Raw genomic sequence first — 63,918 nt, 5'->3', positions numbered from 1 at the left:
TTAACACGAATTTATTAATCCACTCAACTCACGTGAACCTGGGATTATCTGCCTCCCAGTTTTACGCAGTGAGGCTTGCAGCTCCCTGGAAGGTACCATGCTCTTTCTTTTCTTTTAGTTTTTATTGGAGTATAATTGATTTACAATGTTGTGTTTGTTTCTGCTGTACAGTAAAGTGAATCGGTTATACATATACATATACCTACTCTTTTTGTAGATTCTTTTCCCATATAGGTCATTACAGTGTATCGAGTTCCCTGTGCTATACAGTAGGTCCTTACTGGTTATCTATTTTATATATAGTGTGTACATGTCAATCCCAAACTCCCAGTTTATCCCTCCCCCCTGACCTTTCCCCTTTGGTTAACCGTAAGTTTGATTTCTATGTCTGTGACTCTATTTCTGTTTTGTAAACAAGTTCATTTGTATCTTTTTTTAGATTCCACCTGTAAGTGACATCATATGGTATTTGTCTTTCTCTGTCTGACTTACTTCACTTAGTATGACAATCTCTAGGTCCATCCACGTTGCTGCAAATGGCATCATTTCATTCTATCATGCTCTTTCATCTCACCGTCCAGCCTTTTCACATGCTATTCCTTCCGCTCTCCTAGTTCTCTCCTCACCTACCTATCTTTACCCAGCACAAATGTCACTTGTGAAAAGCGTGTCCTCACCTCACCCCAAATCTGGGCTCCATTTTTTTTTTTTACTTCTATTTTTCCCCACTTCACTCATCCGCTGCCATTTATCTCATTGTATTCTAGGTGTTTCTTACCTATTACCTCCATCCCAATTTCCCTGAACTCCCTCATCTTTATATCCCCAGTGTCTACCACAGTTCTCCACAGAGTAAACGGATGAATGAATAAAGCAAGCTCTAAAAGATCAAAGCCCTTGTCCATCTTGAGTGCACAGCAGAGATAGAAATATCCAGAAATTTAGACCAAACCAGACTCTCTTACTGGTTTCTGAGAAATATCCAGAAATTTAGACCAAACCAGAATATCTTACTGGTTTCTGAGAAATATCCAGAAATTTAGACCAAACCAGAATATCTTACTGGTTTCTGAGAAATATCCAGAAATTTAGACCAAACCAGACTCTCTTACTGGTTTCTGAGAAATATCCAGAAATTTAGACCAAACCAGAATATCTTACTGGTTTCTGAGAAATATCCAGAAATTTAGACCAAACCAGAATATCTTACTGGTTTCTGAGAAATATCCAGAAATTTAGACCAAACCAGAATATCTTACTGGTTTCTGAGAAATATCCAGAAATTTAGACCAAACCAGAATATCTTACTGGTTTCTGAGAAATATCCAGAAATTTAGACCAAACCAGACTCTCTTACTGGTTTCTGAGAAATATCCAGAAATTTAGACCAAACCAGAATATCTTACTGGTTTCTGAGAAATATCCAGAAATTTAGACCAAACCAGACTCTCTTACTGGTTTCTGAGAAATATCCAGAAATTTAGACCAAACCAGACTCTCTTACTGGTTTCTGTGATTGACCATATCCAGGCCTCTCCACAGAAGACTCCTAAATGAACCTAAATGGAAAAGTCCTGGGCTCTGCGGTGGGCCACAGGTCACGAGAGATTCCCCAGTGCTGGCACAGCAAGACTTGAAGGCTCACGATCTGTGCAGAAGGCCTGACCAGCATGGCATCGTGAGTCAGACTCTTTGCTTTACACTGCAGTCTAAGCAGCTTCCTGGAACTGCTGTCACTGAAGAAATACACAGAAGCAACAAGCCCCCAGGTCTACATTCCTCTGGCTTCTGGGGGGACTTCTCACTCCTGGTGATCACAAGACCCCCAAATTTTAGGTACCCTCTGAGAGACTCAAAGAGAGGCATGAACTTCCTGCATTTGTGTCTCATGTTTATCCTTTTCACGGCTTGCTGGCCAGTTCTGGAGCAAACTAAATAAAAGCAATCTTGATCTGAACCCAAGTCATTATTCTCACCATCCTTTGTGAGATGGGTAGTGAAAGGTTAGCATATTATATGTGGTTGTGAAAAAGCTAGGCCCTTCCTGGTGCCATCTTTCCTGCATAAACCAAAATTCTTTTCTGCCTATTTGTTAATTCCTTCCTTCCTCTCCTCTTTTCATCCTTCTCAAACATTTAATGAGCACTCACTAGGTACCAAGCTCCGTGCTGGAGATAGAAGGATGAATAAGATACAGTGCTCTGCCTTCAAGGAATCCACAGAATTCTGGAAGAGATAGGAAAGTAAACAAATAGTCATAATACACTTGAATTAAGTGCCATAATGGAGGTGTCTATGAAACCCTGTAAGTTCAAGGGAGTGGGCCCTGGGGTGCTAGTGGGTGTTTAGTAATCAGCTGGTCGGAGCAGATCTGATTTTTAGTGTTTGCTGGTTCCCGTGTGGCAGATACTTCCATCATGGCTGATTTCAAGCTACTAACCTGAACACAGAGTTGGGAAGGGACGTACACAGTTGCCCCCCCCACCCCCCTTTTTTTTTTTGGCTGTGCAGGGCTGCCTTCGGGATCTTAGTTCCCTGACCAGGGATCGAACCTGTGCCCCCTGCAGTGGAAGCACAGAGTCCTAACCACTGTACCACCAGGGAAGTTCCCACAGTTGGCCTTTCTGATGCAGTAAGAGCCAGCTCCAGCATACCACCATGATTTCTGCCTTGTAAGATCCTGAGCAGAGATTTTATCCCTGCTGTGCCTGGGCTTCTGACCTACAGAACTTTGAGCTCACAAATGAGCTTTGTTTTAAGCTGCTAAGTGTGTGGTAATTTGTTACGGAACCACAGAAAACTAAACAGAGCCTACTGTACCCTTTTTACAGTTGTGAAAACTGAGGCTTAGAAACAGTAAGCAACTTGACCAAGGCCATGAGCAGCTAGCAAGTGATGGAGCTGGGAGGCAAGATGAGGTGTGTCTGACTCCAAAGCCTGGAACCTTAGCTCCTATGTTCTCATGGAAAACAATGTCACATAACCACGAAAGGCCAGGGTCATGGCAGACCATATTTCTTTGTTTATTTTTAGGGACCAGAAAATGTGCATTATTACTAAAAAATGAAATCCTGCGCCAGAAAAAAAAGCAAATGTTCAATGTAGCTTTGGACTTGAAGTGGTACCCAAGTGGTTACCTTGATATTTATTTCAGAAGGCAATGCTATGGAATAAAAAAAATTCATATGGCACTCTTCTTATTAAATATTTGAGTTTGGCTAGAGTGTCCATTTCTGCTTTTCTCCTCCAGCCTGACCAGATGTGCTCAGAAAATTTGGTTCTCCCTGAATATGTACATCTGTCAAAATTCCTGTCAATTTTAGCACTACTGCCAAGGGAGTGAACAAAGAGAGTTAGCGATTAACTTCAAACAACTTTGTTGGAGAGGAATAAAGATATTTAAGGCCTATTTTGTCAACTAATTGCATTTGCATATTTATGGGATTTACTGATATAGCAGTAATTAAAAACTATTTAGTAGTCTTAAAGGACACATAACTCAGTTGCTGTTTGCATAATAAACACTTCCTTATTATGTTTGCATAATAAACACTCTCCCCCTGCTTCTTCCAAAAAACTGGTCCAAGAGGTGTCATATCTTACTCGGAAATAATGGAAAATCAAAGTGCAAGGGCTCATGGGAATGTGGAGAGGGGACTTCTGAAATAAATATATTTCTAGGTACTCTCTTAATGTTAGGCCTGGCCTGAACTGCTCTCAGTGAATGGCAGATTCAAACTTCAGATTAATAAGTCTTTTTTTTCCCAGGTGATATTTAAGAAGCCTGAATGCTTATCCCCTGACAATTCCATTTTCTTTACTTTAATACTCTGACCTGTTTCAAGGGCCTGAACAGGGTTCACCCTGCATTCATCCTTCCTAAAGAGATGTCTAAGGGGGATGAAATCTTTGACTAATGGATTGCAAAAAATAATGTGAGTAAACAGTATTGAATTTAAGGAGTTGAGAAGAGATGGTTTTCATGGAAAATTAAAGGTTGAGCAAGGGACAGACACCAAATGTAAAGGCACTGAGTATATAAACTAAACCTAGACAGGACAGTAAGGTTGGGAAAAGAAAGCTCTGAGCCATCTGGTGGTGCAGAGCAGGGCAATCAAGGGAAGATCAGGAAATATCTGTATATAAACTACTTTGAAGACAAGTCACTCACACAAACCTTTCTTGTCTTTGCAAAATTCATCAGCCAATAAAGAGCTGTAATGGGCAGGATCACCAGACTGTTGTTAAATTAGCTAATGAAGGTCGTAATGTACCTGTATTACACGTCATTAGCAGTGGCCTTCCAGTAACAGATGGGTATATGAGAAAGTGAGCCAGAAGGGAGGGCAAGCGTGTCCCAGGAGGTATGACTTAGAGTCATGGCTTACTAACATGTGTGGCAAGAAGATAATGTTGATTACCATCTCAATTAAAGCTTTGCATAAAGGCAAGCTTCTGTGCTCCCTGCCCATAAAGAAAAAAGGTCTGCTGCCTGCAGCTTGCCTTTCTCCTGTCCTAATTCATCTCATAGGTAGAAGCCAACAATTCAAAGCATTGATGGGAAGTGATGGGATTTTGACGGCCGCATCAGTCCTTCATGATCTTACCTCTTGATGAAGCCCCATTTATTTTTCTACCCTATCTCAAGGGTATTTCTCAAACTTTCCATAACTTTGTATCCAATTTCCTCTACCAGGTTATATTTATTTTTTTACTTTTTCTTCTGAAAAAGTAAAAGTATTTTCAAATGCCCAGCAAAGCTGGAAGCACAGGAAGTAGAAAGAACTCTCTACCCCCACCAGCCATGTGAGAGTTTGTTGCCAACATGATGACCCTTCACCTGTGATTACTTAGAGCATTACTTTTACAAACAAGGACATTATTTTACATAATCTCAATACAATCAAAATAAGGAATTCAACATTGCTATATCACTACCATCTGATCCACAGAACGCATTTGAGTTTCACCAGTTCTCTCCAAAATATTCTTATGACAAAAGGATCCACTGCAGAGTCACACATTGCACTGAGTTGTCATGCCTCTTTAATCTCCTTTTGTTTGGTACAGTTTCTCAGTCTTTCTTTAACTTTCATATCCTTGACACTTTGGAAGATTACATGCCTGCTGTTTTGTAGAATGTCCCACAATACGGGGTTTCCTACTGGATAGATTCAAGTTATGAATTTTTGGCAGGATGATAACAGAAGGGCTGCTGCATCTTCTCAAATCTCATGGTGCACAACTCCCATAACTGGTGATGCTAATTTTCATCATTTGATAAAGGTGTTGTCTGCCAGACTTCTCCACTGAAAGATTATTAAAAATTAATTAATTAATTAATTTTTGGCTGCGTTGGGTCTTCTCTAGTTGCAGCTAGCGGGGGCTACTCTTTGTTGCGGTGAGTGGGCTTCTCATTGCGGTGGCTTCTCTTGTTGCGAAGCATGGGCTCTAGGCGCGCGGGCTTTAGTAATCGTGGCGTGCGGGCTCAGTAGTTGTGGCACACGAGCTTAGTTGCTCCGCGGCATGTGGGATCTTCCTGGACCAGGGTTTGAACCTGTGTCCTCTGCCTTGGCAGGCGGATTCTCAACCACTGAGCCACCAGGGAAGTCCTGAAAGATTTTTTTTAAATCTTTGTATTTAATAAGTATTTTGTGTTAATGTCCTGTTCCTCATCAAACTTTTGCCAACTAGTTTTTATCACCCATTGATGTTTCTTCTGTGAATTAATTATCACTATAAAGATTCCATTATTTCTTCTACATTTATTAGTTGGCAATTCTAATTTAAGGGAAAAGTTTTCTCTTCTTCCCATTCATCTCTTTATTTAAATCAGGATGGCCTCATGGATTGTTATTCTACTTCATGAGTTATAATTCTTTGCCATCATTATTGATTTTGATGCTTGAATCATCACAGATTTGGCCAGTGGGAGCCCCTTCAAGCTGACTCTGTCCTTTTATCCTGTCCCCATGATTCTTTTAGCACTTCTTTACTTTGTGATACAAGGAGGCATTCTAGGCTCTTTTTCTACTTTCCTGCCCTGGCCCTGGCATCACGCATTTCTCCATTTCTTCCTTGTAGGTGTGTATGCCATTTAGAGACCAAGATCTGGGTGTTAGGTGTACTTATTTTTTTGGGCTGTTCCTGCTCTCAGGCACTCTAGTGGACAGAGCTAGGAACATATGCATGTATGAACACATGTACACACACGCTTACATTTGTATGTATTTCTATATTTAGCTACATGTATCGAAAACCAAGAGTTCACTCTGATACTTCCAAAACCAACTCAACACTACAGGGTTCATCCTAGTTTTCTCCCTTTCCATATTTGTAACTGCTTTCACCAACATCTATATTTTACTGGTAGATGAAAATTAAAAACAGAGCTTCATGGATTCTAAACAAAGGGACCAAATGATTAGGAGAACAGGGATCAGGTATATACTTCCCCTCCCTCAGTTTGTTGTGTGAAAACTTATCTCAAACCTGTCCCTCTACATTCCATCTATAGTAAAAAGCGGGCAGATGTTGGAAATGGTATGAAATTTAATTTTTGTTTCTAGAGCATCTAGGGGTATACCAATGCAAGATAGAGTTATGTGGAATGATGCATTTTTCCTTAATAATGAAAAGTGAATGGGGCTCAATCAAAAAGTGAAAAAAGAAACCCCAGTTTTTATTGAGTGATGTTAAACTTTAGTAGTTTTCATCTTCAATAAGCCTAGACGCATTCTCTCTTATGTAGTTACTTTCTGAATTGTGGGCAGTGAGAATTTAAGAAGCATTTCTATTTATCAAAAATCGATGTTTCTTTTAATGAAAGGGGCTTAGGAGAAACAAGAGACACTCTTCCCACTGTACTGTTAGCAGTTGCTCTTCATTTGACAATACCAGGTTTCTATTAGCTTAGTGTAATTCAAGAGTCCAATAATCATAGTCAAATGTTGAAGATGTTACTGCATAAGTCTGATTTAGATCAGCTATTTGGATCTCAATTATTAATGAAATTAGTGTCCTAAATGTCAGCAAGAGCACTGCCTTAGGTAAAGGCTGTAAAGGAAATCACATTAGTGTGGAATTTCCCCTGCTTAGGGGCTCCTCTTGGATTACATTATTCACTTAACTGTCTCCTGTCAGGGAAATTGAAATGTTGGCCAAGATCTGATCCTGGGGCAGAACCAAATGGAGAAGTTAAGGGGTATTGCAATGGCATCAATTCCAAAACATTTGTGTGGTGCTGGTACTGCCTTTGGTCCCATTTAGTGTTTACAAAATAGCACCAGCAAGGACAGCATAAACTGGCAAACAGAGAACGGAATGGAAAGGAGGTCTTTTAGGAAAGACTGAGCGGCATTCCATCCAACAGGCAAGTTTGTGTTTCTCATCTTCTGGAAGTGCCTGGGGAACACTGGCAAGTTCAATGGCCCCTCTGTGGCCCTTGGTCCTGGTGGCCGCCTCAGGTGAGTCCTTTAATGATATTACTAGGCTTTGAATATTAACGCCTAGAAGCTAGAGACATGGTTTTCTATGTTGTGCTGTATAACTCGTCACAGGTGTTTGTTTTTATTTACCATCTGTAAAATGTCAGTCCTGTGAAGCTACACGGAGACCAACAATTTGTTACGACTTTGCTCCTACAATTATAGATGTACATACACATAGGGTCACACAGTGGGGCTTTACACATGGCTGAAAATATGCTCTGAAATGTTATAATTGTCTGATAAATTTCTGCTTCCTTAGAAATCAAGCTTTCTTTACAACAATTGACATTGAGAGTTTGGGGTATTCTCTTTCAGATTTACTTTTATGTCTGAATAGTATATTTTTATTATCCAAAGTAGTCTTGGCTTTTAGTAGCCCAGAGAGAGAGCTCCTTGGATCCATCATAGCTACAGAAACCTGGATGTCATTTTGGTATTAGGGGCTTTACATACAGCCATACAAAGTCTGTGTAGGTGATGAGTGTTTCTCTAAAGACGAGCTCTATAAACTTGCATGTTTTGAGTGTACAATTCCCCTTAAAAATACTTTAGAAACTAATATATATATATATATATATATATATATATATGTATATATGTTTTCTTTCCCTAAATTTCTGAAACTAAAATTCCATAGTGCCAGTATTAACTCTACTGAATTGAGCCATTTAAATAGGATACAATTGGTTCTTAGAAAATATACACAAATCAAAAATTTATGTTTATGCTGGTGTTTCCCAACACCCCACTTTCTTGAGGGTTCTCCTAGAGCTCGTATCTGAATTTCCATGTTTTAAAATATAACTGAAAGTGTGAATGAGTCAATTACGGAGATGAGGAAGGAATTTGGGAGCCAAGCAGCTGGCAATGATTTTTTTATTGGGTAGAGAAGAAAAATAGCCACTTATCATTAAAGAATAAAAATGCTGGGTGTTGAACTTAAAGGATAAAAGCATATCTTAATTATAAAGATGAAAACAGGGAATTTCATTAAATGTCAAATGGGTTTCTTAGCAGAAAATAATTGTGAACATTAAACTAAGTAAGATAAAATAGAAAAATGAAGGTTTGAAAACAGAAGAAATTCTTCTTCATGATTTCTGTTTCTAATGTTTTGCACTATGCTTGATTTTTGCTCTGTGGCAGAGAAAGTGTTTTAATAGTGTCTCGTAATCAGTGTTTGACCATAAATCATACTGAGACCATTTGTTGCAGAAAAATTCATCCTTTGGAATTTTTACTGGTTTAATATCAAGATGATTTGGAAACATTAAAGCCCTGAACCAACCACCAATTCACCGCTGCACCCAGGAGACAGTGTGCTAGGGTAGGAGGCCTGGATTAGAACCATCTAGGTCCTGCCACTCTACTCACCAGCCACGTGACCCCGGGCAAGTCAATTAACCTCTTAGAGACTCTGTTTCCCTATAAGTTAACTGTTTATTTTGTATATTCATGAAGACCGAATAAGATAGCATTATGAAATTGTAAGCTGCAATGCAAATGTAACATATCACTGACCTGAAAACACACAAATGGCAGTCCAGTGGCTAAGACTCTGTGCTCCCAATGCAGGGGACCCAGGTTCGATCCCTGGTCAGGGAACAAATCCCCCAGGCAGCAACTAAGGGTTCACGTGATGAAACTCAAAGATCCCGAGGGCCGCAACGAAGCCCCGGCACAGCCAAATAAATAAATATTTTAAAAAACCCCACAAACACAGAAAATAACAATGCGCTGTTTCTGTCCAAAAATGTACAACATGCAACTCTTCCTTTTGAAGGGTCCAGTTCAGGGTAGTGCCAGAGTAAGAGCTTGACCTTTGCATCTAGATCAGTCTCGTTTAAATTCCGGCCTCCTCACTTACAAGCTGTGTGATCTTCAGTGGTACTAACCTCACTAGGCCTAGAGTCCGTCACCTGTAAGTGACCCTTCACGGGGCTGTAGAGTACCTTCTTGTAGAAGTTAAATGAGATAATTCATGTAAAGAGCTCTTAGCCCAGTGCCTGGCACACAGCTAATTATTTAATCAGTATTAGGTATTCAGTAGTACCATGCCCCCAAACCTCTGTTTCCTTATAACATCTCAGATATATGTATTGCTACCAACCAGGTTTCTTGGCCTTCCTTAATCAATAGAAATTGATAAGAGGCCAGACAAGAAGTTCAGGCAAGACTCTATTGGGACTCCTACTATATAGCAGGGAGGAGTAAAAACAAGTAACAGGTTCCCTTGCTCACTCCCTGAGGTGGGAGGAGCTGGTTCTTTAAATGGCGTCAGGGTAGGGGTGTGTCCAGGGGTCCAGCCAGAGGGGAGGCTTAGGTGGTCCGCCCACCCCCTTGGTGGTGCTGTGTGCAGGGGCATGTGCAGTACCCTGCTTTTGCTCCCTGCTCTTCAGAAGTGGAAGTTGGGTTTTTTTGGTCTTTTTGTATCTTGTTGTCCATAATTTGCCCTAACTGCACACGCACGCAGTTATTTTTAGTCCCTTTTAGTTTCTTTGTATTTTGCTTCTTAAGGAGGCATTTGTCCAGGTGTAAGCACTGCAGCAAAGGGTCCTAAGTCCCAGGTCCCAGCCTGTCTCAGTATCATTCTCTTATAATCCTCAAGGTGGTATACTCACTAAAGCAAAAAGAGCTCTTTTCATCAAAGTGCCCAGAACATTCTAAGATAGGCATGTGTGTAATTCGTTGAAATAAGGAAAACAAAGGAATAATTCTATTGTGTTCTTAACTTTTTAAAATCTCTCTTCACCAAAAGTGCTTCACAGCTCAGTTCCTAACACATTCTACTTTCCAGAAATTTACAAGTGAATTATTTGAAGCTGATTATTATCATTCAAGGAGGCAGAGCTAGTGAGGAATCTTTCCTGGGTCTGTTGATAGTTTACATCAGTGTCTGTTGAAACTTCACTGAACTGTGAGTCATTTAGTGCTTGTGTGAATGTCACATTAGCTTTCAAGGGGCATAATTTACTGTTAATTAATGGTCACTTAAATCCTTAATCTCTCTCCTCTAATTGATCTTTCTCCTCAGGCAAATTTGCACTCATAGTAGAAATGTAATTTATTATTTCTTCCCATTTTAAACAAAGAACTCTTACCCTCTGTAGTTTATTTAAGCATACTTCCGTTTGCTTCTGATCTTTCTCCAATCATTGCCTGCTTCTCTTTTGTTCCTATTTCCAGCTTCCAGCACATTCTCTTTTTACCCAAAGACTATGACACATTCTAGAAAGTATGCGTTTATCCATAGGGGACCTATGGATTGTTTCCTAGAAAAGGTATCAGAGGGGAATTTGACTCTCCATGAACAGAGGGTATAGGGAGCACACATCCACTTCTCAGAATTATGTCTTAACTCTGTCTCAAGTGGTTTCCTGTATTGAAACAGGCACATTTCAGTGGTTCCCCAGCTGGGACTTGAATTGGGAGCTTCCAAGGGAGGTAAGAGTGAACTTGCCCAAAGCGAAGTTCCTAGGAAAAGCACCAGACCAGCTTTGCTTTGGGCTCCAGAAATCTCTACCCGCAGCGTCCGCCAGCAAGAAACAGTCTCAGGTAGAGAGATTCACAGCACACTTTTTGACAATCACAGTTCACAAAAACTAAAGATGATGCCTGATGCAAGTCACCCACCTTAGTCCCGCATGCCAGAATAGCTGTTAACACTTCTGGCGTCTTGTCGGGTGAATAGTTAGGGAGTTAAAACGCTAATTAGATTCCCGGTTCAGGTGATAATGAAAGTGAATATTCCACTGCCCACAATGAGTCTGGAATTGCACCTCCAGCACCGTTGTTAGCATTTTGGTCACACTGACATTGATAAATATAGAAATTGCTGACTGCGGCAGCAAGTGACCCAGCATCATTCATAAAGAGATGGGTATAAACAGGATTGCCGCATGGGGAGACGATATCTCATTTACAGTTTCCTGCTGGATCCCGCGTACCTTCAGCAGCTCATCAAAATAACCATCAAAACCGCTGAGAGCCGAGGTGAATTCACACGCAGGACACTACAGATAGATTTCACTCAGGCGCTGTTGGTGGGAGGTGTGCGATTTGCTTCAGTCCAATGACTTAGCGAAGCTTTGAATCCCCCAGGGGCCGGCAAAGCTGGTGAACAAAATATCTTTTTGCAATTCTGAGAAAGCCCTCACAGATTTGTCACTTCCAATTGCTGGTGCTCATTTCTCTTGCTTGCTTTCCCCTGGCCTTCTCGGCCTCAACACCAATCACGGCTCCTCTACAAATCAAGATTCCTGGGTCATAGGAAATGCTTGTTCCCTGGAGCCACAGAGAATTTTCCCAAAGTGAAGATCTCATTTTCTGACAAGTGCATTTTAAGGCAGAGTGAGAGAACAGATATATTTTTGAGGAGAAAAATATGAATTGGAATCTCACTAATCCCATTATTCAGAAATCCACACAAATTTTTGTGTTCAACTGGTTTGTCCATGTTTCTGCTTTGGGCTTTCTATGTGATTTTGAATTACGAAGAGAAAATCAAAAGAAAAATCCAAAGAGGAAGTTAAATGTTGGCTAAGTGCATAGGAAGTTTTCTCCTATGTACCGGGAGGGGGTGATACAGGAAAAAAGAAAGGATGTTGTCTCCAATATGCAAGATTGTTGTAAAAATGGAACTGTAAGTGAAAGTTTGCATCCTCAGAGATGGGGTTGATTTATTTATCTTTACAATGAGATTTCTCCATTGGGCACTTAGACCATCAGCTTACTTTGTTGTTTTTTTTTTTTTTTGCTTTTTAATTGAAGTATAGTTCTTTTACAATGTTTCAGGTGTACAGCAAAGTGATTCAGTTATAGACACACACACGTATTTTTTTTCAGATTCTTTTTCATTGTAGGTTATTATAAGATATTGAATATAGTTCCCTGTGCTATGCAGTAGGTCCTTGTTGTTTATTTTATATACAGTAGTGTGTATCTGTTAATCCCAAATTCCTAATTTATCCCTTCCCCCTCTTGCCAGTTTGGTATCCATAAGTGTATTTTCTATGTCATCAGCTTACTTTAAACAAGTGTCTGCCGATAAGCCTGCTAGTTGGCTGTGAACTTAAGCAGTTCGGATGAGCTGAAAACTATATCCTGCTAGAAGCCCCTGAGTCCTGAGCAGTCTGAAGTGTCCTAAAGATGCTAAGTTCCTTTTATTTTCATAAACGATGAAAACGATGATCGTTTTCTTTTTCAGGAATCCTGGCCATAGATACCCCTCATCCCAGGAGTTCTGCTCTGCATCATCTCACCAAACAGCTATTACAAAAATATCGCAAGGAAGTGAGGCCAGTTCACAACTGGACCCAGGCCACCACAGTATACCTGGATGTGTTTGTCCGCGCTGTGTTGGATGTGGTAAGGACCATCTTACCATCTCCTAGTCCCACCATTCTTTTGTAAAACTACCTGCTGTTTATGCAGGGGTCTAGGAGAAGTTTTATTCTTGAGACTCTCGTTGAGCTGATAGAGAAGTTGTGCTAGACTCAGCAGTGAGCCTGGGTAAATATTTATTAGGCAAATCATGCTTTCTAGCCCCCGACTTACATTGTGAGGGCAGATATAGAAATAGGAATTTCTATATCTAGAAAATATTCCTAGAAATAGGAATTTCACAGAAATAAGATGTTTTAAGAATTGTGGTCATAGGTCACAGAACATATTTTATGAGCATTGCTGAAACCAAAAATGGTATAGGTATTATTTTCTATGGTTCACATTTCTTAGTGATAGTAGCAGGTTTATGAAACAACTTCTACAACTTACTGCCTGAAATTTTAAAAGGGGGAAAAAAGTGCCTTGCTATCCTGAGTTTTTAAGGGAATTTATACCTAAGGTATTTGCTAAGGGTAGTGGGAAGATTTGTTTATTAAAGCACATCTTTCCTACTATGTCTGAAAAACGGGTTGTTGTGGGTATTAAATGAGAAAGTGCATGTAAAGCAGTTAGCAGAGGTCTTAGGAAGCCCTCAGTGATGGCCCGTATAATTATCTCTGCTTCTTCTTTCTTCTTTTTCTTAATCACAGTCTTCAGTATCGATAGATCCCAAATTTCTTTTGATTTCTTTTAAAAGCAGACTTTACTGAGCTTGTTTGTTAAAGTAGTTTAATAATTGTTTTTCAATTTACTTCTCAAAATTTTTTTCCAATTGAGGTATAATATACAGATATTGAAATGCACAGTATGAGTTTTGATAATTGCATGCACCCACATAATCCACATCCCTATCAATATGTCAAACATTTCCATCACCCCAGAAAGATCCCCCATTTCCTTCCCAGTCAATCATCATCCCCTCCATCCACAAGGACAACCACTGTTCTGATTTCTTTCATCATAGATTATTTTTGCCAGTTCTAGCACTTCTTAAGAATGAAAATTTACTGTATGTTCCCTACTGTGCCTGGATTTTTTCACTCAGCATGTTTTTGAGCTCCATTCATGTTGTTGTGCATATCAGTAGTTTTTCTTTTTTATTGATAAGTAGTATTTGGTTATGGCTATACCATGATTTGTTTATCCATTCTCCTGTTGATAGACATATGGGTTGTTTCCAGTTTTAGTGTATTATGAATAAAGCTGCTGTGAACATTTCTGTACAAGTATTTTGGTGTATATATGTTTTTATTTCTCTTCAGTAAAACCTAGAAGTGGAATAACTGCCACTTCTCATAGGATAGATGTACATTTAATGAGAAACTGCCAGACTGATTTACAAAGTGGTTGTACACTGTATACTCCTGCCCATCAGCTACGAGTGTTTCCATTTCCCCACATCTTCACCAACATTAGGTGTTATCAGTCTTTTTAATTTTAGCCATTCTGGTAAGTGTGTAGGGATATTTCATTGTGGTTTTTCTTTATACTTCCCATGGCTAATAATTAGGGGCTCTTTTTTTATGTGTTTATTGGCCACTTATATATCTTTCTTTGTGAAGTACCCGTTTAAGTCTTTTCCTATTTTTTATTGTGTTGGTTGTATTTTTATTATAGATTAATAGGGATTGCTTATATATTCTGGACACAAGTCCTTTGTCATCTATGTATTGCACATGTTTATTCTCAGTCTGTGGCTTGCCTACTCATTTTCCTAATGGGTCTTATGATGGACAGAAATTTTTAAATTTAATGAAGTCCATTTTTTACCAGTTCTTTATGGTTAGTGCTTTCTGGGTACTGTCTAAGAAATCTTTGCTACTACAAGTTTACCAAAATATTTTCCTATATTTTCTTTCAGAAGATTTATAGTTTTTAGCTCCTTAGATTTAGTTCTGTGATCTTGAGAATTAATTTTTGTAATGGTGTGAGGCATAGTTCAAAGTTTTTTGCTGTTGTTTTGTTTTGTTTTTGCATTTAGAAAGGATTTGTTCCATCACCATTTTTTGAAAAGTCTTCCCTTTCCCCGTTGAATTGCTGTGGTGTCTTGGCTGAAAATTAAGTTAACTTATAAGTGTCAGACTATCTGATATCTTGAAATCAGATAGTGTAAGTCCTTGAACTTTGTTCTTCATTTTTAAGATAGTTCGGCTTTTTAGAACCTTTGTACGTCTACATAAATTTTATATTCAGTTTGTCACACTTCATTAAAAAAAAAAAAACCTGCTGGGAGTTTGCTTGGAATGGTGTAGGGCCCACAGAGAAATTTAGGGGAGAATTGACATTTACCAATACTGAGTTTTCCAGTCTTTGAATATGGTATGTCTCTCCATTTATTTGGGTCTTCAGCAGTGTTTTAGAATTTTAAATGTAGAAGTTTTATACATATTTCCATTAAAGTTATCCCAAAGTATTTTTGATGTAGCTATAAATATTACTTAAAATTTTAAATGTTCTAGTTATTTGTTGTCATTATAAAGAAATAGGATTCATTTTGTATGCTGACTTTGTGTCCTGTGACCTTGCAAAATTCACTTACTAATTCTAGTAGTTTTTCAGATTAATATTTTCTACATACACAATCATTTCATCTGCAAATAGTTTTACTTCTTTCTTTTTTAGTCTGTGTACCCTTTATTCTTCTTGTCTTATTGCATTGCCTAAGACCTCTACTACAGTGTTAATGGAAGTGGTGAGAGCAGACATTTTCATTTGTTTCCATTCTTACAGAAAAATCTTTCACCATTAAGTGTGACGTTAGCTATAGATTTTTCATAGATGATCTTTATCAGGTTGAAAAAGTCCTCTCCTATTTTCTATGTGCTGAGAGATATTTTAAAAATCATGAATGACACTAAATTACATCAAATTTTTTCTCAATCAATTTGAATGATCATATGATTTTTCTGTTTTATGCAGTTAATATGGCAAATTATTTTTGATTGATTTTCAAATGTTAAACCACCCCTACATTCCTAGAATAAACCCCCACTTGATCTTGATATATTATCCTTTTTATATATTTCTGGATTTGAATTCCTACTTATTGTAGGTTGCATCTATGTTAATGAGGAGTATTGGGCTATAGTTTTATTTTTTGTAATGTATTTATCTGGTTTTGGCACCAAGGTTATGCTGGCTTTATAAAACTAGTTGAAAAGTGTTCCCTCCTCAATTTCCTGAAGGAATAGTGTAACATGGATAATTTTCTTCCCTAATGTTTGATAAAATTCACCAGTAAAACTACCTGGGACTGGAGTTTTCTTTGTGGGAAGGTATTTAAATATAAATTCAATTTCATTAACATATATAGGAATATTCAAATTTTCTATTTCTTCTTGTGTCCGTTTTGGTAATTTGTATTTTTCAAGGAATTTGTCTGTTTCATCAAAGTTACAAATTTATTTGTTCATAATATTCTCTTTTAATTCTTTTAATGTCCAAAAGATCTCCAGTGATACTGCCTCTTTCATTCCTCATGTTGGTAATTTGTGTTTTCTCTTATTTTCCCTTGACCAATATTGCCAAATGTTTATCAATTTAATTTATTTATTTAAAGAACCAAATATTGGTTTTGAATTTTCCTTATTGTTTTCTATTTCACTGATATCTACTCTTATCTTTATTTCCTTTCTTCTACTTACTGTGTACTTAATTTGTTCTTCTTTATCTTGTTTCTTAAAGTGGAAAGTTATGTCATTGATTTTAAACCTTTTTTCTTTTATAATTTTAGCATTTAAAGTTTTAAGTTTTCCCCCAAGCACTAATTTAACTGTATCCTATGAAATTTTGATGCATTTTAAAATTTGAGGTAAAAATTATATAGACTGAAACTCATCATTTTTTTAAGATTTATTTATTATTTACTTTATTTATTTTTAGCTGCATCAGGTCTTAGTTGTGGCATGCGGGATCTTCATGGAGGCATGCAGGATCTTTTGTTGCAGTGTGTGGGCTTCTCTCTAGTTGTGGCATGTGGGTTTTCTCTTCTCTGGTAGTGGTGCGTGGGCTCCAAGTCTCCTGGGCTCTGTAGTTGTGATGCACAGTCTTAGTTATCCTGTGGCATGTGGGATTTTAGTTCCCTGACCAGGGACCAAACCTGCATCCCCTGCATTGTAAGGGGAATTCTTTACCCCTGTACCACCAGGGAAGTCCCTGAAACTCATCTGTTTTAAGCCAGTCCCTTCCCCCTAGCCCCAGTCTCTGGCAACCACAGATTTTCTTTTTTCTCCCTATAGTTTTGCCTTTCTAGAATGTCATATAAATGGAATCATATTGTATTTTATTCTTTGTTTTTGGCTTCTTTCACTTAGAATAATGCCTTTGAGAGCTATCAGTGTTGTGTTGTTGCATATGTCAGTAGTAGTATTCTATTGTACAAATGTACTGCAATTTGTTTACTTATTTACCAGTTGTTGGACATGTGATGTGGGTTGTTTCCAAATTGGAACAATTATGAATAAAGTCACTATAAACATTTGCATACGTTTTCAATTCTGTTGGATAAATACTTAGGTGTGGGATTGCTGTGTTGTATAAGTCCATGTTTAACTTTATAAGAAACTGCCAAACTGTTTTCCAAAGCGGCTGTGTTGTTTTGCATTCCACCTGCAATGTCTGAGAGTTTCAGTTCCTCCACATGATTGCCAGCACTTGATATTGTCACTCTTTAAATTTTAGCCATTCTAGTAGATTTGTCACCACAAAGTAGATTTGTGATATCTCGATGTGGTTTTAAACTTTCATTTCACTAAAAACTAATGATGTTGAACATCTTTCCATGAGCTTACTTGTCAACTGTATATCTTTTTTTTTTTTTTTTTTTTTTTTCTTTTTTTTTGCAGTACGCAGGCCTCTCACTGTTGTGGCCTCTCCCGTTGCAGAGCACGGGTTCTGGACGCGCAGGCTTAGCGGCCATGGCTCACGGGCCCAGCCGCTCCGTGGCATGTGGGATCTTCCCGGACCGGGGCACGAACCCGTGTCCCCTGCATCGGCAGGCAGACTCTCAACCACTGCGCCACCAGGGAAGCCCTCAACTGTATATCTTTTAAAATAGAGTATTCACTCAAATCTTTTACTTTTTAAAAAATAGCACTGTTTATTACCTTATTATTGAGTTGCAGAAGTTCTTTATATAGTTTTGGTCTATTTTTGGGTTCTATTCTGTCCAACTAATCAATATATTTCTCCTTACACCAATACACTGTGGCAATTACTGTGCATTACAGAAGTCTTGAAATCAGATAGTGTGAGTCTTCCAACCTTATTCTTCTGTTTTAAAATTGTTTTGACTCTTCTAGGCACTTTGCATTTCCATATAAACTTAAGAAAATTCATCAACTTCTATTTTAAAAACTACCAGATTTTTATTGAGATTGCATTAAATCTATAGATAAATTTAAGGAGAATCAACATCTTAACAATAAGCTTTCAATCCATGACAACAGTGTATCTCTCCATTTGTTTAGTTCTTCAATTTCTTTGCATAATGTTTAGTGCTTTTCAGTGTTCTACACATATCTGGTTAAATTTATCCCTAAGTATTTCACATTTTTGATGCTATTATAAAAGATTTTTTTTTTTTTTTTTTTTTTTTTTTTTTTTTTGTGGTACACGGGCCTCTCACTGTTGTGACCTCTCCCGTTGCGGAGCACAGGCTCCAGATGCGCAGCTTCAGCGGCCATGGCTCACGGGCGCAGTCGCTCTGCGACATGTGGGATCTTCCCGGACCGGGTCACAAACCCGTGTCCCCTGCATTGGCAGGCGGACTCTCAACCACTGCGCCACCAGGGAAGCCCTATAAATGATATTTTTTAATAAGAAAGAGAATTAAAATTTTAATAATATAAATGTTTTTTTTAATTTTGGGTCTCTGTTACTTACTAGCATACAAAAATATAACTGATTTGTATATATTGGCCTTGATCCTGTGACCCTGCCATCTAATTAATTTTTGAGTCTTTTTTGTATATTCTTTCAAATTTTCTCTGTAGAAGATCATGTTGTCTGTGAATAATGAAAGCTGTATGTCTTTCTTTCCAATCTTTATAGCTTTTCTTTCCTTTTATTGCCTACTGCCCTGACTCGAACCTCTAGTGCAATGTTGAATAGAAGGGTGCACTGTTTTATAAATGTAAATTCAATAAATGTGTTTATAGTATTGTTAAAATCTCCTATAACAATTTTTTTTGTCCAGTTGTTCTTTAATTTCATAGAGAGGGGTATAACAATCCCCAATTATAATTGTGGTTTGTCTATTTCTCTGCCCTGTTATTAGATGCATACACATTTAAGATCATATGTCTTCTTAACAAACAGAACCTTTTACCATTTTAAAACACCTTTCTTTATCTCTGGTAATATTCTTTTTCTTGAAGTTTTTTTCTTGCTTACTTCTTGCATGGTATGTATTTTGCCATCCTTTTATTTTCAATTTCTGTGGTACTCAAAGTCATCTCTTAGACAGAGCATGTAGTTTGGTCTTTCATTTTGTTAAACTTTTTATTTTGAAATAACTATAAATTTATAGGAAGTTGCTAATAAATTTACAGGGAGGTTCTGTGCACCCTTCACCCCCAATGCCCCCCAATGTTAACATCTTGCATAAATACAGTACAGTATCAATACTAGAAAATGGACTTTGGTGCTTATTCAGATTTCTCCAGTTTTACATATACTCATTTGCATGTGTGTGTATGTTTCTCTATAATTTTTCCATACGTGTAGCTTTGTGTAACCACCACTACCACCACATCAAGCTACACAATCATCATCACAGGGCTCCCTGGTACTGTTTCTTTATAGCCGCAATCCTTTCTCCCCTCTAACCCTCAGCCCCTGGCAACCAATAAATACCTTCTCTATCTTTATAATTGTGTCATCTCAAGAATATTATATAAATGGAATCATGTAGTATCTTACCTTTGAGGTTGGCTTCTTTCATTCAGTGTAATTCCCTTCAGGTTCATCCAAGCTGTTGTGTGTATCAATAGTTCACTCTTTTTCGTCGCTGAGTAGTGTTCCAGGGTATTGCTATTTTAACCTGTCAACCTATGCATTTTAATGGAAGTGTTTTGTCCATTTACCAATACCATCTTGCTATTTGTTTTCTAGCTGTCGCATCTGTTTTCTGTTTTCTGATCCTCTTATCCTGCCTTATTTTGGATAAATTAAATATTCTTTAATATTTGATTTTAGTTCCTCTGAAATCAAATTAGCTTTTCTGCAATCCCTCTGTGTATTATTTTTAGATGTTATTTTAGGGATTTCCATATCCATCATTAACTTAATACAATGTATTTAGAATTAATGTTATTACACTTCATATAAAATGTACAAATCTTACAACAGTAAAATTCTATTTACCTGTTCCCCTTACATTTACATATATAATATGCCCTACAATACAGTATTATTATTTTACTGTACTTTAAAAAATAATTCAATAATTTCTCTTTAATTTATTTTAATGGATGTGTTTCTCTATGTTAATATCTTAGTGCTGCACTATGAATCATAGACTCTGATTTTTTGACTGAGACTCAGGTATTGAAATTGATGAAAACTACTTCAAAACTGAAAGTATAAATTTTCTGTTATAACATGGTTTAAATTATTTTTTATCCAATGAAGTTATTTTAGCATAATTTTCCTCGAGCTTAGATAAACCCCTACTCATTATTTCTTCGTAAGCAGGTACATTTATTTATTTATCTTTAACATCTTTATTGGAGTATAATTGCTTTACAATGGTGTGTTAGTTTCTGCTGCATAACAAAGTGAATCAGCTATACATATACATACATCCCCATATCTCCTCCCTCTTGCGTCTCCCTCCCACCCTCCCTATCATACCCCTCTAGGTGGACACAAAGCACAGAGCTGATCTCCCTGTGCTATGCGGCCATAAGTAGGTACATTTAAATGCAACACAAAAATTCCTCCTTTTAGCACACAATTTCACTTTTCTCAGCTTTATTTTCCCACTCACACTAGTAAAGGTACTCTATCTAAGATCCTAGAAAATACTGTTTAATTAAATGCCAGAAAACGCCCACCCTTACTATCCAAAAGACCTAGTCTCATACAAAGCCCCAATAGAAAACTCCTTTAAATCTCTTTTCTATTTGGATGTTGAACTAGAATTTGGGAGACAATTTTCTGGGGCTGCATCTTCACTTACTTAAGAGATATTAGTCCTTGCTATTTAATTGTCAGTGGGTTATTATGTCTATATTGTTTATCGGACATTGTCCAAAGGGAAAAACATGATTTGAATAAAGACACAATATGAACCATGTTATATGAAACTCCAGGGAAGAGATAGAATCAGCCTTGAGTTAAGAGCTGAAGACAGGTTTCTAGGTCTCTCCTCTTTCTTCTACTTTCTGAGTTCATATTGGTGAAGGTGAAGTAGAATTGCTCAGGCTTGCATTTAGAGGCTTATTTGGAGATAAAGAAAAGGAGTAAAGTCTTTATTTTACTAATTCCCTTGGAACAACTGTATCAAATTGAAAGTTTTAATCTAACTCTTTCTTCCTACCCCAATAAAAGAAAATAAAATTATATCCCTTATGGTGGGTAAGGAGAACACCATTATTTTTTCAAAGATATGCTTTTCTCCACTGTTGTGAAATATACTATTTTTTTACAAAAATATGTTAGACATATTTTATTGGATATGGAAAACTTGCCTTCAGAAATATGGAAAAATCTTATATTCCATCCCTCTAGTTTTATCCCTATCTACTGTCTTAACTTTATCTTCTACATGTACTCAATGCTACAATGAACCTGAACTTCTTGTTTCCTGCCTATATGCTGTTAATTCTGCTATTTCCTCCAATGAATGTGTTTTCCTCTTCATTTGCCATCTATCAAATATTATAGTCCTCAAATCTCAGCTCCTAAGAGAAATTTTCCTCAATTCTCCAAACTGACAGCAATGTCTCCCTCTTTTGAATCCAACGAAGTATGTATATTTCTTAATGCCCATAGTTAGCTGTTAAAATGTCACATACACTAATAGCTACTTGAGGGAAGGATTTTCTAACTCATGGTCCTATTTCCCACAAGATGCAGCATAGTATACCTTACTTCAAAGCTACTGGGTAGATATATGTCTAACCAATTAATTAAGATATGTGAGTACAATTCTAGGGTTGTCTTTATGAATGACTTAGTCTAATATAATTTGCAAATGTCTCTATTACATTCAGGTGGGCTGCTCCTAAAGTTCGTTCCAGAGGCAGGGCTGGTTTGAAGGACTTGATAAAAATCACTCACAAATTCTGCTCAGACACGGACACTCCCAATGTGAACAGATAACTTGTTGGATGCATCTACCAGCAGCTGAACTGCTGGCAACTTTTGTTTGGAGTGAAGAGCTTTCAGCCCAGCTTTCATCAGTGCACCTCCCTTCCGTTATGTTTTGCCTCCTGTTTTGTTTACGTGAAAGACTACAGTCTTGTCTTAGAATTTCTGGGTATTATGTGTACCTTAGGGAAATCTGATTGTAGAGATAATCTACTAACAGGGAAGAGTTTCCATTTGTTTCTATTGAGTTTTGTCAATTCTGAATCCAAGATTCCTTTGTATTCCAGTCCATTGACTAGAGACTCCCAGCCAGACGTTGAGGCATCTGTTTCTATAGTCTTTGGAACTGGGAAAGATAAATAAGAATGTGCAGGAATTATCTGTATATTTGCTAACCACCAATTTAGATCTAAATAGACTCCCTCTGTTAGGAAGGCTAATGAATTCCAATTCTCTGAAATATCCTTTGCTTTTAACAAACAAGATGGAAGGCATCTAAAGAAAAAAATAAAAGAAAGAGATGCACAGAGGGAAAAGCTGTGAATAATGCCACCAGAGAACCAATTATGTTCACCAGCTGGCATTGAGAAACTTGTTTCCCTTGACAAAAAAAAAGACTTCAGTTTTAGCTTCAAACTTCTTTTTGACATTGTGTTCTTTAGGGCTGAATGACAAATCTTCCCAGACACCCCCATAAGGTATTAGGAAAAAAATTCTTAACACTATTGTTACGGGTAACATGACAAAGGGCTTGGCAGGAAGAGAAAAACAAGCGAAGGCATCAACATGGCAGTTAATAAGAGCCAACTAGGTAAAATGACAGTGAAAATGAAACATTAATACGTAGAGACCTTCCTCCCCAGCCACATGACTGAGTCAATGAGTTATATTCACAACTTGTCATGACAGTGATAAAGAAACTGGTTGGGACACTTCATAGATGTAAAAGTATATTTGTTATGAAAGAGTAGCTAAAAGCTGTATTTCTCAGTAACAGAAACAACATTTTGGACTTTTTCCATTGTTAAGGGGGGACCCTCTCTGATTGCAGCTAAGCCTAGAACTGTGTCTTTTGTGTGTTAGTGGGTGAGATATGATCTATTTCAGGCTCTCTCAGCCAGTAAAACTTGGAAGAAAGTGGTGTCACCCAATCTTGGGCTCTCAGTAGAGGTCTTTTTTTAACTGCCCTGAGCCCCTCAGAGCCTATCTTGGCTGGGAGTCCTCTCTGTACCTCCTCCAAGCTGTTTCTTAGGGAATTACTTGTGAATTCAGTGTTTACATTCTGTACAGTCAGTCCTCCATATCCGTTTTGTATTTGCAGATTGAACCAACTGTGCCTCAAAAATATATTTTAAAAAATTTTCAGAGACTTCCCTGGTGGCGCAGTGGTTAAGAATCCGCCTGCCAATGCAGGGGACAAGGGTTCGATCCCTGGTCCTGGAAGATCCCACATGCTGCGGAGCAACTAAGCCCGTGTGCCACAACTACTGAGCCCATGTGCCACAGTTACTGAAGCCCACGTGCCTAGAGCCCACGGTCCGCAACAAGAGAAGCCACCGCAATGAGAAGCCTGCGCACCACAACAAAGAGTAGCCCCTGCTCTCTGCAACTAGACAAAGCCCGCACACAGCAACAAAGACCCAAGGCAGCCAAAAATAAATAAATGAAATAAATAAATTTATTTTTAAAAATTCCAGAAAGTTCCAAAAAGCAAAACTTAAATTTGCCATGCATCAGCAACTATTTACGTAGCATTTCATTGTATTGGGTATTATGAGTAATCTAGAGATGATTTAAAGTATACTGGAGGATGTGTGTAAGTTATATGCAAATACTTCTCCATTTTATACATAAGGGTCTTGTCTTGAGCATCTATAGATTTTGGTATCTGAGGGGGTTCTGGAGCCAATGCCGCATGGATACTGAGGGACAACTGTATACCATTTTAAAACCTGCCTTTCTCATGTATCTATTTGAAGTTCATAAAAATCTGCAGAGCAAGTTCACTCCAACTAACCTTTGCTGAACCACTGAAGTAGAGTCCCTCTGTATCTGTGCACAATCCCTTTTTTCTCAAGGTATCTAGAAATGTTTATTCAATAGCAACTTGCTTTTTTGATTGCAAAAAGGGGGAACTTTAAAAAGTTTATTGTTTCTCTTTCAAATGATGCCATCCTGTGTACACCTGTATAGTCTGAGCACTACACAATTCCAGGTGCACCCCCCGCAAGAAGTAAATGACAATGGCTCCTCCCTACCCCCCACCCAGCGTGGATTGAAGAGAGTGGTAGTCTTGACCCTATGCACAAAGATTTTATATATATATATATATATATATATATATATTTTTTTTTTTTTTTTTTTTTTTTTTTGCGGTACGCGGGCCTCTCACTGTTGTGGCCTCTCCCATTGCGGAGCACAGGCTCCGGACGCGCAGGCTCAGCGGCCATGGCTCACGGGCCCAGCCGCTCCGCGGCATGTGGGATCTTCCCGGACCGGGGCACGAACCCGTGTCCCCTGTATCGGCAGGCGGACTCTCAACCACTGCGCCACCAGGGAAGCCCCAAGATTATATATTTTTGATGTGATTGGATAACTGACTGGATAATTAATTTAATATACTTTGTTCTGGGGAGGAAACTGGAGCTGTTTTTTGCTTTCATGCCATAACTCCCCAACTCTATTATTTTACTGAAATTGGTATTACACTTAATATTACAGAAATACAAATGTTATTTAAATGACTCCTTAGCTTTGAACCAAAATCAGTAAGTGTTTTACACATTTTATTTTTAGTGCTGAAAAATATTCTATTGAATGGATATGTACCACATTTTGTTTATCCGTTCATCAGTTGATGGATATTGGGTTATTTCTACTTTTTGGCTGCTATGAACAGTCCTGTACAAGTTTGCTTTTTTTCCTGTACACACTGTGTGTGTGTGTATACTTCTGTTTTCAGGAGTCTTGGGTATTCACTTAGGAGTGCAGTTGCTAGGTCCTATGGTAACTCTATGTTTAGCATTCTGAGGAACTACCATACTGTTTTACACAGTGGCTGCACCATTTTATAATCCCACTAGCAATGTAGGGGGGCTCTAATTTTTCTACATTTTCCCAACACTTATTTTTTTTCTTTTTAATTTTATCCGTTCTAGTGGGGTAAAGTGGTATCTCATTGTGGTTTTGATTTGCATTTCCCTAATAACTAATGATGTCGAGCATCTTTTCAAGTGTTAATTGGCCACATTTATATATCTCCCTTGGAGAAATATCTGTTCAAGTCCTTTGCTTATTTTAAAATTATTAATTTTGCTTGTGGTAAACTACACATAATATAAAATTCCCATCTTAACCTTTTTTAAGTGTACAGTTCAATGGCATTAAGTACATGCTCATTGTTGTACAAACATCACCACTGTCCATTTCCAGAGCTCTTCATCTTCCAAAACTGAAACCCTGCGCACCCATTAAACACCATTTCCCCATTTCCCATTCCCCAGCCCCTGGCAACCATCATTCTACTTTCTGTCTCTATGAATTTGACTAGTCTAGGTACTTAGACTATATATAGTGGAATCATAAAATATTTGCCTTTTTTTTTTTGGCGGTATGTGGGCCTCTCACTGTTGTGGCCTCTGCCGTTGCGGAGCACAGGCTCTGGACGCGCAGGCTCAGCGGCCATGGCTCACAGCCCAGCCACTCCGTGGCACGCGGGATCCTCCCAGACCAGGGCACGAACCCGTGTCCCCTGCATTGGCAGGCAGACCTCCAACCACTGCGCCACCAGGGAAGCCCTATTTGTCCTTTTGTGACTGGCTTATTTGTGACTTTGCATAGTGTCTTCAAGGTTCATCCATGTTGTAGCATGTGTCAGAATGTCCTTCCTTTTAAAGACTGAATAATTGCATATATATACCACATTTTGTTCATTCATTCATCCACTGAGGGACACTTGGGTTGCTTCCACCCCTTGGCTATTGTGAATAATGAACATAGATGTACAAATATCTGTCCAAGTTCCTGCTTTCAATTCTTTTGGGTAAATGCCGAGGAGAGGAATTGTTGGACCATGTAGTAATTCTATTTTTAAGTTTTTAGGAACTGCCATACTGTTTTCCATAGCAGCTGCACCATTTTACATTCCCAACAATAGTGCACAAGAATTCCAATTATCCTCACCAACACTTATTTTCTGCTTTAAAAAAAAAATAGTAGCCATCCTAATGAGAGTGAAATGGTATTTCATTGTGGTTTTGGTTTATATTTCCCTAATGATTAGAGATTATATCAGCCAGCTCCAACTGCCGTAACAAATACCATAGACTGGGTGGCTTAAACAACAGAAATTTATTTCTCACAGTTCTGGAGGCTGGGCAGTTCAAGATCAAAGTTCCAGCCAATTTGGTTCCTAGTAAGAGCTCTCCTCCTGGCTTGCAGATGGCTGCCTTCTCACTGTGTCCTCACAGGGAGGAGAAAGTGAGATCATTCTCTCTTCCTCTCTTTCTAAGGTCACCAATCCTATTGGATGAGAGCCCCACCCTTTTGACCTCATTTAACCTTAATTATCTCCTAAAAGTCCTATCTCCAAGTACAGTCATATATGAATTTTGGAAGAACACAGTTTGGTCCATAGCTGTGATGTTGAGCATATTTTCATGTATTTATTGGCCATTTGTATATCTACTTTGGACAAAGGTGTATTCAAGTCTTTTGTCCACTCTTAAATAAGGATATTGGTTTTGTTCTGAGTTGTAGAAGTTCTTTAATATTCAGGATAATAACCCTTTATCAGATATAGGATCCACAAATGTTTTCTTCCATTCTATGAGTTGCCTTCTCACTCTGTTGACTGTGTCCTTTTTTTTTTTTTTTTGCGGTACGCGGGCCTCTCACTGTTGTGGCCTCTCCCATTGCGGAGCACAGGCTCCGGACGCGCAGGCTCAGCGGCCATGGCTCACGGGCCCAGCCGCTCTGCGGCATGTGGCATCTTCCTGGACCGGGGCACGAACCTGTGTCCCCTGCATCGGCAGGCGGACTCTCAATCACTGCGCCACCAGGGAAGCCTTGGTTGTGTCCTTTGATGCTCATTTTTAAATTGGGTTATTTATCTTTTTATTGTTGAGTTGTAAGAGTTCTTTATATATTCTGGATACAAGCCCCTTACTAAGTATATGATTTGCAAATATTTTCACCCATACTGTGGTTTGTCATTTGACTTCCTGATGATGTCCTTTCAAACACAAAAGTTTTAAATTTTGATGAAGTCCCATTTACTTTTTCTTTTGCTGCTTGTGCTTGTGGTGTCATATCTAAGAAATTATTGCCTAATTCAAAATCATGAAGTTTACTCCTATGTTTTGTTCTAAGAGTTTTATAGTTTTAGTTCTTACATTTTGGTTTATGATCCATTTTGAGTTAATGCTTGTATATGGTATGAGATGTTCCTTTTCTTTTAATCCCTAAGAATATAATCATTTTAGCATGTTTTTACTAGATTCAATATGAAAAAAAATTAGTAAAGTGGATTTTTTTGTTTGTTTGGGGAGATCCTTTTTTTAAATCACTGACGTGGGAAGCCACATCTATTTATATCACCAAAAATATACCTCACTTGGATTAAGCTCATTCAGTCTGTTTTATAAGCAGAGAAATCCAAGCATAAGGTAACAACAGGAATGGCTGCCAATGGCAGTTGAGATAACACTCATTGAAAGATTATGAATAACATCTTGATTACAAATAAAAGCGTGGTCTCATCTTTTTAGTCCAAAATTGGCTACGACTACATATCATCTTTTAGTCTGATTAATGGCAGGGTAACAATTAGAGTAGGAAAGAGATTCACAAATCATTTAAGATGTCAAGCGCAGTTAGTGTGTCATTTTATCATAGATAATATAGTAAAGCTCATAGCGACAGGTGTATGTAATAAATAAGAACTGAGAATACTCAGATATTGAAACGTCAAGGTAATGTTTCTAAAATCAGCATTATTTCGTTGGATTTGATTTTCTTCCTCTGAGTTGTCATACTGTTGAACTGGGCTTTGATTTACTGACACTCTAAGATTTGGTGTGGATGTTCTTTTTGCTTTGCAGGATGCACAGAATCAAAAATTAAAGACAAGTGTGTGGTATCATGAGGTAAACGATTATGTTTTCTTCCGTGCATGCTGGACTCCCGAACTCGATCTCTTGCAAGATGTAATTATTCGAAGAAATAGATACTATCTTGTGTTTCTAGTTCTTTATGTCTGCAGCAGACCTGATTTATTAGAATCTGAGTAAGATACATGGCCGTGGTTTCTGGTTGGGGCAACCTTCTTTAGGAGTTGCATGGAAAGTCCTCTTCCCTGACAGATAGAACCAACGGGCTGTTCAATTGAGCTATTCATCCGAATCCCTCTTCAGTTCTTTGATGAGATTGGCATTGCCCCTTTGTGATGTTTCCTTTTTGGATACAGATTTGGGATGATGAGTTTTTATCCTGGAACTCCAGCATGTTTGATGAGATTAGAGAGATCTCCCTACCCCTAAGTGCCATCTGGGCTCCTGATATCATCATAAATGAGTTGTAAGTGTGCTGGGGTGTGTTTCTGTGGGGTTTGGACTGCTTAGCGTATTCAGGCTGGTTGCTGCTTCCTGTAAGTCATTGTTACTATTTTCTGTTTCTCAACTTGAAGAAGAGCATACTGTTGGGAATATTCAGGTTAGAAGTACCATGAGTTGACATCATTTAAGATACAGATTTGATTGCTAATGCTTGATGTTACTCATGGATTATGTCTGTGTGTGTGTGTGTTTGTTTTATACATTTACTTATTTATTTATATTTTATATTTTTGGCTGCACTGGGTCTTTGTTGTTGCGCGTGGGCTTTCTCTAGTTGAGGGGAGCGGGGGCTACTCTTCGTTGCGGTGCGTGAGCTTCTCTCATTGCAGTGGCTTCTCTTGTTGCAGAGCACGGGCTCTAGGCATGCGGGCTTCCGTAGTTGTGGCACGCAGGCTCAGTAGTTGTGGCGCACGGGCTTAGTTGCTCCGTGGTATGTGGGATCTTCCCAGACCAGGGCTCGAAGTCATGTGCCCTGCGATGGCAGGTGGATTCTTAACCACTGCACCACCAGGGAAGTCCTATGTCTGTGTTTTTTTTTTACATCTTTATTGGAGTAGAATTGCTTTACAATGGTGTGTTAGTTTCTGCTTTATATACAAAGTGAATCAGCTATACATATACATATGCTCCCATATTTCTTCCCTCTTGCGTCTCCCTCCCTCCCACCCTCCCTATCCCACCCCTCCAGGCAGTCACAAAGCACCGAGCTGATCTCCAGTGAGTTGACTTACAAGGCTCTCATTGCTGAACCCACCTTTGCCAGGGTGGCTATCTCATGTAAAGTGTGATTCTGTCTTTGCACTTCTAGGCTAGTCTTGGGTGTTACGGTCACCATCATCTCATAATCAGTTCTGCTTATGTATTGGAATGACTAAAGCCCTTTCCGTAACAAAGATCTTTTGTGTTTCATATAGTGTGGACCTTGAAAGATCACCTGATCTTCCCTATGTTTACGTGAACTCATCTGGGACCATTAAGCACTCTAAGCCCATCCAGCTGGTCTCTGCATGCAGTTTAGAGACATACGCTTTTCCATTCGATATCCAGAATTGCAGCCTAACCTTCAACAGCATTCTGCACACAGGTAAGCCACGAGAGGTGTAGCCTGCTAGTGGGCAAACACACTTGTGCTGGGTTGGCACACATAGGTGAAATGATTACATTATGCTGTCCCTCAGGTCTATTTTATTCTAGCACATAACTGACTTTTTATAAAGCTAAATCTCTTCTTGTAGTTATTTGGCTCCTGCTGTAATTCAGACTAAGTACAGTATTGTGCCCAGAGATATTGCCCTTTGCTGCTGTTGGTTTGAAAATACAATATTAGGCCTCTACTGCCATTGAGAACGTTATAGAAGTCTCATTCTATCGACAATGGAGTACAAACCCTCAGTTCATAGCTGCTTTTTTTCAGGACCTGAAAGTTTTTATCCCCCATCCCTACCCCTAATTCAAAATGGTGTATTGAACCCCATCTCCATAAGATTGTCCATGTGGGGACAAGAGTAAAAAGGAAGGATTTGAATTGTGAGTTGGAAAAGTGGGTTAATACTGGTGCCTCTCTCCATGGGAAGTCAAGTGTTTCTGTTGTTTTCAGTGGAAGATGTAGACCTGGCCTTCCTGAGAAGCAGAGAAGACATTACACATGACCAAAAAGCATTTTTGAATGACGGTGAGTGGGAACTTCTTTCTGTGTCCTCAACATACAACATCCTGCAGAGCAGCGCTGGAGATTTTGCACAGATTCAGTTTAATGTAAGTCCTCCCCCTTCCTGTCCCTGTTGCCCACTTCTCTGCAGTCTTTCACCTTCTCTGTTGGGCTGAGGAGTCTCTCTCCTGCATCTTCTCATTCATTACCACCTAAGTACAGGAGATTCCAATGGTTCCATCATCCACTTGCATTTTGGCATTTCAGAGACGAGAGATTCAGCCGTAGATCCTGGACTCCTGCTGTAGCTATTCCATATGTGAATATAAAGAGAATGGTTTTCAGACAGAGACCTGAACCAGCCCCTACAGCAGGAATCTCCAAGGCTTTCAATACACGTAACATCCTCACTTTTAATTGCTACTGAGAGAGAGAGAAAGAATACCCCACAACAACAGCAACAAAAAATTGGGAGAAGAGTGTCTCTTCAACATTAATGTCCTGTTTGCAATTGAGTAAATTATTAATTAATCCCAGACTCAAGTGCATAAAATTATCATATTATTAACTTGAGTATCTTGAGGTATTAGCTAACAAATCACCTGCAGGATCCACAGAGACCACTGGTGGTTTCCAGATCAGAGAGAACAACTACTCTAGAACGACGTGATAAGAACCCAAACTTCTCAGATGTGTCACCGGGAATGCCCTTGGCTGCACTGTTCCTGGGGAAATTTGTCCAGCAGACACCTGGGAGGCAGTTGGGAGCAGGACAGTGAAGCCTGATACTTTGCAGCAAGTTTCTGCAGCCGGCAGACTTGTCATTAGTATTCAGCCCTGCTTTTCTGCACAAAGTCAGCTGGTGGTGGGAGCTGGGGGCAGTGGGAGGGTCTTTCATGCCAGGTAATCTGATTGAAAAGTAGAGACTACAGACAGGTCAGGATTGCACAGATGAATTCACACAGATGAAGTCTCCTGGAAGCAAACCTTTTGAATAAGAAGGAAAAGTCAGACTAGACTAAGGTGCTACAGTTACAATGGATAACCATATGCTAAGGTGAGTGGGGGGGATCAAATAAGCGATTATTGAGGGCATGGAAGTCCTCCATTGGTTAAAAGGTGTGGCATGCAGCTTTCCAGCAAAGCTCTTGTTAAATCAAGGCCTCTTAGACACAGCTGTGATTTGAACATGACTAATGTATAACTCCAGGCACCAGCTAATCCCAATTCATACCTTCTTTGCGGTAGGGCTTGGGTTCTTGCCTATTCTGCTTGGTTTTTATCAAAGCTTGCATTGTGGCTTGTTTGTCCACTTTTTTACCAAGAGAAAGGGAGGGGAAAAAGAAAGCTTTTTTAATTTCAATGAGTTTCTTGGCTAAGAGTAAACACCTCATTAATTTTAAAGATATCAGCCCACAAACATTATTAATGCAGCCCGAATGATGGAGATCATTAAAGGGAAATGTGAGGGAGTAACACATGCAAGGTGGAACACAGTCACCTATCAAGCACTCTGGAGAACGCTGCACACACCATTACCTACACTGCACGGAGGAGACAAACAAAGATGGGAGACGGGGCAGGTAAACAGGAGTGTGTGTTCCCACGCACACAAACGCACTCTCTCCATAGAGCAGCCAGTATTTGTAGTTACATGTCACTCTTTACCCTAAATATTAATTGTCTTCTCAACAGTGGCAAGAGGTTTTCTTTTTTTACTTTACTTATTTATTTGTTTGTTTATTTTTGGCTGTGTTGGTTCTTCGTTGCCGTGCGCAGGCTCTTCTATAGTTGCATCGAGTGAGGGCTACTCTTTGCTGCTGCACGTGGGCTTCTCGTTGCGGTGGCTTCTCTTGTTGTGGAGCACGGGCTCTAGGTGTGCGGGCTTCAGTAGTTGTGGCACGTGGGCTCAGTAGTTGTGGCTCGTGCACGGGCTTAGTTGCTCCGCAACATGTGGGATCTTCCCGGACCAGGGCTCAAATCCGTGTCCCCTGCATTGGCAGGCGGATTCTTAACGACTGTGCCACCAGGGAAGTCCTGGCAAGAGGTTTTCTATGTCCTAGCTCCATGTAAATACGATGAACAGAGGCGTAAAAGATTGTTAAAGGGAGGAGACGATCTCCTCCCTGGATCTCGGGGACCAAGGTCCCATTCGTTTGTTGTCTTCACTGCCACCCTTCTTTTCCATTCAGTGTTTACATTGAGTGGGGCTGGAGGGGACATCGGTGCGAGATTTCATGCTCTTGGAACTTCTCCCTGGGGACCTTTGCCCTGGGGGTTAAGGTTGGTTATCTAGCAGGCTGCCTTCCACCCTGGCCCTCTGGAACAGAGTAGGGAAAGGATCCTGAGAAGAGCCACAGATCGTGTTTGGTAAGGCAGGGAGTCAGACTCAGGGGCATTCCTGCAACTTTGGAAGACAAAGTAGATTGAATGACTCTCCAGTTCAGTTCTTTGTCCCCCTCGACCTCGTTCAGCCTCCCTGACTCCCTATTCCCACTATGTGCACCGTGTCGGCCCATGTTCTCCTACTCCGTGCCAGACATCCTACTCTGAATTTAGCAATCAAGTCACCCTGGTGTCCTTCAACGACCTTTAGCCAATAATGTGAAACTCAGAGCCCAGCTCCATGCCAACAATGGGCCTGCCAGGGTCCTGACAGCAAAGGGCCAACTCCCTCTGAATCTAATCACCTCCTATGTCCAAGTCCAGGCTACCCAGCAGCGGGTAGGGAACAGGTGGGGCAGGCAGGAGGAGCAAAGATCTATTCTAAGTACGTCATCAACCTGGGCCTGATGTACATGCTGCCATTGATACTGAACCAGGTGCCCCATTAGTTCTGGCTAATGGGCAATCCTGTCTGCAGCTCTAGGACATGTCTTGTTGATCAGAGGGCACCGGTGACACTTTGGGTCAGGCTGCATTCCACAGGGGGCCCAGAGCACAGGCACCTCTGCCTACGAGGATGTCTGTGTGCCGCCTGGCACCCGATCCAGCAGCCATAGGAGGGGAGGTTTCCTCCAACACATTGCCAGAGGTGCTGGTTCCCAGAAAGAGCAGGGTGAACATTTGATTTCTATATGGTAGTGTTTTGTTTCTTTTTTGTTTGTTAAAGAATGAGGGTAGAAGTGAGAGGCGGTAGAAATAAAATTTGAGAACTCACGTTGGATAGAAAAAGGCGGACCGTGGGAACTAAAGTGAGCCGGACCACAGATGTCCTCTCACTGACTAAATGTTCATGCGGCCAGAATTGGGAGGCCCACAGGGGACTCCTAGAAAAATGCAGAGGGGCATCTGGGAAAGAAAGGTGCCTTGTTTACCCTCACTTTCAGATGTAATTTTCCTTTCTAGAGTAGGGTAGATTAATCTCATTGAGATATCCTTTGAATGCAGCTCAGAAACTTGATAGAGGATCCTTCTAAGCTCTATTAGGTCACTCCAGAGACAGAGATAAAGAGAGGAGAGAGAGACACACACACACACACACACAGATATATAGATAGATGATAGATAGAGAGAGAGAGAGATAGAGAGAGAGAGAGAATTTAGACCCCTAGAAACCCTTCCAGGGTCGCTCAAGTAACCCTGGAATCACGGACTTTCTGCTAATCCAACCCGACCCATGGTCTAGTTCCAAGAAACTCTCACTCTTGTGCAAGGATCTTACTTAAATGGCCGCAACTTTCCCATTCTTTCTGAATTGGGAATGTTAGGAGGGGCTTGGGAGAGGAGGAGAATGGGCTTCTGTATGAAGCGTGAGTCTGGGCGTCAAAATTCCAACTATGTCATAAAGATGGTCATGCAAAATTGAGTACTGGTGAGGTCTACCATCAAGGAGGCAATTAGAGGCTAACCCTGGGGCCTATTCCATCTCCAAGGAGCTCTCCACATACACATTCTGAATTAGATTGATCTCTTTCATTAACATCGATAGGCTCCAAATACCTTTGTGTACTTATTATTACCTGGCTTTAATGGATAACGAAATTGTGGCATAATACTGCTAACACCTGAAGGGTGTCTAATGGAGAATACGGACTGAAACCAAAGTGCTGTTTCTTCCCCTTCTGTGGAATTTAAAGGCACCGGCTCCTTTAGTCCATTAGAAATGATGGGCTCTAGGTAGGGGCAGTTCTGCAGAGAGTGGTGTCTCACTGAGCTGGTGACATACCGTCCCCTGGCATACAGGGGTCACTGCCTGACATGACCTGCAGAGAGGCAGCCCTCAGAACACTGACCTTAAGATGAGAGCCCCCCGTTGGGCTCACTCCACTCTCCCACCCTACTGGAGCTAAAAGAAGCATTATTAACAGACTCTAATACAGCTCAATGAACACCTTTTGTGTTCTTATCATGCACCAAGCTCAATGCTGAGCACTGCGGACACAAGCATATGAATAAAACAAGTCTCTTGGTTCCTATCACAGGCCTCAGAATCTGCCCAGGGAGACATGATAACAGTGACCACAAAACCAAGCACTAACTCCAAACCAGGCGCTGTTTTAAGAGGTCGTACTGTAACCCTCACATCTCTATGAGATGCAGCCTCTAAGGATCCACATTTTTACAAGTGCTTGAATTGGGGTGCAGAGAAGTTAAGTATCTTAACCACGGTTATAGGGTGACTGGTGGAGCCTGGACTTGACTCCAGAAGCTATGTGCCTAATCCTATATGATGGTGACACACAACTAAAGACAGGCAGTAATATTCCAGTCCAGTCTGTGGCATCCTTCCGCTGTGTGTTACCGGCCAAGTCGCCTGTATTAGTTTCTTAGAGCTGCTATAACAAAGTACCACTTTAAAACAATAGAAATTTCTTCTCTCACAGTTCTGGAGGTCAGAAATCTGACATCAAGGTGTTGGCAGGGTTGGTTCCTTCTGGGCACTCTGAGGGAAAGACTGCTCCATGCCTCTACCTTAGCTTTTGGTGGTTGCTAGCAATCTTTGGCTTTCCTTGGCTTGTAGACATATCGCTCCAATGCCTGCCTCCATCCTTACATGGCATTATCCTTTGAATGGATACAAAGGATATCCATTTTTTCTTCTTCTTACAAGGACATCAGTCATATTGGGTTAAGGGCCAACCCTATTCCATATGACCTCACCTTAACTAATTTCATCTGCAATGATCCCATTTCCAAATAAGGTCATATCCTGAGTTTCTGGAAGGACACGAATTTTGGGGGGCATTATTCAACCCAGTACCATCTGCCACCCTCTGACTCCCCCAAATTCATGTCTGTCCCATGTGCAAAATATAGACGCCCTATCCCAACATCCCCAAATGTCTTAACCCATTCCAGTACCGATTCTAAGACCAGAATATCACCTACACATAAACTCAGAGAGTCCCAAATCTTGTCATCAAATCAAGTATAGACCCTGGGTATGGTCCATTCTGGGGCAAACTTCGATCTGCAGACTTGTGAAATATCTAACCATCAGAATCTGGTTCCTGATCCCATAAGACATGGGTTGGGGGTTTGCGGGGCAAGAGTAGAGACCTGTCCTGTCACCAGTTCTAACTCTATCATTTAGGTTAGTGTCTGATACCCTCTTCATGCTCAATTCATGTTTCTTGAGCTGGGGGACAGAGGGCTTTGAGGATCAAAGGAGATCATGAAAACAAAACATTTCTGAAAACTGTGGGATAAAATTAGAGTTTCTTTAGGCTGTACTGGGCTTGTAGAGAAAATTAGTCTAGTCCATAGGTAACGTTGCCCCCAGATCAACTTAAAGAAAAAGGTGGGTCCTTTGTGCTTGAAGAAAACCAAACCAAAACTGTAGGAACTATTTGGTCTGTCTTAAGAATTGGAACATCCTTGCTAAAAGGCAGAAAAATGGCTAAGGTAGTTCTGGAGGGTCTGTCTCGTTTCACAATTTTACAAGCCAAACATAGACATAGAGCTTTCTGCTTTATGTCACAGCCCAAGCTAATCGTCCACCCTTGTACCTACCTGTTTACTTTCAGCTATTGTTGATAGCCAGTGAGGAGTATCGTCACAACAGGACAGGCTACATACTTTTTGGGGCCTCCTGCAAAGTGAAAATGCAGGGTCCCTTGCTTAAAAATTATTAAGAATCTCAAAATGGCACAAAGCCAAGCATGGGCCCATCTCAGCGCCGGGCTCCTTGTGACTGCATGAAGCTGGCGTGCCTCTCAGCCTCTTAGCTCTTGCCACGCCTCTCCCCTGGCACCTTGGAGAACGTGAGGTTTGGTGAAACTGCACTTTCCTAGGAACCAGGGACCCTAAGGAGCCACACTGCCCATGTTTGGTTCCGTCCCAGATTTCCATTCACTCTCTGCATCAGCCTCTGGGTGGAGAAGAGTCATCTCAGCCTATGCGCTATTTACACGGGAACTTTATTTAAAGAGTAAAACAGCTAATCTCAATTGTACCCAAGATGCTTGGCAAGGCAAAAGTAAACTGCTTTTTCAAAAAGGGAAAAATCAAGGCAAGGAGAGGTTCGATACCATCCAGAATCACTTGAACCAGCACATCAAATTGAGAAGCTTAGGAACTCTGCTGTTCCTTTGACTCTAAGTCTGGGCTCTTTCTGCTTAACCAACATGCCTACTGGTACTTTTCTTTAGGGTGGTATTCTTATTCCTTTCATCTCCTTTATGTAACATCCACCATGAAGTCTCTGGGGGTCTTCCCACTTCTACCCTCCAGAGACAGCAGGCTTGGTCGCCCCCATCTCCCCATATGGCTAGATCACCAACAGCCTAGGTGGGGCTCACAACACAAGAGCCCCTGTGGACTCTGGCCCCTTGACTCCCTTCCCCCTGCACCTCCAAACACGGCTATGTCTGTCACAGCACAACGAAGGGAGTAGAAAGGTGCAGGTTGATGACAGGTCATGGTTTTCCTTGTTGACTGCACTTGGGTAAAAATGTATTTTAACCAAATGATTGCAAAGCAGTGAGTGTCACTCTGGTTTAGATATCTGTAGCCAGTTATGTCTCATGTGAAAGACAATAGCCCGACTACAATACGCCGAATGGCTCTGGTCTGCGGAACTCCCCTGAGTCAGGACACGCTTCAGGACCCAAAGGCTGGGGAGGCCCTGCTCTCACCAGCAAGGTGACAACTGGTCTCACCCAGCCAGGCTCTTCGCCCACCACCTTCTGCTCTTTCCCTGGTCTCTGACCTGGCTCCCTCCGTGTGATCCTCGTCCAGAGAGGGAGGCAGAGGTGAGAGAGAAGACCCTGAACTCAGCTCAGAGGTCTGATCAGACCAAGAGTAGGCTGTATGGGAAAGAGCACAGCGCTTGGAACCAGAAGATGTGGGAGCACATCCCAGCTCTGCCACTTACTCAGCTTACTTAGGGGGTTAAGCTTTATTTTTAAAGATCTATAAAGTGGGGATGCTCTATTACCTCCCAACAAACTGACAGTGAAGAGTAAACAAATCACATCCCATGTGAAAAAGTATCTAGCACACTAACTGACACGTAGAAATCGTTCAGCTGTTTGGTGAATCAGAGAAATGGGAGATTTCAGACATCATTTTTTTCCAAATCTAACAGCAACATGGCCCAGAACGTTCATTTGTTCAGTAAACATTTATCGAACACCCACTGTAAGGTAGGTATTATTTCTGGCCCCATGAAGGATTAGAAAATGCCATTTTCACCCTCAAACGGTCATTGCAAAGCAGTAAGTGTCTGATGGGGGAAACAGCCCTGTCATATCATAGTTTCTCTCCAGGAAGGATGAGAATAGATTTTGGGTTAATTATAGACATCTCCTATTCCCATCCCAGAGAAGCTAGGTATAACGAAATGGCAGCAGCAATCATTGTAATTTTATGAGTCTTAAATTCCCAGCTAAAAAACCTGCTCAGCAGCTCCCTGCCCAGCCGCGCTGCAGGCCCTGCTGGGTATCTGCAGTTGTCCCCACCTCACGTCTACTTTTGCTCCTGGAGGCTGGTCTACGGCCTGTAGAGTTGGGACTCCTCGTCATGTTTGGCCAGTAGCGGGCAGGGGAGGCAGTGGCAGGAGATTGGAAGGAGGGGGAGAGTGAGTGGGGCATTTATCTCTCCATTTCTCCCCACCCCGCGGTGTCTCCGCCAGCTGGCTGTGCTCCTACGAGGAAGCCACAAGTCCAACCGGCTTTCTGTCCCCTCAAGTTCCAACCACATTCCCGGTCTTTGGTCCCTTCAGGCCTAAGGGTAGGAAGAGCTGACGCAGTCCCCCGAATCCCTGGGGCATTGTCCTCTTCCTTGTGGTTTCTCTATGTCCTGTCCACACCTTGTCAAGCCCTCCTCAACTTTCCTGGTTTAACTGTGCTCTTTGTTCCTAACAAGACTCTGACAGATACACAGGTACTAAGGTGTTTGCATCCCGGGTAAGAAGAGAGACTAAAGCAAAACCAATACAATATATTGCAAACTAAATGGTTTAAAAAGAAAGATTATGGTGTAAGACCTGGTTTTAAAACAGTTTCTCACTCACCAGTTATGTGAATTTGGACAAGCAATTTAATCTCTAGGAACCTCAGTTTCCCAGTTTGTAAAATGGATATAATAATACCCAGCCCTGTGAGAGAGTGGTAGTGTATACATGGACATCTATACACTACCAGATGTAAAATAGATGGCTAGTGAGAAGCAGTCGCATAGCACAGGGAGATCAGCTCGGTGCTTTGTGACCACCTAGAGGGGTGGGATAGGGAGGGTGGGAGGGAGGGAGACGCAAGAGGGAAGAGATATGGGGATATATGTATATGTATAACTGATTCACTTCGTTATAAAGCAGAAACTAACACACCATTGTAAAGCAATTATACTCCAATAAAATCGTTAAAAAAAAAATAATAATACCCAGCCCTCAGAGCAGCCCTCAGAGCTGTTGTGAGGATTAAATAAGAGAAATCATATGAAACACTTATTCCAGTGCCTGGCACAGAGCAAGCACTAAATAACTGGTAGCTTCTTCTTATAATGGTTAATGATATTAATATTGGTTCTATGTAAAAGCTTAAAGGATTTTTTTCTATTTTCTAAACCACAAGATAATCTCCTATTCTAAACTACATAGACTTTTCATATTATGCAGAAATGTTGGGATGGCAGAAAGTGTTCTTGGCTAAGTGTTCTTTGGCCAAACATTTGTCCATTGGCTTAGACCCTCTTGGCAACAGATTCCTCATCCCTGTCCAGGTGGTGATCCGCAGGCGCCCACTGGTCTATGTTGTGAGCCTGCTGATTCCCAGCATCTTCCTAATGCTCGTGGACCTGGGGAGCTTCTATCTCCCGCCCACCTGCCACGCCAGGATTGTGTTCAAGACCAGCGTGCTGGTGGGCTACACCGTCTTCAGGCTTAACATATCTGATGAGGTGCCGAAGAGCACAGTGACCACCCCTCTAATTGGTAAGCAGCTCCGGGGTCGCTAGGTACCTGTCTTGCATTACCTCTGTCCAAGATCTGGTGTTGCCTTTCAGATGGGGAAGGAAGAGGCCCAGGGACCCCTGCTAACTCCACCTCCATTGGCTCCTTCCCTCAGGGGTCTTCTTCACGGTCTGCATGGCCTTCTTGGTCCTCAGCTTATCCAAGTCCATCCTGTTGGTCAAATTCCTCCATGATGAGCAGTGCAGCCAGCGGGAGTGGACCTTCTTGTGCCTTCGAGGAGACACCGATGCGGAAGGGTCTGGAATGGATCCCTGGGCCCAGCTCACTGGGGTAACAGGTTTGTGAGAAGTCTTGAGGTCCCTGCCTGGTTCTGCTTTATCACCCTCAGCCTTAGTTCCCATGGGCGGAGTACCAGGCCGTCTTGAGTCAGCTGTATGAAAAAATGGAAACACCTGCTTCTTAATCTCTGCCCTGCATATTACATTACCTCCCTGGAGACTGAAGACCGTCTCCTGCTGGCTTGCCAGGAAGCCACATGTCAGCCTAGAGATCAGGGCCTCAGTCCCCTTAGCTTGTTTTATTCTCCAGTTTGGAGCCATTGACTCCCGAATAGCAGAGTGCGTGCGTGTGCACGCGCGCGTACACACACACACACAAATAGTTTGTATACATGTGGGATCTGATCGCTTAATGTGCAAAAGTATACATCATCCCAGTGTTCCCTTTGGCAACACACATACTAACACTGGAATGATACAGAGGTTAGCATGGCCCCTGTGCAAGGATGACATGCAAAGTCATGAAGCAGTCCGTATTTTCACTGTATCCTCGAGAGTTGCCGAGAGAGTACATTCCGAAAGTTCTCATCACAAGAACAAAAATTTGTAACTGTGTGGTGATGGATGTTACCTAGGCTTACTGTGGTGATCATTTCACAGTGTATACAAACATTGAATCATTATGTTGTACGCTTGAAACTAATATAATATGTCAATTATACCTCAATTAAAAAAAAAAAGAACCATTCCAGCCCCTGAAGCTCTAAGTCAACGTGGGCTGGCTGCTAGCTCAGAAAAATCTCCCGGATAGATGTAGCCTCGACACCCTACTTACACAAACACCCTACTTGCTGTGTTCTCCAGGGGTTCCTTCAGCACAGTCTTTCTTCCCCTCAGCAGGTAGGGAGAGGGTCCCCAATCCTAACTAGCCCACTGCCCAGTTTTGCCCACCACCTTTCTTGAAGGTTGAGGCCATCGGCTTCAATGGGAAGGCTGGGGGAGCCTCAGTAGCCCCTGGCTCACCTACAGTGTCTTCCTCTCATGTAGAGTCCCCCATCTGTCAGGAGCAGCAGGCCCAGCCATGCACCCTGAGGGAAGTCTGGTCCCAGCTTCAACGTATCAGCAGCTACTTCCAGACCCAGGACCAGGCGGACCGACAGGAGGCTGGGTGGCTGGCCCTCCTGGAGCGCTTTGACCGATTGCTCTTCCAAAGCTATCTTGTTGTGCTGGGGTTCTACACCATCACCCTGTGTTCCCTCTGGGTGCTGTGGAGTGGCTTATGAAGACCCAAGCTTGCTGGTCTCCATCAATGTGTTTGCATGGCACTTGGGGAAGGCTGAAAAGTTTTTGTGGGGATATTGGAAGGGGACAAATGATGGGGTAAAATGTTCTCCAGCCCCCGTTGCCTCTTTTCATTCAGCCCAGGGATGCACATCATCGAATTAGCTATTGAATGAGCCAGGAGTAATGCATTCATGATGAAAATGCATAAACAGTACGAGGTATCCAGTGAAAAGTAATCCTGGCCTCTTACCCAGTTCACTCCCCAGAAGTAACCACCGTTAGCAACCTCTTTCAGAAAATTTCTAGCACATGCAAGCATACATGTGTGTTTAAATGGTTTTTTAAAAGGTGTAAGAGCACTCCATCTCCCAGTCCTGTCTTGGTCACTTATTCAGTTGGTCGTTCAACAAAACTTGTATTGAGTGTTCATTAAGTCCTAGGCCTTGTGTTAGGCACACCAGAGAGTACAAAATAAGTCAGTTTCAGATCATTCTTCACTTGACTTGATCCCTAAGGAACATTGCTCCAACCAGAACACAAAGTTCCCACCTTATCTATATCCTGGAGCTCTTGTTGCCTTCATCCCAGGTAAATCTATCTTCCCCTGTGCCTTCTCAGCAGTGCATTCCTATTGGAGGCGATCCAGATCTAGCACAACATTTCATCAACACGCACCATGTGTAAGGCACTGAGCTGGGGGATAGGCTTAATGCATGGCCCTTGGGTTCAAGGAGTTTATTATAATCTGCTATCCTTGTATTAGTCTGCTCTGGCTGCCATAACAAAATACCACAGACTGGGTGGCTTAAACAGAGATTGATTCTCTCATAGTTCTGCAGGCTGGAAGTCCAAGATCAAGGTGTTGGTAAGGTTGGTTTCTTCTGAGGCCTCTCTCCCTGGCTCGTAGATAGCTGCCTTCTTCCTGTGGTTCTCTTCTGGACACATATGTGTTCAAATTTCCTCTTCTTCTAAGGACACTAGTCACACTGGACCAGGGCCCACCTTATGAACTCATGTAACCCTAACTACTTCTTTAAAGGCCCTGTTTCTAAATACAGTCCCACTGTGACGTATTGGGGGTTAGGACTTCAACATATGAATTCTGGGGGGGCACAATTCAGCCCATAACACTCACATGATTGTGGAGGCTTGGCAAATCCATAATCTGTAGGGTATTCTGGCAGGCTAGAGACTCAGGGAGGAATTGCAGTTTGTGTTCATAGGCGGTCTGCTGGCTGGATTTTCTCTTCTGGAGAGGTTGGTCTTTTTCTATTAGGGCCTTCAAATGATTGGATGAAGCCCACCCACGTTCTGGAGGACAATCTGTTTTACTCAAAGTCTACTGGTTTAAAGACTTTAAACATTTAAGAGATACCTTCACAGAAACACCAAGAATAATGTTGGAACAAATATCTGTGGCCCAGCCAGGTTGACACAGAAAATTAGCCATCAGAGTCCCGATGGCTCCTTAGCTCCCCATCTGTGCCCACAGCCATCTGTCCAGATAGAAGAGCCCTGATCACCTTGCACTTGGGTAACTAATCCACTGCTGGTTCGTTCTCCTCAGTAGCCAATTCTGTACTGATTATCCTATCTTATGGCAGTTCCTGTGGCCTCATAACCTGAATCCTAAGATTAGAATTCACGCCTTCCACAAAGTTTCCCTCCCCTTATATTTAACTTTCTTCATTTCTCATTGCTTTCTATTACAGAACCTTCAATCTAGCCAAGCCAGCCTGCCTACCATCCTGCTCAGGAAGGGGTTCATTTCCATCTAAGCCTCTATTTCTAGTTGACACAGTCTTCTTCTGTTTCACCAATCTGTAGGTCCCTGTCTAAGACCTGGCTCAAAAAACAGCCTTCCTCCCCCACTCTTACCACCTGATCACCCTATGACTCTGTGCCCTCTCCTCTAACTTCAGACTTACATTATCTCCTATCCTTCTCCCCTTGAATGTTTCGTGGCTCTGTGTGTGTGTGTATCACTTGTCAAATAGATCGCACACTCCTAAAACAGAAATCTTGTCTTCTATTTCTAGGTCATCCTCATCTCTGCCCAGGTCCATACAGAGTTTTTTTCATGGTGATTCTGCCATAACTATTGCAGAGAAACTCATTCTAGCTCATGGCTGATGGTAGACACATTTCTACCATCTACCAGTGTGTTTCCCCAAGGCTGAGGGACTGAATCTGCCCAGGGTCAGACACCCAGTCCCTCAGCATCCCTCACTCAGGGCAACCATCAGAATTTCGTGGGTAGAAGAACACCGTGGGCTGAGGGTAAGGCATTACTCCTAACACTGCTTACAGAGGACTGCTGTTTGCTAGGAACTTTTTCCAGCACTAAAATTGCCTTTAAAAATATCTGCCCCCCCATCCCCCCAAAGGAAAAGAATTTAAATTCAAACAGCCTTTACTGCATCCTCCCTCTCTCATTACCTCCCAGTTAATGCTCAACGCCAATTGTCCATGAAATTCCGCTGCTGCTGTTAATGAAATGAGGAGCGTAAGAAGTTTGTGAACAGGAAGTGTCCATGCAAACGTCCACCTGTTTCCCTCCTCGCTTCCTACTTCCTGCTCCTGGTCTCCTCTGCCTCGACCTGCTCAGTTAGCCTCTAAATTGATTCCAAATCTTTCTTCACTGTCTCGGTTATTAGAAAGGGAAAAGATCTGCGGTGAGGTCCCCACTACAGTCTCCTTCCTTTCCACCCCCGTCTTGGACAAAGCACCTGACTTTGCTCCTGGCTCCATCACTACATAGCCAGGGGACCTTGAGACTGACCTCTCAGAGCTTCGGCTTACTATTTGACATCAGGGCTGCTTATACTTATTCTACCCATATCACAGAATTTTGAGGCTCAAAATGAAGCAATGTATTTAAGAGTACTTGGAAAAGTAAATCATATATTGCAAAATAAAAACACCTGCCTGCTATCAACAGACGGATTCCATTCTTTAGTCTTTGCTGTGAGGTCCTCTTCCAGCTACCTCTATCAGAATCCATTTATGGACTGGATGCCCCAGAAGGGCCTTTATTCCAGAATCCAAAGGCCAAGGACTGAAGCCACCATATGCCTCCTTGTCAGGGACTTGGGCTGCAGACCGGGCGAGGGGTGGGGGTGGGTGCTGCCCAAGGGACTTCCCATGCAGCTCACCTTGGCTTTCTCCCTAGGGAATCTCTCCCAGCCTCTCTATGTCAGCAGGCGTTCAGGAGTGAAGCCTGGCTGCTGAGCCAGGCCCCAGTGTGTGGACCTCCTCTGTCCAAGTGCCAAGTGGCCCTGATGTCAACATGGCAGCCAGGGACTCATTCTAAGCCCTGGGTCAGGGCCTGAAGCAAAGCTATCATTAGCGAATGGCACTTAGAGCCCTCCTCCTGGAATAGTGTCCCTCTGCAGTGGGACGAAGATAGGGCACCAGCAGCCCTTCCTTACAGAACAGCATTGGCTCAGCCTCTCCAAGTGTTTATACCTTTCATGATTCCCATTTCATAGAGCAAGGCAACTGAGAAACAGAGCAAAAATGGGATTTTCCCAGTTGTGAATGCTCCTACCATCTGCTGTTTCCCAGAATCTCAGGTAGTTTCAGCACTCACCAAGAAATCACAGCTCCAGTTCTGGGGACTTCACTAACATCTAGAATAAAGAGTTAGTTACGCATAGCCCCTGGCTAGACAGGCAGCCCTCTATTTGTCATTATATCCAGAAAAACTTCCAAGGGCTGCTGCCACAATCTCCCACAGTCTCTGCAGCCTGTTGGATGGCCAATAATTCAATGGCAGAGGTCTCACTTTCCTCCCAAGACATCCCCACCTCCTTCTCCAGTTGTCCTAGAGGAGAGGAGCTGTGTGGTTAAGGATGCTGAGCCCCTCGCCTCTCTTACATCTCCATGACTCAGCCAGTCTCCCGGGGTCCAGCTTTAAGCCTCTATGGGCCAGACCCATAAACGAACCGAAGAGCCGCCCTGCAGGCAGCCAACCTGAAGCTGCCCGAAGGCATTAGCTCTCCCCTCGGTAAAGCCCCGAGGCTTCCCGGGCCTTCTCACTCCTCAGGGATCTAATTATATATCTAAAGGCAAGGTTAGTAGGAAGGGGTGGAACTTAAATTTTTACCCTATCCTGTGACTCTGAGGTTCCAGAAAACTTCAGGTCTTGGGTTTTCCTTTTTTTATTTTTTTCTTTCTTTCTTTCTTTTTTTTTTTAATTGAAGTATAGTTGATTTACAATGTTGTACCAATCTCCGCTGTATAGCAAAGTGACTCAGTTATACATATATAGACTTTCTTTTTTTAATATTCTTTTCCATTATGATTTATCCCAGGAGATTGGATATAGTTCCCTGTGCTCTACGGTAGGACCTTGTTGTTTATCCACTGTAAATGTAATAGTTTGCATCTGTCAACCCCAAAACTCCCAGTGCATCCCTCTCCCGCCCCCCTTCTCCCCCTCCCCCTTGGCAACCACAAGTCTGATCTCTATGTCTGTGAGTCTGTTTCTAGGTCTTGGGTTTTAAGACCAGTTCCCAGATGGCAGGTGGTCACCCCAGGGCAGGGACAACAGTCCCTGTGTCCCCTCCAGGAAGGCTGTGCTTCCCTCCCTGCAACCCCATCTGTGCCCCAGGGCCCATCTCAGGTGTTGCCCTGTCCAGTTCCCCAGCTCACACTCCATCTCAGCAACCAGAAGCTCTTAGTCCTGAGTTATTCACCTGGGAGACAATAAGAGATTCGCAATTAGCTGAGCACCAGCATGGAGGCTTTGGGGAGCTGCCACGCCCCCAGCACACTCCGGAATCGAAATGACCCATGCCAGTGATTAGATTAGGGGCTGAAGCTGCCCAGCGTTCCACTCCAGCCCCTCCCTGTCCTGTCAGGGAGGTGATGTAGTTAAGTTTGTGCTTCATTTGGCAGAGGCCATAAAGTGGGAATTGCAGCCAGGCTTTCTGCTGGGCAGGAGGGGACTGCTGGGCAGTAGGTGGGTTCGATAGCAGGCAGTAGAGCCGGGGTGGGGAGCCCTTTGCTCACCCTTTACCTCACCTTCTACCTCTCCCCAAGCCTAGTGCCAGGCTCCAAAGACCTGGGGCCCACGAGGGCCTAGCAGGATTATCAGCCCTAACTGGTGTCACTAGGGACAGACCTGCATGGGGATGGCCAGCCCCCTGCCCAGTCGTCTTGCTCATCCTCTTTAGAAAGCTCCAGGCCGAGAGCAAGGGAGTTGAGCAGCTGTTGGTAGTGCTTTCCCTCACCACCTCCCTGGTCAATCTTGGCTTCGTGGCTCTTCCCCATATGAACCTCCCTCTGTCTCTGTCCCGTCTGCCTCCTCCTGGGTGCTGACACCACAGGCTTTGAGGTCAGAAATGTTCATTTGTTCCATGATTACTCAGAGCTGACATAGCTTTGGTGTCAGTGCAGACAGAGGCTGCCTGGAGTGCTGTCTTAAGACAGGTTTTTTGGACAGAGGCAGGCTCTGCGGGAAAGAATGCTGTAATCAATTAGTGATGTCTGCCACAGGCAAGAGAAGGGTAAGAGGACAAGCAGAGCTAGTATTCATTGAGGGTTTTGCCATGTGCCAGGAGGTATCAGTCTAGGACCCCTAGAGAGCAGGGGGTTTATTGTGTTTACTGCTGTATTTCCAGTGCCTACAGCAGTGCCTGGCACACTGTAAACACTCAATCAATATGTCAATACGTGTTGCGTGAATCACACTGGGTTCAAATTCCAGCTCTGTCACTTATTAGCTATGTGATTTGGGGCAAGTTATTTAAACTCTGTGCCTCGGTTTCCTCATCTATACAATGTGATTAATATTAAACCTAGCTTATAGAATTATTATGAGAACTAAATGAGTTACTACATGTAGAAAAGTGTCTGACACTTGCAGAGTCTTTGATTGAATGATAGTCTTTATCTTTAGTATCAATATCCCCATTTCACAAGTAATCATATCACTGATATTTGTGCCAGACACTTTTCTAAGTGCTCTCTGTCTATAATCTCATTGGACAGATAATATAAAAATGAATAAACAGAGACCTTAATGAATCTCCAGTTGAGAGGTCAGAAGGAGGAGTTCTCACACCCTGGATGATAGCAGAGCCCTACAGGAAGAAGAAAATCTTTCTCTTCTAGGCTGGCAGGAGCTCAGCCAATGAAAAGCCACTATGCTTTGAACTCTCAATTCCTCCAATGGACTCTACGTTTACTATAGCCCTCCCAGCTTCCTTTCCCCCTCTATAAAAGAGTTCTCCTCTCTTTGCTGCAAAACACTTACACATGGCTCATCATGCTTGCAGACCCCAAATTACAATTCTTTGCTGATCCTGAATAAACCCATGTACTGCTGAAGAAATAACTGTCTATTTGTTTAAGGTCAATGATAGATAGATAGATAGATAATACTATGGTTATTATGAGGATTATATATATTATGAGATGCATATATAATGAGATACCATAGTATCTACAGTGTCCCTTGGTATCTGAGGGGCATTGGTTCCAGGACCCCACCCCCTTGGATACCAAAATCTGTAAATGCTCACGTGTCTTACAGTCAGTCCTCTGTATCTGCAGGTTCCACAACCATACAAAAGGCTGACTGTATAATCCTCATAATAACCCTAGTATTATCATTGCCATTTCAGTTAAAGAAACTGAAGCACAGAGAGGTTAAGTAAGTTGCCCAAGATCATTAAGCTAGCAAGTGACAAAGCTAGCATTCAAATCTTAAGAGTCTGGGTCCAGATTCTTGGGCTCTCTGCTAAAGTCAGGCACACTCTGGCTCCAGAGCTTACACCCTTGACCATTACTTTTTAAAAGAAGCTTAAATTTGCCAACCTTATATATAAATAGAGGAGGGACCAGTGTTAGAAGATGGAAGTTCTGAATTCCAACTCCACCGCTCATTGGGTTCATGACCTTGGCAAGTTATCTCAGAATGTCAACTTTTTTCTCACCTGTAAATTCTGAGAAAGAGCTCTTTTGCCGAGGTGCTGTGAAGATTGAAATAGGATTTATGAAATTCGGGGTTCAGTGTCTTGCATTGGAGGCAATGAGAATGATATACGCTACTACCATTATTATTATTATCATTACTCTTTCCACAGGGCTGTTATGAGAGCAGAGATCATATACATAATAATGCTATGAAAATTCTAAAGGTGTCCTACTCAGAGCATCGTCCCTTGCATCAGCAGCAGAACTGGTTAGAAATACAGAATCTTGGGCTCTAAATTGGAATCTGAATTCTAACCACATCCCAGATGATTCACTTGCTTATAACAGTTAGAGAAGCGTGGATCTAAAGGATGATGAAGGGAAAGGGGGACGGTCTGAGTTTTGGGAAGGGGACACACAGGAGTCCCGGGAGCTGGGGCTTCTCAGGCAGTACAGCGTCACGTGGAGCCTGCCTCTGCTACCAGGGCAGCCGGGCCCCCCAGGCACCTGCCAATCACTTCACTCCACTCAGTAATCTGCCCTCCCCACAACCAGAGCAGCCAAGCACTCAGTGCAGCCGGGTGGCTGAATTACAGGCTGTGGGCAGATGCTGGAGATGACTCTGTGTATGTCGTCCAAAGAGAGAGGGCAGTGAAGGGAAGAGAAGGCCCCTCCCACTGCCCTCCTTCCCCTGACGGCAGACACCCTCTTTTTTGGAGAACCAAGCTGCCGATACCAACCATCAGGTGACCCCTTTCCCCCAGAGCCCACTCACCGTGGAGCAAACTCAGTGCAGCCAACTCCTGAGCCCTCCTGCCGGCCAGGTCATGGCCAGAGCATCTCCATGGACCTCCATTGTGGGAATCCTTCCCCTCGCAGGAGGGGCTTCCTCTAACGGATTGGCCTCTGACAGATGGAGCAGGTTTGCTCACCCAAGTCCTCGCCACTCCCCAGAGCTTGGCGCCTCAGAACACCGGGCGAAGGTAGACCTGCGAGCAGAGCTGCAGTCGCCCTAACCGTATCTGGCATGTAATCACAGGCCCGCACAGAGTGGGGCACTGGGAGTCCTGGATGTAGGAACATGTGCTCCAGTTTCCCCAGAAGGCAGCCGGCCAAGCTACGGTGGGGCAAGCGCTTTGCTGCCATCTTGCATCAAAGTGCTGGGCCCCGGGGGTGGGGACGGGAAGAACCCCAGGTGACAAGGTGCGCTGTGCTGCCATCACCGCTCATTGCCTGCCTTCCAGAGGTGCCAGTTCTGGGAGGAGGCGACGCTCAAGTGGAGACGACGCTCTGTCTCCCCACCCAGGTCTCCCTGCCACCATGTCTCAGCCCCAGTTGTGGGGAGGGATGAAAGCTCTCTCCAACTCCCAGACCTTCCCTGGCTGGTGATATTTCAAACACCCATTAGGTTTTACGGGGCACTGATTCCAAGTGATGGCTCTGGGGCTGCACTCCAAGACCTTAGGCCTCCCTGCACCCTGCTAACCCTTCTGGGCATTTGGCCTGTTTCTCCCTCACCCTCTATCCTCTTGCCTTTCAGCCGCCATGACACTCTGCCTACTCCCTGAACTTGACCCTTGAGGGTAACTGAGCAGAGCTCAGGCTTGTCACTGTGGCTTTGTAAATCTGGGGTCCCCTGCGCTGCCTCTTTGAGCAGCAGGGTGTGTGTGTGTGTGTGTGTGTGTGTGTGTGTGTGAGTTTGAGGGAGTCACTCAAATTTGGAAGGGAATTAGACCATCTCGTTCAAAGCTCTCATTTTGTAGATGAGGCTGGGAGAAAATAACAACACCATAGATAATGATAAAGATGATGGTAATGATACTGATTACTGATGGCTACCACCTATGGGATATTCACTAAATGTGAGAACTTCCCATATTGCACATAAGTGAGTCTTCCTGATAATCTTACAGGGTCGAGTACATTTACAGATACGGAAACAGAGGCCCAGAGAGGCTAAATAACTTGCCTGACATCACAGAGTGAGTAAGAGAAAGAGTAGAATTTGAGCTCAAGATTATCTGACTTAACACCTATTAGCTTTAGCATCTAGATGTCAGTATCTAGGTGCATCTAGTATCTCTAGAGTTCAGGGAGGTGGTGATGATAACCGGGGCCCTCCCTGTCGCAGGGAGCTGTGGCAGAGTTAAATCAGCTCCTGAGGGGATGGGAGCTGCAAACATGAGGGGTTATTATTCTCAAGTGCAGAGCCCAGAGGAGAGCTGGGCTCTTCTGTTTCCCAATGCAGTGCGCCTCCCCGAGGTTAACCCTGCTGGGAGAGAGGCCCTGCCCCCGTGCTGTCATGTTAGAAGATGCACACACCGTCCTGGGCTAGAATCCTTAGAGGACCCCCTGTGCTCCCCTGCCCAGGTTGAAGAGAAGCTGGTGGGAAGGGTAAGGGAAGGGGTCAGATATGGGACTGGGCTACCGCAGGTCAAGTCAGGATGGGCCAGGTCCAGATTTAAGGAGGAGGCTAAGAAGGCTGGCACTGTAATGTGACAAGCCATGCTGCTCTGGGGAAGTGATGGAGCTAGTTGCGGCTGGAGTAGAGGGTGCAGGGCTTGGGGGTGCCCAGGGCTGGGAGCCTTCTCTTTCAAAGAAAATAAAGAAGATGATGGGGAGAGAGTCATCCAGGGCTAAATTCAAATCCTGGCTCCATCATTTAATGACTCTGCGACCTTAGAAAAGTTAAATAATTCTCTGAGCCTCAGTTTACCCATCTGTAAAATATGGATACTTCTGCGAAAAATGCCATTGGTAATTTGCTAGAGAAATGCAAATCAAAACCACAGTGAGGTATCACCTCACACCGGTCAGAATGGCCATCACCAAAAAATCTACAAACAATAAATGCTGGAGAGGGTGTGGAGAAAAGGAAACCCTGTTGCATTGTTGGCGGGAATGGCAATTGATACAACCACTATGGAGAACAGTATGGAGGTTCCTTAAAAAACTACAAATAGAACTACCATACGACCCAGCAATCCCACTCCTGGGCATATACCCTGAGAAAACTATAATTCAAAAAGAGTCATATACCACAATGTTCATTGCAGCACTGTTTACAATAGCCAGGACATGAAAGCAACCTAAGTTTCCATAGACAGATGAATGGATAAAGAAGATGTGGCACATATAACAATGGAATATTACTCAGCCATAAAAAGAAATGAAATTGAGTTATTTGTAGTGAGGTGGATGGACCTAGAATCTGTCATATGGAGTGAAGTAAGTCAGAAAGAGAAAAACAAATACCATATGCTAACGCATATATATGGCATTTTAAAACGCGGTACCGATGAACTTGGTGGCAGGGCAGGAATAAAGACACGGACGTAGAGAACGGACTTGAGGGCACAGCGGGGGAAGGGGAAGCTGGGACAAAGTGAGATAGTAGCATTGACATATATACACTACCAAATATAAAATAGATAGCTAGTGGGAAGCTGCTGCATAGCACAGGCAGATCAGCTCGGTGCTTTGTGACCACCTAGAGGGATGGGTTAGGGAGGGTGGGAGGGAGACTCAAGAAGGAGGGGATATGGGGATATATGTATATGTATAGCTGATTCACTTTGTTGTACAGCAGAAACTAGCACAACATTGTAAAGCATTTATACTCCAATAAAGATGTGAAAATATAAAATAAAATATGAATAATGATGTCCAACACATAGGATGAAGAAAATTCGGTCCCCTTTTCCTTCCTGTACCTTACCAACAGTCACTTCTAACTAAGGGGGCTCTGGGCAATTAACTGAATTTCTTTTATAATAATAACAGTAACAACAACAACAGTGACTACAGCTTCCATTTACTGAGCATTTACTATGTGACAGGCACAGCACTAAGAATTTTATTCATATTATCTTGTTAAATCCTCCCCCAAACTCTGTGGCAGATGCCATGCATCCATCCTGCCAAGCTCTAGAGAGGCTGACTGACTCATCCAAGGTCACATAGCTAGAAAGTAGCAGAGCTGACTTTTAAACCAGGCAGTCAGGAGAAGCTAGTGGTGGCCACATGACCCCCAGCTCTCAGTGGCTTACAGCAGCATGCTGTGTTCCCACCTTGGATCAGCCCCAGCTCTGATCCATGTCCTTCCTCTGAGACCCCCATGGATGGAGCAGCCTCCATCTGGGGCATCGTTGGTCACACGGGTAGAGAGAAGAAGATCTCACAAGGGTCTTGCCTGGCCTGGAAGACAAACGTATCTTTTCTGCTCACAACTCACTGTCCTATTGTCCTCAATCATGCAACCTGCCCAACCACTGCAAGACCAGGAAGTGAGATTCTTGCAAGTGCCAGAAAAGGGGACATCTGGAACATATGGAGCATAGCTCTAATGGTCACCATATCTGGCTTCTAACTACCACATTCCACGGTATCCTGAGCCTCAGATTCCTCATCTATAAGGAGGGAATAATAATTCTACCTTTCAGGGTTGTCATGCTGACTTGTTTATAAAAAGCCCAAGTCTGGGAACCCTGCATCATGGCGATCTGTGTTTATGGGAGAATTCAGGAATACTCTGGGGCTGATCAGTTCAACCTTCGTTTGATGGAATGACAAATAGAGCTATAGAGTTTGGAAGGTTCCCAGGAAACAAGAGGATGTGCTTTGGAAAGTGCCGCCGCTCTCAGTGTGCCTGCAATCACTGCAGCGGAGCCAGAGGGGAAGGAAAGTTTCCAGGATGACCAGAAGCAACAGCAACCACGCAAATGTGATTATGTCGGCAGATGTGCAAAGTGCTCTTCACTTTTGGAGGATTCTTCATTTAGGACTAATTAAATATTTAGAAGCAGGAAGATGCAGAGGGTCTTCTCAGGGAAGCTATTCCAGGCCAGCAAGACCTTTGGTAAAGCGTTTGGAAAAAGCTGCAGAGGAGGAGAAAGAGGGTGGCTCAACTTGGAACAACACAAGGTTGTCAGGGCTGCCGTCACCTGGGACACTGCAGGGTCCTCCTGCCCCTGTGTGGGTCTGAGGTTCCGTGTGGTGTGAGAAAACACACGTGGGGTTTGTGCTGGTGGTTGTGAAGGGGAGCTGCCAGTGGAATGGCCTGTAGTAGGTTCCTATGGCTGCTGTAACAAATTACCACAAACTTAGTGGCTTAAGACAATACCCTCCCCTTCCCCCCGTGTCCACACATCCATTCTCTACGTCTACGTCTCTATTCCTGCCTTGCAAATAGGTTCATCTGAACCATTTTTCTAGATTCCACATATACGCATTAATATACAATATTTGTTTTTCTCTTTCTGGCTTATTTCACTCTGTATGACAGACTCTAGGTCCATCCACATCTCTACAAATGACCCAATTTCGTTTCTTTTTATGTCTGAGTAGTGTTCCATTGTATATATGTGCCACATCTTCTTTATCCATTCATCTGTCGATGGGCATTTAGACTGCTTCCATGACCTGGCTATTGTAAATAGAGCTGCAATGGAACATTGGGGTACATGTGTCCTTTTGAATTATGCTTTTCTCAGGGACAAATTGGGAGATTGGGTTTGACATAAATACACCACCATGTGTAAAATAGATAGCTAGTGGGAACCTGCTGTGTAGCACAGGGAGCTCAGCTCGGTGCTCTGTGATGACCTAGTTGGGTGGGATTGTAGGGGGTGGGAGGGAAGTCCCAGAGGGAGGGGATGTAGGTATACATATAGCTGACTCACTTCATCGTGCAGCAGAAACTAACACAACATTGTAAAGCAGCTATACTCCAATTAAAAAAAAAAAAAAGACAACAAAGATATGTTCTCTTACCGCTGTGGAGGTCAGAAATCCAAAATCAGTTTCACAGGGTTAAAGTCAAGGTGTTTGGGCAGGACTGGTTCCTTCTGGAGGCCTTGAGGGGAGAATCCATTTCCTTGCCTTTTTCAGCTTCTAGTGGCCACCTGCATTCCTTGGTTTGCATCCCCTTCCTCCCCCTCCAAGGCTCACCACTCCAGTTTCTGCTTCTGTCATCGCATGGCCTTCTCCTTTTCTGTCATAGGATCTCCTTCTGCTTCCCTCTTATAAGGACACTTGTAATTACATTTAGGGCAGATTGGGATAATCTCTCCCTCTCAAGATCTTTAATGTAATCACACCTGCAAACTTCCTTTTGCCATATCCAGCATCCAGGGATTAGGACCTGAGAATCTTTGGGGTCATTATTCAGCTTACCACGTGGGGCATCTGAGATGGGTTGGAAAGCAAAGGGGGCAACCATGAACCCAGTCATACTGCAAAGATCTCCTGCTGTGGCCTGACATAGAGGGCACCCACTAGGCCATGGCCATGGGTGAGACCTCTGTGGCAACCACAGGAGAGCCTGTGTACACACCTCTTCCTTCAGCTGGGTAGCCAGTGCCCAATACACAGTCCTACAGAACAGCAAAGACATGTCATGTAATCAATCAGTCTATCTATTAATAAATGTGTATTCAGCCCCTACTGTGCCCTGTTGGCAGCCAATTCAGACCTGGGGCCCTGCTGCGTTCTCTGAGTAGGACATTCATTCAACAAATATTTACTGAGCCCCTATTACGTGTCAGGCACTGTTTTAGGTATTTGGGATACATCAGTAGACAAAGCCCCCAAAGATCCCTGCCCTCACGGAGCTAACATTCTATCAGTGGAGACAGAGGATAAAGAATCAACAGGAGTCAATCCTGTAGAATATTAGGAGGTGATGGGGCTATGGGAAAAAGTAGGGCAGAGTAAGAGGGATCAGGTGTGCTGGGGTGGGACTGGGCAGGTGAGGGTATTAAATGGAGTAGTCTGGGTAGGTTTCACTGAGCAGGTGAGATTAAGGCAAAGACTTGAAGGAGGCGAGGGGGAATTAGCCGAGCGGGCATCTGGGGGGAGAGAGCCCTGGGCAGAGAAAACTAGAGCAAAGGCTCTAAGGCAGAGTGGACAGGATGATGGGAAGGGTCACAGGAAGAGGAGCAGAGCAGATGAGGACAGAGGGAACAGGGGCCAGATGGGCTATGAGGCCAAACCCGAAAATAAAAGACAAAGCAAAGCAAGGTCTCTAAACATTCTGGTAGGCGACTCTGGAAAATCCTCTGAACTGGAGCTAGTTCTGGTGTGAAGAGCTGATGGGCTTGCGGACATCACTAAGCCTCACTGAGATGCACTTTACTTGAGAAGCTTGCACCAGATTCTTTGACTCATCCATTCATTCAATGGACTTGGTCAAGCACCCATGAGGCCCCAGGCACACAGCACAGCACTGCAGACTCTAAGGCGGGTCATGCATGGCCTCAGCCCTCCCTGTCCAGTGTCCTTCCTGCTCTACACTCTGTGCTGGAAGAATTTAAGGGCATGGCCTATAGAAGAGAAGGCACGATGATGGAATGACTTTGATACTGAAAAGGAATTTGCCTTCCTTTGAATAGTCCCAAAGGAAGGTCTGGATGGGTGGAAGGTTTTGTGTAACCGATCTGGGGAACAAGAAAGACTTCTGCAAAAATACAATGGGCTGTCATGAAAAGTCTCCTCATTGGATGTCTGCAAGCAAAGGCTGGAAGATCGTTTGCTGGAGATGTCATAGAGATTTGGGTGCTGGATGGAGGCTGGACTAGATGGTTTTTAAGACCCGAGGGAGTTTTCTCTAATATCTGCCACTCTGGAGGATGTTGATACAAAGGCAGATTGAGTCTGTTGGGATGTGGTGAGGGCCTTGCTTTGAGCTGAGAGGCAGACTGCTCTCCTATAAGGAGAGCTGCTGTGAGGGCTTGCTGCCTCCCCCTTGTCAGGAGTGAGGCTGGAGTTTCTCTCATGCCTGTCCTCTCCCCATTGTCCCATCTCTCTATCTACTCGCACAGGACTATAGGCTCTGGGTCCCAGAGTATTTTCTTACTCCAGGTAATGGTATCTCAGGGGGCCCAAATGTTCCCCATTCCAAGAAATGCATTATTACACAAGCCACCCAGTGGTCAGCTGAGTTCCATGTGTCCAAGAGAGCAGCAGACCAGAGTCATGGCAACAGTTGGACCATGACAGTGTGCTCAGTACATCCCCAGAACCAAAGAAGGCAGCCAAGGATCCCAGCCCCAGGGCTGGCAGCATCCTCTTACCTCAGTTGACAGGCCCCCCAAGGAGGTCAGGAGAGCTTCAGAGCACAGGAGGATTTTGATAGAATAGCCCCATTTTTCTTCCTTTCTGCTAATGCCAGTAATTCACTCACCCAACAAATAGTTATTGAGCATCTACTATGTAACAAGCACTCTTCTAGGTTCCGGGAATTCAACAATCAACACAGCAGATTAAAAAACTCCTTGCCTGTAAAGGACAGTCTCTTCAATAAATGGTGTTGGGAAAACTGGATATTCACATGCAAAAGAATGAAATTGGACTCCTATCTTACATCACTCACAAAAATTAACTTAAAGTGTATTAAGGACTTAAATATAAGACTTGAAAGCAGAAAATTCCTAAAAGAAAACACAGGGAAAAAACTCCTTGACGATGGTCTTGGCAATAATTTTTTTGGATGTGACACAAAAAGCACAATCAACAAAAGAAAAAATAAACAAGTGGGACTACATCAAACTAAAAATCTTCTGCACAGCAAAGGAAACAACAAAATGAAAAGGTAACCTATGAAATGGGAGAAAATATTTGCAAACCATATTATCTGATAAGGGATTAATACCTAAAATATATAAGAAACTCATACAACTTAGTAGCAAAAACAACAAATAACCTGATGAAAAATGGACAAAGGACTTGACATTTTTATAAAGAAAATGGCCAATAGGTACATAAAAAAGTGCTCAACATGACTAACCATCAGGGAAATGCAAATCAAACTACAATGAGATACAACTTCACATCACACCTGTTAAGATGGCTGTTATCAAGACAGGAGATAAGTGTTGGTGAGGATGTAGAGAGAAGGGAACCTTTGTACATTGTTGGGGGGAAAGTAAATTGGTACAGCCACTATGGAAAACATTACAGAGGTTCTTTAAAAAATTAAAGCAGAACTACCATAAGATCTAACAATCCCACTTCTAGGTTACATATCCAAAGGAAATGAAATCAGACTCTCAGAAAGAAATCTGCTCTCTCACGTCTAATAGCCAAGATTTGGATAAGACCTAAGTGTAAAGAATATGTGGTATATAAACACAATGGAATATTTATTCTTCATCCATAAAAGAGGAAATCTTTCCATTTGTGACAACATGGATGAACTTGGAGGGCATTATGCTCAGTGAAATAAGCCATACAGAGAAAGATAAATACTGTATGGTATCACTTGTAGGTAAAATCTTAAAAAAAAAAAAAAAAGTTGAACTCATAGAATTAGAGAGTAGAGTGGATGGTGGCTATTAATTCTATTGCTTCCCTTTTATTTGTAATAAGGAGATACTACACAGCTTTTGAGTATATACTAGGTCCTGGGCATTGTGCTACATGCTTTACATCACCACCTCATTTAATTCTCACAATGACCTTCAGGGAGAAGTATGGTACTCTCAATTTAGACACGAGAAAGATGAGGTTGGACACTTTAGGTATCTTGACCAGGATCATACAACTAGTAAGCTGAGCAACTGAGATTTGAGCTCAAGTCTGACTCCAGGTTCTGTGGTTTTTCATAACACAGACTGGTTATGAATTATGGTTTTCCTAATTGTGTAGTGGGGAAGGGGGAGCAGGTATCAGAATACCTGGGTGGAGGGGCATGTGTAATTTCAACCAGGTGATGCTGATACTGTCTTTCCCATTCCACATTAGTAGTTACTGAACGATTACTCTCAAAAAAAGTCCTGTGCATTTGATAGACAGGTAAATGCAGTAGTCAGGGCAATTACTCCTTATCCTCATTTGATAGGTGATAAAACCGAGGTATAGACAGTTTAGCTGACTTACCCAAGGTCACTCGGATAGATTATGATGGAGCCATGACTAACCGGCTTATATTCCATTCTTCCCATAGCTTCTTTTTAAAAACTCATTTTTTGAATAGGTAATATATTTACATGGTACAAAATGTAAAGGCTTAATAGGTAGATACAGAAAAACTACCTCCATATCCTGCCTACCCTCTTTTTAGATCCACATTCCACAACACCCTAGAGGCAATGGCCATTACAGTGCATTGTGTTTCCTTCCTCTTTGCTTCTTACCTCAGTGGAAAAGGTAGATGACAGCATCCATTTTTCATGAGTGTAGCCCTAGTTGGCTTAGGGTTCCTAGCAGACTTGGCCACCTATTAGCTGAGTGACCTTGGACAAATTACTAAAAGTCTCAATGTGGTAGTTCTTCATTTATAAAATGACGATAATGTCACCTACCTCAGAGTGCTCTAGTGTAATTTCAAAGGGAATGAGAACATGCATGAAAGTGCATTGTAATCCATGCAGTGCAGTACAAAGTTTGGTAAATGTTATTATTCTTTGCCTCTGCTTTCTTCTCTCTGGAAGAGTCCAGAAAAGCGCACTGTGTTCTCACCGCCTCTCAGAGATGATGGAGAGGATGGATGGAGATGCGACTCATTTCTACAGGATGGAAGGAAACGATTCAAAGTGTACCAAGTGCAATTAAAGTGAGATATTAGAAGAAACTTGGTTTTGGAATCCCAGAGGGGCTTGTGAGGTCTCTTTCTTTGAAAATTTCTCGAAGAAGGACCTTCACGATGGCAGAGAAGTAAGACGTGAGATCACCTTCCTCCCCACACATACATCAAAAATACATCTACATGTGGAACACCTCCTACAGAACACCTACTGAACGCTGGCAGAAAACCTCAGACTTCCCAAAAGGCAAGAAACTCCCCCACGTATCTGGCCGTGTGGCTGACAGGGTCTTGGTGTTCCGGCTGGCTGTCAGGCCTGAGCCTCTGAGGTCCGAGAGCTGAGTTCAGGACATTGGACCACCAGAGACCTCCCGGCCCCACGTAATATCAATTGGTGAGAGCTCTCCCAGAGATCTCTGTCTCAATGCCAAGACCCAGCTCCACTGAATGACAAGCAAGCTCCAGTGCAGGGCACCCCATGCCAAAAAACTAGCAAGACAGGAACACAATCCCACCCAATAGCCAAGAGGCTGCCTAAAATTATAATAAGATCTATAAAATTATAATAAGACCTATAATAAGATCACAGACACCCCAAAACACACCACCAGACATTATCCTGCTCACCAGAACGACAAGATCCAGCCTAATTTACCAGAACACAGGCACCAGTCTCCTCCACCAGGAATCCTATACAACCAACTAAACCAATATTACCCACTGGGGGCAGACACCAAAACCAACAGGAACTACGGACCTGCAGCCTGTGAATCGGAGACCCCAAACACAGTAAGTTAAGCAAAATGAGAAGACAGAGAAATACATAGCAGATAAAGGAGCCAGGTAAAAACCCACAAGATCAAGCAGATGAAGAGGAAATAGGCAGTCTACCTGAAAAAGAATTCAGAGTAATGATAGTAAAGATGATCCAAAATCTTGGAAATAGAATGGAGAAAATACAAGAAACACTTAATAAGGACCTAGAAGAACTAAAGAGCAAACAATGATGAACAACACAATAAATTAAATTAAAAATTCTCTAGAAGGAATCAATAGCAGAATAACTGAAGCAGAAGGATGGATAAGTGACCTGGAAAATAAAATAGTGGAAATAACTACCGCAGAGCAGAATAAAGAAAAAAGAATGAAAAGAATTGAGAACAGTCTCAGAGGCCTCTGGGACAGCATTAAACACACCAACATTCAACTTATAGGAGTCTCAGAAGAAGAAGAGAAAAAGAAAGGGACTGAGAAAATTTTTGAAAAGATTGCAGTTGAAAACTTCTGTAATATGGGAAAGGAAATAATCAATCAAGTCCAGAAAGCACAGAGAGTCCCAGGCAGGATAAATCCAAGGAGAAACATGTCAAGACACATATTAATCGAACTGTGAAAAATTAAATACAAAGAAAAAATATTGAAGGCAGCAAGAGAAAAGCAACAAATGACATACAAGGGAATCCCCATAATGTTATCAACTGATCTTTGAGCAGAAAGTTTGCAAGCCAGAAGGGAGTGGTAGGACATATTTAAAGTGATGAAAGAGAAAAACCTAAAACCAAGATTACTCTACCCAGCAAGGGTCTCATTCAGATTTGATGGAGAAATTAAAACTTTTACAGACAAGCAAAAGTTAAGAGAATTCAGCACCACCAAACCAGCTTTACAACAAATGCTAAAGGAACTTCTCTAAGCAGGAAACACAAGACAAGGAAAAGACCTACAATAACAAACCGAAAACAATTAAGAAAATGGTAATAGGAACATACATATCAATAATTACCTTAAATGTAAATGGATTAAATGCTCCAACCAAAAGACATAGACTGGCTGAATGGATACAGAAACAAGTCCCGTATATATGCTGTCTACAAGCGACCCACTTCAGACCTAGGGACACATACAGATTGAAAGTGAGGGGATGGAAAAAGATATTCCATGTAAATGGAAATCAAAGGAAAGCTGGAGTAGCAATTCTCATATCAGACAAAATAGACTTTAAAATAAAGATTATTACAAGAGACAAAGAAGGATACTACATAATGATCAAGGGATCAATCCAAGAAGAAGATATAACAATTGTAAATACTTATGCACCCAACATAGGAGCACCTCAATACATAAGGCAAATGCTAACAGCCATAAAAGGGGAAATCGACAGTAACACAATAACAGCAAGGGGCTTTAACACCCTACTTTCACCAATGGACAGATCAACCAAAATGAAAATAAATAAGGAAACACAAGCTTTAAATGACACATTAAACAAAATGGATTTAATTGATATTTATAGGCCATTCCAGCCAAAAACAACAGAATACACTTTATTCTCAAGTGCCCATGGAATATTCTCTGCGATAGATCATATCTTGGGTCACAAATCAAGCCCTGGTAAATTTAAGAAAATTGAAATTGTATCAAGTGTCTTTTCTAACCACAACGCTATGAGACTAGATATCAATTACAGGAAAAAAACTAAAAACTACAAACACATGGAGGCTAAACAATATGATAATAAATAACCAAGAAATCACTGAAGAAATCATAGAGGAAATCAGAAAATACCTAGAAACAAATGACAATGAAAACACGATGATCAAAACCTATGAGATGCAGCAAAAGCAGTTCTAAGAGGGAAGTTTATAGTAATATTATCCTACCTCATAAAACAAGAAACATCTCAAATAAACAAGCTAACCTTACACCTAAAGCAATCAGAGAAAGAAGAACAAAAAATCCCAAAGTTAACAGAGGAAAGAAATCAGAAAGATCAGATCAGAAATAAATGAAAAAGAAATGAAGGAAACGATAGCAAAGATCAATAAAACTAAAACCTGGTTCTTTGAGAAGATAAACAAAATTGATAAACCATTAGCCAGATTCATCAAGAAAAAAAGGAAGAAGACTCAAGACTAATAGACCATTAGTAATAGTCTAATAGTAATAATAATAGTCTATTATAGACTAAGACTCAAGACTAATAGACTTAAAAGCTTTTGCACAGCAAAGGAAGCCATAAACAAGATGAAAAGAATGGGAGAAACCCTCAGAATGGGAGAAAATATTTGCAAATGAAGGAACTGACAAAGGATTAATCTCCAAAATATACAAGCAGCTCATGCAGCTCAATATCAAAAAAACAAAAACCCAATCCAAAAATGGGCAGAAGACCTAAATAGACATTTCTCCAAAGAAGACATACAGATGGCCAACAAACACATGAAAGGATGCTGAACGTCACTAATCACTAGAGAAATGCAAATCAAAGCTACAATGAGGTATCACCTCAGGCCAGGCAGAATGGCCATCATCAAAAAATCTACAAACAATAAATGCTGGAGAGGGTCTGGAGAAAAGGGAACCCTGTTGCATTGTTGGTGGGAATGTAAATTGATACAGCCACTATGGAGAACAGTATGGAGGTTCCTTAAAAAACTATAAATAGAACTACCATATGACCCAGCAATCCCACTCCTGGGCATAGACCCTGAGTAAACCATAATTCAGAAAGAGTCATGTACCACAACATTCATTGCAGCATTGTTTACAATACCCAGGACATGGAAGCAACCTAAGTTTCCATAGACAGATGAATGGATAAAGAAGATGTGGCACATATATATAATGGAATATTACTCAGCCATTAAAAGAAATGAAATTGAGTTATTTGTAGTGAGGTGGATGGACCTAGAATCTGTCATACAGAGTGAAGTAAGTCAGAAAGAGAAAAACAAATACCGTATGCTAATACATATAATGGAATCTAAAAAAAAAAAAAAAAAGGTTCTGAAGAAGGTAGGGGCGGGACAGGAATAAAGACGCAGTCGTAGAGAATGGACTTAAGGACCCAGGGAGGGGGAAGGGTAAGCTGGGACTAAGTGAGAGAGTGGCATGGACATATATACACTACCAAATGTAAAACAGATAGCTAGTGGGAAGCAGCCGCATAGCAAAGGGAGATCAGCTCGGTGCTTTGTGACCACCTAGAGGGGTGGGATAGGGAGGGTGAGAGGGAGACGCCAGAGGGAGGGGATATGGGGATATATGTATATGTATAGCTGATTCACTCTGTTATACAGCAGAAACTAACACAACAATGTAAAGCAATTATACTCCAATAAAGATGTTAAAAAAAGAAGATCATTTCTCAGAAAATACTAATAACAATATATTAAGACTCTAATCTTCCCGGAAACAAGAGGATGGATAAAAAGGCCACTCCAGTTCCTTCCTTGATAGGAATTAGAATTCAAGTAAGAGAGAAATTTAAGCCAAAACATCTCCATCCCTAGGCCCAGCTCTGGGGTGTCCAGATGGACTAATGGCCACTCACTAGGAATAAGGTGTCTTCTCTAGTCCCTTCCTCCCTGGAATTTAGTAATTCTTTTGAGTGAGAGAAATTTAAGCCAAATGACCTTCTGTTCCCAGGTCTAGACCTTGGATGACCAGATGGACTGACCCATAACCAGCCCCATTAAGGCCTGGCCTTTGTTACTAGCTTGCTAATTCTAGATGCACTTTCCAGGACCTTCTACCTTGGAGAAGTTTCTCTGTTTTGGGGGGCACAGAAGAAGAGATTCCATCTCAAGGAGCTGAAGAAGCTAGAACTTGATGGAAATTTAGGGAAAAGGGAAGGGGAAAGTTTCATCTTTAGGAAGGAGACATATTCAAGAGGCTGGAATACCCCCTTCTTGGATCTTTGCTAGGACTTGAGTGAGACCTCCAACCTTCTTTGCCAGAAGGACCCTGCCTGTTCTGCTGTTTCTCACACCCATGACCCCACCACCACCACCATGGATTGTGTGAAGGATTACCAGCTCCCTTGTGAAAACAAGTCCCTGATCTCTGAAGTTTAGCAGCAGGAAGATGGCCAGGCAGGTGAGGCAGTGGGACCAAGCAGCCCATCGTGGTCCCTTGGGTTTCACTGTTCTCAGTGCTTTTCTCTCAGACCGTTGCTGCTGCCACCACACTGGCCTAATCAGTAGTAAATTCCCCTTCCTTCTCCTCCCCTTAGCATGGAGGATGAAGGTGGGGCATTCAGTATTGAGTACATATTAAGGGAAGAGATGAGGGAAGTAAGCAAAGGGATACATGAAGACTGAG

At 42.2% G+C, this 63,918-nt stretch overlaps 1 protein-coding gene and 1 non-coding gene across 2 annotated transcripts; both read left to right on the top strand.

Moving 5' to 3' along the window:
* The first annotated feature begins 4,268 nt into the window (after positions 1 to 4,268).
* Positions 4,269 to 41,368, top strand: HTR3B (5-hydroxytryptamine receptor 3B). The gene is made up of 10 exons (XM_065882340.1): positions 4,269 to 4,306; positions 7,402 to 7,466; positions 12,697 to 12,857; positions 28,292 to 28,336; positions 28,657 to 28,766; positions 29,719 to 29,888; positions 30,402 to 30,559; positions 39,618 to 39,828; positions 39,962 to 40,144; positions 41,133 to 41,368. The coding sequence occupies exons 1-10, from the start codon at positions 4,269 to 4,271 to the stop codon at positions 41,366 to 41,368; spliced, it is 1,377 nt and encodes a 458-aa protein (XP_065738412.1).
* Positions 40,523 to 40,626, top strand: LOC136127729 (U6 spliceosomal RNA). Its single transcript, XR_010656180.1, has one exon. It is a non-coding gene; the product is annotated as a U6 spliceosomal RNA (small nuclear RNA).
* Positions 41,369 to 63,918: the final 22,550 nt, after the last annotated feature.

Source organism: Phocoena phocoena, chromosome 8, assembly GCF_963924675.1.
Source record: "Phocoena phocoena chromosome 8, mPhoPho1.1, whole genome shotgun sequence".
Lineage (NCBI taxonomy): Eukaryota > Metazoa > Chordata > Mammalia > Artiodactyla > Phocoenidae > Phocoena > Phocoena phocoena.
This window is presented reverse-complemented; position numbering and strand designations above follow the sequence as displayed.

What these genes read in the sequence shown, in the direction of transcription:
- HTR3B (XM_065882340.1), top strand. Translation starts at nt 4,269, where the DNA reads ATGTACCTGTATTACACGTCATTAGCAGTGGCCTTCCA. An exon ending in TCATTAGCAGTGGCCTTCCA is followed by an intron (nt 4,307 to 7,401) that starts GTAACAGATGGG and finishes ATCTTCTGGAAG; the next exon opens with TGCCTGGGGAACACTGGCAA. An exon ending in GGTCCTGGTGGCCGCCTCAG is followed by an intron (nt 7,467 to 12,696) that starts GTGAGTCCTTTA and finishes TTTCTTTTTCAG; the next exon opens with GAATCCTGGCCATAGATACC.